At 32.8% G+C, this 59102-nt stretch overlaps 3 protein-coding genes across 3 annotated transcripts in view; all 3 read right to left on the reverse strand.

The window, feature by feature from the left end:
* LOC108904004 overlaps window positions 1–7721 on the reverse strand; it is a 29540-nt gene extending 21819 nt beyond the window's left edge. The window contains exons 1-2 of the mRNA XM_023455214.1: window positions 7555–7721; window positions 1400–1608 (exon numbers count right to left, since the gene is read on the reverse strand). Of these exons, the coding sequence (XP_023310982.1) occupies window positions 1400–1602 (203 nt within the window). The 5' untranslated portion in view covers window positions 1603–1608; window positions 7555–7721. The remainder of the gene's footprint in view (window positions 1–1399; window positions 1609–7554) is intronic.
* A 7896-nt stretch (window positions 7722–15617) lies between these two features.
* On the reverse strand, window positions 15618–40700 carry LOC108904010. The gene is made up of 14 exons (XM_018706376.2): window positions 40539–40700; window positions 39315–39572; window positions 38191–38354; window positions 37703–38034; window positions 35375–35585; window positions 35084–35326; window positions 34230–34652; window positions 28488–28691; window positions 22862–23081; window positions 20698–20861; window positions 19615–19946; window positions 19201–19405; window positions 16488–16733; window positions 15618–16409 (listed from the first exon to the last, which is right to left on the reverse strand). Exons 2-14 carry the CDS (start codon window positions 39518–39520, stop codon window positions 15973–15975), a joined length of 3387 nt encoding a protein of 1128 aa, XP_018561892.2. The 5' UTR covers window positions 39521–39572; window positions 40539–40700; the 3' UTR covers window positions 15618–15972.
* A 7248-nt stretch (window positions 40701–47948) lies between these two features.
* Window positions 47949–55097, reverse strand: LOC108904006 (cytochrome P450 9e2-like). Its single transcript, XM_018706372.1, has 7 exons — window positions 54936–55097; window positions 53424–53679; window positions 51666–51829; window positions 51218–51549; window positions 48786–48996; window positions 48494–48736; window positions 47949–48443 (listed from the first exon to the last, which is right to left on the reverse strand). Exons 2-7 carry the CDS (start codon window positions 53624–53626, stop codon window positions 47992–47994), a joined length of 1605 nt encoding a protein of 534 aa, XP_018561888.1. The 5' UTR covers window positions 53627–53679; window positions 54936–55097; the 3' UTR covers window positions 47949–47991.
* Window positions 55098–59102: the final 4005 nt, after the last annotated feature.

Here is a 59102-nt window from a genome sequence, read left to right on the forward strand (position 1 = left end):
TAACTTTTCTATTTAAACAAATAAGTGAGGAAAACAGTTTTTTCACTTTGCAGGGAAAACCATCAATTTTAACGAAAAGTGACTCGCAGATAGTCTGTAGGGAGTAAAATTATCTACAAAATGAGACTTGTTAAATTCAAATCGGTTAATAAACAAAAAAGTTATTGCAAAAAACAAGAAAAGTGCCCATTTTTTAATTTGTTTATAACTTTCGCATTTATTGTTAAAATTTTATGAAACCTATGACAAGTTGAGGGTTTTGTCATACTTTAAAAGTGTGCCAAAAGTGGGCGCTGTAGGTGCAATAATTTTCGCACAATTCAATTTGTTTATAACGGAGGCTCCAAAAGTTATGAGCTTTAAGGCTCTGTATAGGCGTTAATTTTCAACCAAACATGATTCTGAAAGCGTCATTGTAATGTTATAGACGTAATTAAGCGATTTATTAAAAAATATCACCGTTTTTTTGACATTAACATTCTCAAATTATGCATTAAAAAACCGTGCGTTTTTAGTTCAAATTGATGCGCGCTGTAAAATTTTGCAATATCTCGGCTTCTATTCATCGTAGAAACTTCTTTTTCTTTATTCTGGGGTACCTCGACGAAAAAATAACAATGGGCATATTTACGAATTCATAGAATAGCCCTGAATTCCGGATTTTTTTTTTAATTTACAAAAATGTCACAAAAACTATTGTTAAACGAAATATTAATCAAAATTTCAATTTCGGAATTATTTGACTATTATTAAATAAATAAATGAAGCTATCGTTCATTTAAAAAGTTACTTTTTTACATATTAAGCCAAAGTAAACTTATTTTTTCAAAATTTTGTTAGCTATTTAATTACGATTTAAATGTAAAATTAAAGTAAAAATTCACAAATTATTTTCAAATTTAGATAGATTTAAATAGAAAAGTTAGCTAATAAAATTTTTTGACTTACGAGACGACAGATGTCTTGTATTATGTTCAATTAGATAATTTTACAATAATCTCGCGAATTTGAATTTTTTCGAGTAAAAATTTTATTCGCTTGACCTATAATATAGCGTAGTGACATTAATGATAATCTCGAATATGCAAAATATGTATATTTAATCCTACATACAACATTCTTAACTGTTGATATTACCGAAAACAATTCCCCTACCACAACTATCATTGAATTATAACCAACAATATCTAGTAAACAACCAATCATTAATAATTATCTGAAATTAAAATTAAAAATGATGATACTGCTGGCATAATTCAATCTTATTATTAGAAAAATTATTGAATTTCTATGAATTACCTTAATACCCTTTTCTAAAATATAGTAAAAATTAATGATACAGTTTATAATTACAAAAAAAGGAAAGATCGTTTTGGTGATTTATAAATCTATCTCTCACCTGACTCCCTGACACTGGTTGTAAACGTATTCAACCATTTCAGAGAAACTTTGTTTCCTCAATATGGTACCCCAATTGTCACCAAATATCCATACTGGTTTTCCTTGCTTAACACCCTTGTCCTTCCAATAATCGAAGGGCTTTACTATGAAATAGTAAAATAGACACACAGCGACAACCGTCCCAAGTACCAACAGCAACATTTTGATCTGAAACAGTCAGTGTCAGAAATTGCAGTTTGCAGAACATATCACAAAATTTTCAAGTAATGATTGTGTGGGATTTGTTCCAATAGACATTGACAATAGCTGTGACAATGAAGATATAACACACTTTGCAGGTTATATGTATATAAGTAAAAAAAAGCGTTTGTAAAACATGCGTTTGCTGTTATCCTAATCCCACATTTTAGGAATTATTTTCACGTACTAATAAATAAAAGTAAACAATTTTATATGTAGGACTAAGCAAGTAAATGTTATAAGAATATTTACATGCGGAGGTGTATATAAAAAAGTTAGTATTTTCGTAGATATCAGTACCTAAAACCTTGATGGTTTGATCGTTTTTTGCACCTGTTTATTCGTTTTACTGCGGCGTCTTTGAAAATACCCAGATGGCATGACATAACATTCCTATTATTTGATAAGCTTTAGATTATTCAGTTATTAAATGTTTGAAATTATCTATCTTTGTGGAAAACACTATTTAAAGAATATGGCGCCCTTAATCGATTGGTGTATTGGTTGTTCATGGTCATTATAAAAGAATGCTCAAAAAAATTCTTGAAAAACGCCTTTTTTTCGGGCTCCAAAGTGATATAACACCTTTGAAGTTTTCCCAAATCGATTGATAGGCAGAAGGGGGCCGCTTGAATGGCCGCCACGCTCCTCTGACTTAACCCCACTAGATTTTTTTGTGGGTGTGCAAAACTATACTTATCGTATCAACTTCGACGTCACCTGTTACATGGGTTGTATAATAATGAAAACGTAATATTGACAGTTTGTAGAAGGAAGCACAAAAACAAACGCTTAGGTGGAGAATTCTGGAAGGAAGCCTAAATAGTTGAAGTGAGAACAGTGTGGAGATGGGAGTAAGACGATCGACGGGCAGTGTGGCAAAGTAGTGAAAAATTAAAAGTGTTTAACCCGTATTAGTTAGCAGGTAATTGTTCTCTAAGTACTTTGTTGTTAATTGTTCTATATAATCTTATGATTGTGATGATTATAGACGTTTCTTGATAATAATTCTGTATATGTTTAGCCTTCATTGTCTTATGCTCAGGGGCGTATATTTTTCTAATGTAAAATTGTTACAATTATTATTAAAGATTGCTCATTATTTATTACATGTTAAAATTTGTATATATTGTCGTGACTGCCCAGATATTGCAATAACAACTTCTTTGTTTCACGTTTAACTTGTTTTGTCATTATTACATTGTTCGAAAAACAACTAATAAAGCATTTCTTGATCGTGTGTTTCCCTGCCATGCTCTTTCCCCACAGGAGCTCTAGGCGAGCCTGGCACTCTCATTTTATGTTAAATGTTTTTGTTGTTCTTTCTATTTGTCACATGTTTAATTTGAAGACTGTTGTACGTAAATAATAAAGTTAGGTGTATTTACTCTGCTTTTGTTTCATAAAATTAAACCATACCTTCCCTCTTTAAAGTTAGTAGCCAGAGCCTTCCGGACAATTAAAAATTGATGTATACAACGTAGGTATTCCTTATGACGATCACATATTTCTGGCCACAACTACGTTTATTTTTATTCTCGATCGAATCTGGGGTTATCTAAAAAGCAAAGTGTATGCGAATTTTATCAGAGAAGAAGTTGGAAACAACACCAAATGTTATTCAAAATGTAATTGATAACTTTGAGGATCGAATTGGACATTGTGAAATGGTTAGTGGAAGTGGAATAAAATAAAAAATAGTACTAAATTATTGTTTTCATCTAATTCCTCCATTTTTTGCGTCCTATTAAAAAAATATCGGTAATGTTACGGGTATGTCAAAAATGGCTCAAAAAAATAGAAAATATTGCAGGAAAGTAACAATTTCTTTTTAATAATTTATCCGTTCCAGCGATTTTTTTAAATTTCAACTGGAAAAAAATATGAATTTTGTTCCATCAATTTGGGACACATGGGAACTGCGTCGATCGATATCTAGGAAAGTAGTGCTCTGAAAATTTTGAAAATTATGCAACATGGCAATGACCCCAGCACTTCCGGTTATACCGGAATATATAATATGTATATTACGTGATACGATGCAATTATTAAAAAATATGATATTACTGCAATTAATGATGTTTGGTTTCATTTCAATCTGAAGGTTATTTTTAATAAGTATACTTATATACCAGAAAATGAGAATATAATTATAATTAATATAATAAGTTGGACATTGTCTCCACAGTTTATATTGCAACTAAACTTATTATTAAAAATAATAATTAGCACTGATTCCAACTTGTTTCCATGTTCATACCAGAACTATGTAATATGAAGAACCAATGTTGCAGTTAAATTGTTAAAAAAAAGTTTAATTTTTAATTACTTCGAAAGTTGAGAGAATTTTCGGATTGTTCCCATTTTCACGTAAATCAATTTTCCTTCATTGAAAACTAAAGTTATTTAAGTGCATTACAAATTTTGCACAAAATATCCCTTTTGGTTTTGGAGATGTCCGTTTGGGTAGTTTAAATCGCAACACCCTGTAGAGTACGTTTCCGAACTTGTAATAATTACGGAAGTCTTTATATTAATTCGTTTAGATATAGTCTTCTTAATGGCGTGTGGTAAGATCAGCGCTTGTGAAAACTATTAATATAATTCGTTACTTTAGTTCAATTGTTTTATCGCTCAGATAAGTCCCGACCTGCAACTTGAGATAATAAAAGTCGGACAAGTAGTGTGATAGATGATGAAAATAGCAGCTGTACTACGTACTAACTATATCAAGTCGACAAATAGGTATCAATTAGTTACGCACGCAATGTCTCGGAATCAAACGTGTGGCAAAATTCTAGGTATCGCGAATGTAAATATTACGTTGTGGACATTAGCAAATATGCATGGTAATATTTAATGAGAATCATGTTTCTGTTTTGATTTTTTAACGCGAGTAAACATAATATATAACAATAACAATAACAATAACAATATTAATAACAATAACAACAATGACAATTACAATTACAACAATAACAATAATAATAAAATAATAATCAAATAAATTGCAGAGATAATAGAAAAAAATAAAATAAAAATAAATAAAATAATTTGCAGAGATACCAGAAAAAAAAGACGTTTACAGATTATCAAAAAATATGTTCCTGATCTAGTAGTTGTGTAATAGCAACCTAGCAAAGGCAGTAGGGTCAACACAGTTAAAATATTATGGTCATGGCCAATTTGATAACAGGACTGATACGAGAAAACTGTACAAAAAAATAGAAAACTGCAAATATCTCTAAAAGTAGTATCGGCAAACCTAACAATGCTTATAGGGCTTGAAAGAAAATTTCAATCTGCATACGACAGAGTAAAAATATACAGGGCGTGTTCCATTTAAGTTAACAAAGTTACAGCTGTTTGAAGTTATCAAAATGTAACAGCAAAAATGAAACACCTAGTATTAAGTGTTTGAATTTGTTGGTATATCATAATTTAGTATTACCTATGCCCTTTACAGGTTCCAAAAATCCACTTGATATCACACTCTTGAAAAGAGTTACTAGCATGTCCGCTGACCCTTGCATCTATTGTCAATTTTTTTTTAAATTAATATCTCAAAATCTATAACTCCTAGGTATAGGGAATATTGAATAAAGTGACCCTCAATAACCCGGTATAACCAGAAGTGCCATAAAGTTCTAAATATTTTTATCTATATAAAGGAGATTTCAAACAGATTTATTCTTGGAATGCTAAGAAAAAAGTTATATGTATCTATTTCTGGTCCAAACTTCTTTGAAGACAAAAATTTTAAGAACATTCACGGAATCTCAATACTATGGACTCCAAATGATGGAACCATATTTCAATGTGGACCTAACAAGCGAATACTATAATATTTTTTAAAAAGCTGTTACTAAACTTTTTATAGTTATTTGAAATGAAGATATACGATTTTGTTGTCTCATTTAATCTACTAAAAAATAGATAATAATTACAATCAACTAATTGACAAATATCGTTAATAAAAAGGAGAAACTATAATCATCAAGTTTGTTCAAAATGAGATATAAATAATGTCCACTTGAGAGCCTTTATCTAAATACTGATAAATTTATACCAGTAGATCTATTATAAAGCCATCGTGTTCTATTAATAATAATTGATCCTTAACGATTAGACTAGGCGGTATCTGTTTTGGTTTGGGTGAATCGTATATCCACGGATGACTTTTTGGCTTTCAAATATCACTAGAAATGAAAATTTTTCTATGCGCATAAAAAAAACTTGGGCTTAACTTTTGGCGGCACAATATGTTAAAAAAATTCGAAAAATGTCATATTTTTCTTCCTAGTTAATTATGTATCTTTTCAAGAGTTGATTTTAGGCGAAAATGGAAGAGGAAAAAAATGTTTGTAATTCAATTTTTTACAAAACATGACTAGTTACAAATCGAATGAATCATGATTATTATGGTAAAAATCGAAAAAATCGCAAAAATGGGGTTAAAAAACAGTACTTTTTAGGGAATTTTTTTAGGGTATTTATATTGGGCATAGCACCTTTATACTTGGCTCAAGAAAACTTCATGTTATGTAGAATCATCACACCAAATTTCATCAAAATCGGTTTGATAGATTTTGCATAATAATTTTGCAATCCAGATTTTGAAAAAAAAAATTGCAAATATTCAAAATTTTGCACAGCAAAAACTAAGGCCCTTAGATGCTTGAAAATTTAATCACATATAGAAGAGCTCTCAAGCTTTCAAACTTTTTTTGAAAAATTCGAATCCGTCAATTAGGAAAGCTGCTTTTTACATTTTTAGTGATATTCGAAAGCCAAAAAGCCAAAAATCTTCGTGGATATACGATTCACACAAATATGGCTTTTTGAAACAGATACCGTCTGGACTAGAAGAAAATTTATAGAAAATCTTGGATAGATATGATATTCTGAAAAATTGGGCATATTTTAGTTTGTTTAAAAAGTGGGAATACCTATGTTTGTCTTCAAATAGTAAATTAAATATTTTCAAAGAAATAAGGAACACATATATACAATCTGTTATAATGAATGAAGATAACTTGGGTATTGGAACTGCTATTTTATAATTTTTTTGAAGCTAATAAAATTTCAGATTCAGTTATATGTATGTCCAAAATTAATAAGTGACGAATTGTTACATGTGTTTTAAAAGATATTGCGTTCAAAATCAGACGGGACAACGATTTGTCTATAAAAAGATTTATATCATTTTGATAGTTCTGATAGATAGTTCTTATCGGCTTCATTAATTTGACCTTCGATTAATCCTTAAACCTTAAACTATTGAATTGTTAAAAACATCGACTTGCTTCAAATATACTGTAGGTACGAAATGACTTCTGCATGTGCGGAGTGATGAGAATTCTCAAGGAACACATTTTGTCAAGAGACAATATTTTTTTAAATAAAGTGACGTTTTCAATGTTTTTAAAAAAATGCGACCACTGTAAAAGTTTTGACTGCTAAAAGGAGAGGTCTCCGGAGAAAACTATCACCCAGTACATTGATTTGACTAAAGTTTTAAGAAATAATACGCCATAATGGTCCAAATAAATATCCCAAATTTTAACGCGATCGGTTAATGACGTTATTAATTAAATTAGTTTTATTTTTGACAATTTTGAAGCCATGTAACTCAAAAACCAAAAAGTTTTTATTTCACTTTTTTTTCGTGGACCGTATTTATTTATCGTCGTGCATATGCAGTCAAACGCTGTAGGGGAAATTTGCGGACACCCTGTATTTTTCTTCCATATTTCTGAAAACATTTATTAAATTCACCCGAATGAGAAATCTCCCTTTTCAAAGCACAGTAATCAACGTCAGATAAAACCTTGAAATAAATAAGTAAATGGTGGCAGTACAATAGAAACGCATCTTTTAATATTTAACACATAAAATGGCAAATAAACTCACCAATCGAGTTTTCGAGTCTTTAAACCAATCGAGTCTTTAAACTTTCTCAATCAATCGACACACACACTATTACATTTAACGAGATCGCTATGGGTCTGATATATAGCTTCGACACGAGCGTTATCACTCATCTGTACGAACAACGCCACGAGCCGAGCGTTAATATATTAAAAAATCGGATAGTTACCCAAACAAACGCAATAACATGTAACTTATGTCCTCGCTGATTCGCGGATGTCTTTAATCGAGTGCATCGGCGTACCCTCAAAGGCAAAAGTAGTGAGTCAAGAGCAGTTCTGCATAATAAATTAAGCCGCGAATTAAAAATAATGCCTGCAAAGGACAATTTTCAAAATTGGTTTTTGTTTTCATCAAGCTCTTCTGGCAGCCTTGGAAGACAATTCCACGATCGTCCGTCGTCTCGAAATGCTCGGAAATGTGTGGAAATTGACTGGATAGGTCTCCCACGAACCCTTCGACAACAACAAAGATCCGAATTTCCACCAAATTATGGGAGAGAAATGAGCAAACACTGTTTCTGAAGGGTCTCGTGACTGGAGAAGAGTCGTGGTTGCTCTTCAAAAACGTTAAAAGAAGGTTTATCTTTTGCTGAAGGTAACGTGGTGTGCTTGGTGGGATAGAAGCGGAATCACCCACTGAGAAACCATCTCAAACGAAATCTGCTTCTGGTGGGGTGACAATCCCTTCCAATTTTTTTTTCGTTTTTCTTTTCAAAATTTAGATATAAATGTCACAATTGCGTAATATTAATTATAAGGGCTCAACCTATAACTGGAGAAACCCATGACAAAGATGTGGTTGTGTACTTAGGTATGATAAAAGCTGACGCAAATAACGAGAACATCGGTTGAACTATCTAAGAAATAAAAGCATTGGATATTCCGAAACTCATAGCAGTCGCAAAAGATAAAGAAAATCCAAACCGTAACAAAATGTGGAAAAATCAAAAGGATGTACAGAAAATCCAAACCGTAACAAAATGTGGAAAATCAAAAAACAGGGTGTAAGAAAAATGAACTTACAAACTTCGCCAGCAGATAGAACACTTAAAATTAGTAGGGGTACTTTATACAAAATTTTTGCCTAAAGTGTTTCCTTGGTGAGACAGAGGGTGTTGAAGTTGAAAAAATAAATAACATTTTCTTTAAGGAGGTATATCGGGTTTACTGAAATGCACAGATGTACTTGAAATTTATATAGCGTATTACCCAGTGCTCCCTCTGTGCGTCGTATTTTTTTGAGATTTTTTTTAAATCTAGATTTTGAGATATTGTTGTTGAAAGTTGTTCATTTTAACATAGGTTTATATGGCGAAGATGGGCGGTGCGGCTCTTTTTTTGCCCATAACTGAGAAAAAAATGTAGAAATTTTGAAACAAAACTTTTCCATAGATAGAACACAGTATTATCTTATTTTTGATGTAAAACTAATGTAAGTTTTGAACATAGTACAGCTGTATTAATTAGAAACAGAAACCAATAATTGCATTTCTGTCTGACTTGAGGATTAATGTGGCAACGTCGCAATCAGCTGACAGCAAGGAGGGAATACATTTGAAAGACTTGATAAAAACGAAATTGATTTCAAACATATACATTTTTCCTAAATCCCATGTACATTGTTATCAACAATAAATTATCCACAACAGATGATTTTTTGTAATGTTTTTAAAAAACTAGATTAATTAAAAAAGACTAGGAAGCTGTGATATATTTATTGGAATAAAAAATACAGTTGATAAATCCTTTTAATATATTTAATGGTTTATAAAAACATCGTAATCATTACCCAGCAATATTTAGGGTTACATAAAGTTTTCTTTACTTGATTAATATAATTAGTAATACTTGAGATAAAAGCATTTGTACGGAATAACAAAGGAACATAAATATTTCTCAGCAAACTTTATATCTAAAAAATTAGTTATAGTTGCAAAACTTTTGTAACATTACTAAAATAGAGATGAAAAACACGAACAGTGAGTAATAATGTAATTTCTATCACAGAACCTTCAAAATTGCATCCAACATTTTCTTTGACTTGGACGAGAGATGGGCGCGAGTGTCATTTCATTTCTTTAGAACTAAATTAACATAATTCTCGTTGTTTTACCAGTTCACATGATTTACGGATTTTAAATAAAGGATACAAATCTTCGCGAGGATAATACGATATATTTGCTATATATAATAATTATATTGTACATAGTTTACACACAATACATTTTTGAACGCGTACGCATCTTTACCCGAATTTGACGCGCAATATCTCCGATGTCCGAGGTCTGTAGGTTCGCAGTGTGTACAACTGCTAGTCAATTATTAGCGCTGTTGCCACATCTACATAGTCTTAATGCGTTCATTAAATATAATTTAAAACTACTTAAATATGATATTTTTATGTTGTTAATTAGTCAATATGTATGCTATGTGCATATGAGTAGATTTATTTGCTATATAGATAATGTTTATCGCAAATAATTTCAAAAGAATTTAATTTTTTCAAATTGGCAGCGGGTTTTAGTTCCATAAGAAAAGCATAGGACTCCCCCTACGCTCCTCGCTTCCCTCGGACCCCGATATACCTCCTTAATATGTTTCGATTACTTCGAGAGCTAATTTCGTGAAATTTCGTATATGGGTTTTTTTTGGGACGAGAAATTTGAATTGATCAACGAATTTAAACAATACTTTACTAACATTTGGAAATAAATCTCCGATGTTGTTTTTTGTGAAGACGGCGTAAACCCAAAACGATCGCAAAATAAAACAAACTGGAAAAAATATTATAAACTAAGTTTTATTTATTTTTTATTTTATTGACCAATGTACCAGTAAATAAATTCAATAATAATTAATATGGTCAGGAAATTGATGTATATTTAAGAAAATAGATTTCTAAGTGATTTCCAGTTAAGGAAGAGCTAGTAAAAAGAAAAAATAGCAAAACACATGCAGCTACAGGTGTATAGGAACAAGTAACGCGTTGAGGTAGATTCTGTCATTTATAACAAAAATTTCTGAGGTCGTGAATATTGTCTTTAGTGAGAAAAGCTCGTATTTATTTCTTTGACGTTGCAGATACGATATTATAATTTTCCGAAGATTATTTTACAATGTTGGTAGAATTTTATTTAGTTTCATAGAATTCCCAATAAAATTGTGGAAACTGATATTTTGTAAAAAGGAAACCGAACTTATAAAAAACATGCGGTTTTCGCCATCTAACTTTCCTCGAAAATCGAACACCGTGACATATTTAAATCTCTTCATCACTGCAGTAAGCTTATTGTACAGGGTGTTTCAGAAAGACCTCCTGTAAATACAGGGGGTAATAGTATGATAAAAAATCAGATTTTTTTGTGGTAACGAACTATATGTATATCTCCTCCTGTTTTCGATATACAGAGCGACAAAATAATTTTTTTTAAATAGAATTTTTACGAAAATTTCCAAACAGTGCGAAATATTTTTATGAAATTTGGCATTCCGGGGTTTTTAAGGATGCCAAATACGTTAGTCTAATTATTTTTTATATATTTTATAGATGACGCTAGTTATGCTGCATTCCTATTACATTTTAAGTTCTAACTTTTTTAAGGTTAAGATATTTACCATTCGGGCTCCAATTTCTAAAGTACAATTTTATTTTCTAAATATAATGCACTCTTGTTAGAACTTCCTAATGTGGACGGTTTCCGAGAAAAAAGACTTTTAATTAAACTCTTACTATATTGCGGGGTATAAAATAAGTCACTTTTCTCAAAGTGGGCTTATGTCAAAACATATTGATGGATGTCTCATAAACAACGCATACATTCTTAGTAATATTTTAAACTCTAATTAACCTTATATCAAAATTTTAGTGATTGTTAAGGACTGTAGTTAGTAATGACTAATTAGTCACTAAAATAATCTTTTTTGTCGTATTACCACCCCCTGTATTTACTGGAGGTGTTTCTGAAACACCTTGTATATTTAAACCAATAATTACTGGAAAACGATTTGAAGTACATATGTTATTTCTGTTTACCTCTTTTTAAATCAGAAAGTAGAGGTAAATAAAAACAAAATGAGTTAATATTGTGAAATATGCGAAAAGCAAAATAATTTGACATGCATATTTTTATTTACTACTATACTACTACTAACTACTATAAACTAGCTTTTTTCGGATCAGAACTTAGAAGTTTTAACTAAAATACAAACAGACAAGACATGTTGTGAAATATTTTTTTGTATTTTCGTTGCTGTAAAAGCCATAAACAAGTTGTTTTAGTTTTGACACAGTGATCCCTATCTCTTTGTTATGTCGCTGAATCTGTTATCTAAGTCATTAAATCTGCTAATACTTACTTACAGATAAAGGCCTTTCGAATTTGAGTCATCAGTTCTCGGAAATACCGTTCCAGATAAGTAAATGTGTGTAAAAATAAAGGTATGAGAGAAAGAACCGCATCTGGCGCTTGCCACCTAATATATTATTAAGCTGTGACCTAATATTGTGAAATGTTGAAGTCGTTGCCCGTTCTTAATTTCTCATATTTGACCTTCATGAAAGAAAAGGTGTAGTGTAGACAGGTGGAATTACCTGCCAGCTCGGAGGGGTGAGGGGGAGTGGCAGTGTATTTGTATATTCACAATCAAAATAATAAAAATGAATGAAAACAAACCTGAAAGTACGGTTCCAGAATTAATTAATTATTTATGTTACACATATTAAAATTGTATCATTATGATACTTGCCATATAACGCCGTCTCTACCAAAATGATCGCTTGTGATGTGAGTTATACAGGGTGTCCTAATATTTATTTATTTATTTAGTTTATTTTGCTTATATGACATTACATGAATGTATAGCAATGGTCAATGTGATGGACAACAGTGGCCCATACAAAAATACAAATATAGATATACACACAGTATACAATATACAATATACACACTTATATACATATACACACACATATAAAATGCAAACATAACAAAGTAAATTGTATTACAATTGATAAAATTCGGAAAGAGAATAAAAACATTTCTTTATTAAAAAATTTTTTAGTGTATATTTAAAGATATTCAATTTATTACAACGCTTAATGTTACCGGGCAAGTTATTAAAAATCCTTAAGCCAATATGATCAGGTGATTTCGATATAGCAGCATATTTTGTGTAGGGCAGATGGAATCGATCCTTCTGTCTCGTATTTAAGTGATGAATATCACAATTTGTTTTAAACTTTGTTTAATAAAATAATAAAATACTAAAATACTAAAATACTAAATTAATAAAATACTAAACAANATTTGTATATTCACAATCAAAATAATAAAAATGAATGAAAACAAACCTGAAAGTACGGTTCCAGAATTAATTAATTATTTATGTTACACATATTAAAATTGCAAGTATCATTATGATAACGCCGTCTCTACCATAATGATCGCTTGTGATGTGAGTTGTACAGGGTGTCTTAATATTCTGTGTACAAGCAGATTGAACTGTGAAGAATACAGGGGGTATCCTTAAACTAATGCGCTTATAATTTTGTTGGGGGCAATGCTATAATTGCTATTTTCTCTTTGTCTTAAAGGTAAAAGGTTCGCTAATAATTTTTCCCTCTTCAACACTTTTTATATTTATAATAGTTTTGTGTTAATTAATTTATTTTAGTAGATCATTACTAATGCATTTGACATTCGATCTTGAAATAATTACGTTATTTCAAAAGTAATTTATTACATAACAGAAACAACATAAAAATTAAAATGTACAGTATTGATACTAACGTAGAACACTGTCTGTTTCAATATTATACAGACCCTTCATAAATGTTTACAAGCCATTTGATCGATTAGATACTTCCGAAACATACTTCTGTTTTTTTCGTTGAAATGCTTTTAACTTTGTTAAAAGGAGAAAAATTTTATACTTCACTGTTAATGAATGAATTGCAAATTTTTACTATGAAAGTAAAATAAATATAACAGTTTATATTCAAGCAAATTTCGCTTATTTAACGGCAGGACTATGAATATTTATATAGTCATTTTCTTCGGACTCGCTGTCGTTCGCTTCCCCCACCCTTTCGCCGCGCTACGGCTCGCCGAAAATCAAGCGACCCTCTGACTTTTGAAAATATTTCTTATGCACTTAACATACTTCCACAAATAAAATATTTTTATCTGGGGAAATACACGGGTTGCCGGTTATGACAGTATTTTTTTTGCCGCTACCAATCTAATTTGTTTAACAATAAGCCGTCAACTTTAATAGTCTGTAACTCCGTTGTTTCTCAACGAATCTTGACGATTTTTTTTTAACTTAAAGCTCTTTTCATAAACTTTCCGAATATGTAATAATATATAACTATATCACGCTCGTGCGTCGTATATTTCATTTTGCAACTAAGGCTAAAAAATAAACAAAATTCCAGGTTGCAAATAAATTTTAAAAAAATGATAGATTTCAATGTATTATTATGAAATCTACCATGAAAAAAATCAGTGCGATTGTGGAAGATCCTCGGGATCGTCCAGACTAATAATTAGTTAATTTGTTTATAAGGCCATAACTTGTAAACTATTCAACTTACCGATTCCAGATTTCGTGTGAGTTATTAGACAGTGATAAGGAATGAGATGATTCCATGCCAAAACGTTCTGGTAATAGTAACGCAGTTTATAAATGTTTAATTCAAAAGTCATAAATAAACTTCTTCTGTTTATAACTTTTGATCTAATCAATATTTTTTGACACTCGAGGGCTAGTTTTGTAGGTCCTTTGAAGACGAAAAAAAGTACTTTAGTGTTTTCTCGTGGAAATAAACGGAAAAAAGTTATAAGCGAAAAACGTGAATTTACGTAAAAATTATAAAATTAACCACCCTGTAAACAATCTTCCCCCCATTTTTCTATCTATAGTGATATTTATCTATTTTCCCATCTATAGTGATAAATTCAGCTTGCCGAAACAAAAGTAAGTATTTTATGGAACTTTATTATTTGCAAGTATTATGTGTAACTTACGAATCAGTATGTTTTACAACATAATTAGAGAAGATATGAATGTTTTGACGGTTAAATAAAATCGTAAACAAAAATATTTACCTACTTCTGTGATAAGTGATATCATATCGTATCTAAGCGTATAATCACAAAGATAAAGACGAGGAGATAAATAATCTTCTTAAAACTTATTATGCGTTGTTGTTTGCTAAAAAAAAAAAATAGTGAGATAAAACGGAATTAACCTTTGGCAATGTTATCAAAGTAGTTACATTTTGTTTTTAGGTTTTTTTATCTTTTCAAGCTTTTCAGAAGTACAGGGCGTACACCAAATTTTGACCAAAGAATTCCCTGATATTTCCAGGTTTTCGAAATAGATTTAAAAATATTTTTTTGCATTATTTATTAAATATTAACTAGTATTGGCAGTAGCTGCGTTATTAACTGGAAGTAAAACTAATTTAAGTTTTAAAATATTTATTTTTGCTGTCCTAAAAGAAAACATAAAAATACTATCATTGACATAAAATATTTTTTTAACATAGATTCAAGTTTCTAGCAACAATTAGGTATTTATTACTATTTATTTAAAGCAGTGTGTTTAATTTGTGAATTTCAGCGTCAATGACTTCTGACACTGACTTAGTTTAACTGGACTATACTACTATCACTACTGTAATTAGGAAAGTTAAAGCAGGTGCTATTAGAACGTGATAAAGTTCTATGCAAAATATGGTATGTTTTTACTCGTTTTTCTTACTTCCACTCTATCAGCCACTAGACAACTTAAATTAATCCAAAACAATCAAAACAGAAACAGAATTAAACCGAGAATGATACGCACGAAATGAAATCGGAATATGATATGAATCCGGTTCTGTATGAAAGTGCGGTCCATAGATTCGCAGTCAAGTGCTTGCTCATTGTTTACATTATTGAAATACTCGTATAGGCAATTGGCATTACACCTGGTATGATATTAGAAGAGATGGTACAAGGGTAAAAAACGAACTTTCTTTGTAAGAGCCGATACCGTTGTAAGCAGACGAAATCAGATCAATTGTCCCGACCAACAATACCGAATAAAAAATGTTTATAAGATTGGTTTAACATTTAAGAGATTATGTGAATTTTGACCGCCGCGCGCCAGTGCGCTTGTGACGTAAAACACCCTGTATACTGCTATTTTAAAACTGAGGGCTCTTGTGGAAAGAAAGTCCTATACCTTGTTAATTTATTATTTGGAGACATTTCTCACAATTTGGAAGGTTACTAAAACCCATAGATAAACTTCTATCCGACTTTCATACGAAAACATTGTTTACTTTATTTACTTACTTATTTTCAGTAAAAAAATATATATAACACATAATAAATTTTCCTAGTCAGGTTTACACGCTGATGCGTTTCAGCCCATACCAAAAACCATCTTCAGCCGTCAAATTGAACATCCCTGTCCTTATCTTTAGAGGAATTGTGCTTTTTTCCACAGGTACCAACTCGAAATGCTGGAGAACATAAAAGATGATGATTTTGGTCTCCAGCAAAGCAAACCTAGAACCAATACAGTTGCGGGGACCCAAACCAAAGGGAAAGTAGGTGTAGGGTTTGATATTTCTTTTGTTTTCTTCGCTGAATCTGTCGGGGTCGAAACGTTCTGGATCTGGGAAATATTCTGGGTCGCGGTGTATGCCAAAGATGGGTAACCAAATTAAAGAGCCTTTTTCTAGATGCAACGACTTCTCGTCTGGTGTGGTTGGTTGTATGGTGTACGGTTTTGTACAAATTCTATCCGCGGTTATACCGATGGGCCACTTCCGTAGAGCTTCTGTAACAAAAGTTTTCAGTGGCACATAACACAGCTGTCATATTAAACAACAATTTTTTTATAAAAAACTCTATTAACCTGAAACGACCATATCCATGTACTTCATCTTGAGAAGACCTTCATATGTGAGTTTTCCTCCACACTCCTCTAGAGTAGATCGGATCTCCTCCCTCAACTTATCCTGCACGTCAGGATTGACAGTTAGTTCATAGGTCAGGAAACACATAAGGCCTGAAACACCATCGAAGCCAGCGAAGAAGAAGATCATGGCTTGGGCTGTGATGTCCATATCTGTTATTTCTTTGGGCAGTTTGGTAGGTTTGCCTGAAAGATACCAAAAATTATTAAAAAATGAATCTGCTTTATTCACAAAGTTAACTTCCTAGAAAATACTTGGAAGGCATTGCAGATGCAATAAAAAGTTATGTTGGGATGATGCCTAAGATCGTAGCGGTTTTGTTTCTCATGGTAAGAATGCATTGGAAACATATGTCAAAGATATTTTAATGTTACACCGTTGTTTTTATAATTTAGGCCTTACTACTGTTTAATTGAATTAAATGAAGTTGGTTTCCAGTAGGTTGTTATTCCACATTATTTCACGTGAAAAATGAGCTTGATATTCAAATGACTATCTATGACATCCTAGAAAAATTCTTTGAACCCAGAGATAGATACAGGGTGATTCGCAACTGAATGAATATAGAACAGGTGTGTGTGGAGGACACCAAAACAAGTTGATTTTTTAAATGATTTTTTTTTCTCATACCTACTGTTGCGGGGATATTGGTCTCAGAAAATGTCCTAAAAGAACCAAAGCAATATCCTAATACAGAACAACCAAATTTTGTAAATATATATTTATACGACTGCCTTGCAAATAGGGGTTTTGCGCACGGAAAACACGCTCTGAAAACGGTATTTTGCATACGCCGTGTGCTAAACATTTTGCACACGGTTGTGCCATCTTTGCACACGCGTCTCCTGATTGTGATTTTTGTTTGATGTTGTCACCCAAATTAAGCAATGTTTCAAGATGCCTGAGTTTCATAGCAACCGTCACGGCTCCTTTATTTTGTTGATTAGATACTTCAAAAATTGTTGAATTCCCGAAGTTTGGGTGTGAAAATGTGTGATTCTGAAGAGATTTTACAGAAAGCAAGCGAAATATGTTCGAAACTGCTGCCCACCAAATCCAGAAGAAGGTATGAAGCTGAGTTAAGCCGATTTATGGACTGGCGACTAGCCAAAAATGTCCAAACTTTCACAGAAAACGCAGTAATGGTGTATTTTGAAGAACTATCTAAGAAATATAGATCTTCGACGTTGTGGATGATTTTTTCGATGCTCAAGTCAACGTTAAGTGCCAATCACAACATAGATCTTGGAAGCTATAAAAAGTTGCAAGCGCTAATCAAACGAAAATCCGAAAACTACGTCCCAAAGAAGTCCCAAATCCTCACAGAAGATGATTTTTGCCGGTTTTTGACGAAAGCATCAGACGACAAATATTTACTTATCAAGGCGGTGGTGGCAGTTGGACTATCTGGGGCATGTCGAAGGGAGGAATTATGTTATCTCAAAATAGAAGACACCAAAGATTTCGGCAGTGCTATGCTGATTAAACTGAAGAATACAAAAACAAAGGTACCAAGGTGTTTTACAATTACAGGAAACCTTTACACTATCTTAAAAAAGTACTGTGCTCTTCGTCCTCCTAATCTGAAGACAGGCAGGTTTTTTTTAAACTATCAAAACGGAAAATGTTCAAGCCAAAACGTTGGCATCAACAAAATTGGAAACATGGCTAGGGAAATCGCCAAGTTTTTGATGCTAGAGAATCCAGAAAGTTACACGGGACATTGTTTTCGGCGTTCATCGGCCACAATTTTAGTCAATTCTGGCTCAAATCTGCTTGCCCTCAAACGCCATGGAGGGTGGAAATCCAGTACAGTTGCCGAAGGCTACGTTGATGACTGTTTGAGAAATAAAATGGAAGTTTCGAAAAAGATAGAGTCTTCAGTGTCTTCTGCTGCCACAGAACCAGAACAACGATCGTCTACTGGAATACAACAAGAAAACAACGACCGCACGCTGAAAAACTGCACTAAAAACACGACACCAAAAATATTCTCTATTACCGAAAACAAGGTGCACAATAATACTGCTTTTCCCAGCGTAACCTTGAAGGAATGTTCAAATGTTACCATAAATATTAAATATTAGTTTCTTTTGTTAATGCGTTAGCAATTTTCTTAATAAAAACGAGTTAAATTAAAAGTTGTATTTAATTTATTTTGTTAATGCGTTGGCAATTTTAGTAATAAAAACGATTTAAATTAAAATTTGATTTTTGTGGTCTCTGTTTGCAGTCGTATAAAAAGTATCGTAAAAAACTCGTTGGAAAATCTCTTTGCTCGCTCGACTTGTGGACCTCGCCTTCGGCTCGGTCCACCAATATGTCTCGCTCGTGTGCAAAGAGTTGTATTCAAACCTTGTTGTTTAATATACTATTATTTTATTGGCGTCTTTAGCTGGTAGAAACTTGAAGTGACCGGCAGCACCCCCTTTTGGGTGGTTCAGGGTTTGATGACCCTTAAAATTTTATGAATTTTCTCAACATTGACTTAATTTACAATTAAGGTTTACCAGTTTACTAGCAAATTCAATTTTCAACCGTCCATTTTCGAGAAAATTGCGATTTTGTGATAGGGGTCAGAACCGATTAAATCGAACAAAAATATGTGGTCACTTCAAGTTTCTTACTTGTATAAAAGTATTCTGCCTCTACCTAAGTCACTTTCCTGAGCAGTGGCGAATCCTGTGTCGATCACGTCGTTTTCTGCCTGCCTGTGGATTCCCTTTCTTGCTTCCATTAACAGATTGATCATGTCCGGTCGCACGATTCCTTTTTCTTCTCTTACTTTAACTGTATTACTCACAATTTCCACGAAGAAGTTAGTCACATCTTTAGAGAACATTTTTATCTTCAGTAGCTAGAAAACACGAAAACATAAAATATTTGCATGATACAACCTCTGATGTAAATTTTGAGGTGCCTGTTTGTAAAATCAGAAAAGGGATTGAAGTATGAGTTTTATTTTCCTACTTATCCTGTTTTGGTAACTGTTCATAAGCTCAGAATTATTATTTCTTTGTTGTACAAGGCAACAGAATGATTTAAGTAATGTATTATTTTACTTACATTATACACTTTCGGCATTAGGAAATATCCAAACATCTTCAGATTTCTCCGAAAGCTACGGAAATCTGTTGCCTTCTTTCCCATCATGTAGAAAGTATTCGTTGGTTGACCCAAGGAATCGACGTGAATCCCAAAAGCTGTGGTGGCTATCACGTCATTTGTGAAACGTGTGTAAGCATCTTTAAATTCTAACGTCATGGTACCCTCGTTCTTTTCCAGGAAGTGCTGGATGAAATTTTCGGCGCATTCCGACATTAGAACGAACATGGTCCTCATCTTGCTGCTGGTGAAAGACGGACTGAGGACTGTTCTCATGTCGTGCCATGATCTACCTAAAAAGGAAGTTTTAATTTATCTCGACCTTTATTCCTCATCATTGTGGAAAGTGGGTTTCATTTCTTTCATATTTAAGTCTGGTAACAAAAGCAGACAGAATGGCAGATCTACTGAACTCATTTTATTACTTTATATAAGTTACTTGTCTGGAGTAATGGAGAGGAAGGAGCAAATAGATACAATTTATAATGAGTTCTTTTGTCTTTTGACAAGGTAACTATAAATTTTTTATTCATAAGCTGTATGTGGTTTCTCAAACCTTTACTATCATGATTTGATTCATATATTCAATATAGACAACAGATAGTTCGTTATATATTCAGGAGTTCCACATGGTTGTCATCTGGTCCCATTTAGAGTTAACATATTTATTAACGATATAAGGTATTGCTTTAAGCATTGTAAATTCTCCAAAATTAGTTCTGTTTTTGATTGCCAGCCACAATATGCAGTCTGATGGGATGTCCCTTAACATAGAAAAAAGACCTTACAATAACTTTCATCATATCAAGAAATAAAATAAATAGTACATAATATAGGTAGATCAACTTCCGGAATCAGCTGCAGAAGTGAGAGATCTAGGTATTGCCTTGGACACCAACTTGAATTTCATCTTGCATGGTTACAAAATCACTTAAACTATTAGGATGATTTATTATGAGATCTATGATTTCATCCATCTGGGAAAAAATGGACTATAAATAATTGTTTATATTGTGGCTAGAGTGTATAAAATCAATAATTTACCTTTAAGAGAAAACAGGTTCTTGCCCCATAGGGGATCGGCATCTTCAGGGAAGAAAGATCTGTGGTCGGTAAAATGGTCGAAATCCTTTACAGTTATCTGTTTTATCAGTTCCGGATCTTTAATGACCAAAGTTGGGGACATGAACTGGTACATGCCTGAATATCTACAAAAACCTCAAAACTTTGAGCAATAGAATTTTTTAAATAATTTTATTTGTCTTAAAAATTTTCATCATTCTTTGTTTTCCACGATTCTGTGCAAAAAAAACAATAATTTTAGAACGTGAAACTAATAAGCTTTAGCTTTACGAAAATACGAAATAGTCATTCAATATTTTTCAAATTTTTGTGCACAGAAAATATGTAAATTGATGTAAAATTTTTTTCATTTTTTTCAAAATATTTTTTTTTTAATTTAAAAAATAGCGAAGGCAGTGTCACTATGGACTAGATTCTGAGAGATATGATTAATTAACTTTTTATTACTTTAGTAGTGGTAACATTTCCTTAAAAAACAGTAAAAAATGCAACAGCAAATATTTGTTTTTGATAACAAAAGCCTTATTTTCAATTCCAATTTTTTTTTGCCCTTCTGACTCCGTTTCCAGGCAATACAACATACAGAAATTAATATTTTGTTACTGTTTTTTCACTCACTTTTCTTGGATTAAAAATACACAGCCACACACAAAAAAAAAAGTTGGGTATACTTTTTATGCGACATATATTTTTCGTAGTAATTTGGCCTCCTGAACACGAATCTGGGGTCAGAATTGGCCCATCACGTCACAATTTTTTCCTAACCTCAAAAAACTTGTGAAAAATAGTGAAAATTGATGAAAATTTACTGGGAAAATTTGGAAAAAAATTTATTTCCACATCAAATAGTACATTTTTATGTAAAAGACTCTGCTGAATTCAAATCCACTGTCAGAATTGAGCTAGAACGTGTGGTTTTTTTTCTAACCTCAAAAAACCGAGCAGGAATCGCTATTTTCAAATTCTGAGCGGATTTTGACCAGATTTTGTATAAAGGGGTTTTTTGGGTCGCTGATTACGAATATGAATTCACATTGTAAAAATTCAAGATGGCTGATCCAATATGGCGGGTGTACTTTTTTGAAATCCACCGATTTCAGTAAAATTTGGCATCATAAGGATTGCTGGTTGATCTCACCTTCATTAATCACACATCTGGAGCCAGATTTTCATAAATCAAGGTAAAATTTGTAGGCAGAGTCATAATTTTAGGCCGAGTAGGCGGCATTTTTTCGGCAAAGTCACATTTTTAGATTGAAGGCATAAGCAGATGCAGTGATGTGCTGTGTGGCAGTAATGTGTCCTTTTCCTTGAACTTTAAAATTATTAAGAAATAAAAGCATCTAAATGCCATAGGAAAACTGCATAGTAGTTAAAAAAATCTGATTGGAAAACCATAAGCCCATGCACGACTAAATAAATGAAAGAATAAAGTAGAAACTTTTTTGTCTTGTCCCATGGAAACAAGCACATCACACTACACATCATTACATGTGTAGAGTCCTTAAGTCATTTTTTTAAGCGAAGTCACATTTTTAGACGGAGTGGAATCTTTTACCTTGATTTATGAAAATCTGGCTCCAGATGTGTGATTAATGAAGGTGAGATCAACCAGCAATCCTTATGATGCCAAATTTTACTGAAATCGGTGGATTTCAAAAAAGTACACCCGCCATATTGGATCAGCCATCTTGAATTTTTACAATGTGAATTCATATTCGTAATCAGCGACCCAAAAAACCCCTTTATACAAAATCTGGTCAAAATCCGCTCAGAATTTGAAAATAGCGATTCCTGCTCGGTTTTTTGAGGTTAGAAAAAAAACCACACGTTCTAGCTCAATTCTGACAGTGGATTTGAATTCAGCAGAGTCTTTTACATAAAAATGTACTATTTGATGTGGAAATAAATTTTTTTCCAAATTTTCCCAGTAAATTTTCATCAATTTTCACTATTTTTCACAAGTTTTTTGAGGTTAGGAAAAAATTGTGAAGTGATGGGCCAATTCTGACCCCAGATTCGTGTTCAGGAGGCCAAATTACTACGAAAAATATATGTCGCATAAAAAGTATACCCAACTATTATGTGTCCATAACTTAATACAGAAAGTATCGAATTCTCTCACCTGAGACCTGGATGCCGTTTGTAAACATATTCCACCATTTCAGCGATGCTCTGTTGCCTCAAAAGGGTCCTCCAATTGTCCCCAGCTATCCATACATGGTCTCCTTGTTTAACCCCTCTGTCTTTCCAATAATCGAAAGGTTTCACTATGAAATAGTAAAATAGGCACACCACAACAACCGTTATACATATCAACGTCAACATTCTGGTATAAATGTGTTGTTACCTATAACACGATCTTTAAATATATTTTTGTTAACCAAAAAAACACGCAATTTCTTGGAATAATAAATGCAATGAAGCGTACATCTCTACTAACATAGGAATAACAATTTTGAGAATATATCTTTTGGATTCAATCTTATCGGTTACTTAGTGTCGTATTTTGAAATGTTTGGCGACGCAATTGAATATTTAATACCTAGTTCTGAAGCGTCTTGGTTATTTTATTATGTATTTACTTAAAGAAAATAGTATGTAATTTAAGCCAATCAAATGTTAACTATATGTAATCGACGATGGGCCTTAAAAATAGCTGCCAGACTGCGCAGTTTCAGTCTGAGACAACAAATACATATTTATTATAAAATATCAGTAATTGTAGTTAATAAATAAATAGCCACTTTGTTTATTTTAAGAATTATATTAACTTGTGATTGAATTTGTGTATTTGTTTTAGAAGATAATAGTTTTTCACTTGCAAATATGTTAAATTATTATGTTCATAAAATCACATATTTTAAATAACAGCATAACAAAATGAATGTGTGGATAGACTATACTACCATACCTGTTAAGTGTATTTGAAGGTCAACTCTTGTTTTTTATGGTAATACAATTTTTGTCACCGGATTCTGAAAGAGAGAGAAATTTTACGTTCGGATATGTTGATTTATTTTTTAAGGTCATGTTCAATGTTATTTGAAGGTTAACTCTTGTTTTTTTTTATAGTAAAACAATTTCTGACCCGGGATTCTGAAATAGCCAGAAATTTTACGTTGCAGGAAGTGGTTGAGTTATTTTTTCATGTTCAAGGTCATTTGAAGATCAAGTTCTGCTTTAGAACTTCTCAGGTTGGTATCTGCTCAGTATAGTGAGATATCTCTATAGAAGTTGTTTGGGTCATTGGAGACCACTATCTGTTGACCTTGGATTTCACTTTGAAGGTCATATTCAAGCATATTTGAGGCTCAACTCTTGTTCTTTTATGGTAAAACAATTTTTGTCTCCAGATTCTGAAAGAGAGAGGAATTTTACGTTGGGATATGTTGATTTATTTTTTAAGGTCATGTTCAATATTATTTGAAGGTCAACTCTTGTTTTTTTTTATAGTAAAACAATTTCTGACCCCGGATTCTGAAATTGCCAGAAATTTTGGAAGACGTGGTTGAGTTATTTTTTCATGTTCAAGGTCATTTGAAGATCAAGTTCTGCTTTAGAATTTCTCAGGTTGGTATCTGTTCAGTATAGTGAGATATCTCTATAGAAGTTGTTTGGGTCATTGGAGACCACTATCTGTTGACCTTGGATTTGACTTTGAAGGTTATATTCAAGCATATTTGAGGGTCAACTCTTGTTTTTTATGGTAAAACAATTTTTGTCTCCGGATTCTGAAAGAGAGAGGAATTTTACGTTCGGACCTGTTGATTTATTTTTTACGATCATGTTCAATGTTATTTGAAGGTCAACTCTTGCTACTTTTTATAGTAAAACAATTTCTGACCCCGGATTCTGAAATAGCCAGAAATGTTGTTACGTTCGGAGAAGTGATGGGGTTATTTTTTCATTTTCAAGCTCAGTTGAAGATCAAATTCTGCTCCCGAACTTTTCAGGTCGGTATCTGGTCAAGATAGTGAGATATCGGGAAAATGATCTCTACAAAAGTTGTTTGGGTCATTGGAGACCACTATCCGTTGACCTTGGATTTAACCTTGAAGGTCATATTCAATGTCAACTCTTTAAGCTTTTTTTAAGGTAATACCTCTGTAACACAAGTTGTATTATGATCTATGCCACACATCCCTTTCCGGGCAGCTGTCTTCATATCCACCATATTCTGAGGTAGCGGGATTTGAAATATCTTCGCTGTGAAACCAGTTATGCTATGACCCAGCCTGAGAGTATGTAGGTTCAAATTCTCGTATAAGAAGTCTACCGTTGCCAATTGTTTGTCATTAGGATCATGAAAAACCAGATCTCATGGATACGAAAATTATTATTTCACCATCTTAAAGCCGATTATAGTGATTTTTATCGAAATGACCTTCAAGGTCACTAAGTGGTGATATCTGATAATACAACTTTTATAGAGGTCACTCTCTCGATATATCATTATCTTGGTGAGATACCAACCTGGGGCTCGGGGGAGAAGATTTGACAATCAAATGACCTTGAAAATGATGAAATAACTCAAGCACGTCTTCAAACGTAAAGTTTCTCGCTTTTTCGGGATTCGTGATCAGAAATCGTATCACCATAGAAAACCAAAAGTTGACCTTGACATGATCTTAAAAAATAAGTTCACCACGTAAAATACATCTCCCTTTTAAATTCCTGGTACAAAAATTGTATTACCATAAAAAACAAGAGTTGACCTTCAAATAACCTTGAACAAGAGCTAGCTTCGTAGATACCCCTAAAAACGTATGGGTATGATAGTCTAGTCTATCACACAAAACTAACCGGTATCTGACCACCATTGTCTGAAGAGGGTTCCGTCCGTAGCCTTAGGAGTAACAATATGAAGCGAAATGAAAATGAGGGTAAGTCTAGGGGTTTTGATAGCGGATCCATCTCCACAGAGCCTTGCTCGAGAACAGCAGGGGCAGGTCAAAGATTTCTAACTAAGGCTATGTAAATCTGTAATTGGCGGCAAGCAGATACATTGGACATGACATAAGAACCTCAAAATCCATCGTACGAGTCCTAAAAGCCTTTAAACCACTATAAACCGGAAATAGTTCAATTAAATGGTACCATTAAAATTAACAGAGTTAGGGTGGCTAGAAGTTAAGGGGTGATTTCAGAAATTTAAAAAAATCATAACAAGCAGAAAAATTAATGAATTTTTATAATTTTTTTTCAATCTACTCTAAAAAATTAAAACTTTCTCTTCAGGGAAATAAGATCTTTAAATTTTTAATAAAAAGTGTTCAAATTTTTAATCTTTAATTTTTATGATTTAACACTAAAACAATATTTTTCTATGCCATTCGATTGATTATTTAAAATAATGAAAAGATTCTTTCGAAATTTTGTTTTACGACAAAGATAAAAAATTTTAGAGGAGGTTGAAAAAAAATTGTAAAATTCATTCATAATTTTTCTGCTTGACGACTTTTAAATTTTATCCCTTAACTTCAAGCCACTCTAACTCTGTTAATTTTAATAGTACAAGAAAAAGTCTATAGACCATTTTTATGTACAATTTTATCTTCTACAACTTTTAAAAGAACTTTTTTTCTAGCTCTTACTCAACCCCTTTATTTTATCTTTTTTCACCTCTGGCCGGGATTTGAAAAAAAAATTACTGTCACTTATTGTTATTATATAACTCAAACTAACTTATATCAAAAATTCAGGCAAGTTGACCAAAATTGCTAGTTAAAGGCCCATTTAATTGGACTAGAATATATGACTTAAAGTTTCCATTTTAGATAGTGTTTTAATAATAATAATTGTTGATCAATTTCACGTGGTACAATTATCATAGATTATTTAGAAATTAAGGAAGGCAATGGCGAAAAGATAACAGAGAACTAGACGAAATATTAAAAATATTTTCAAGAATATAAATCATTTAGTAGAATTCATAATCTCTTGTGATTATGGAGTATATAATTAGACATTTTTAATGATAAACAATACTCATTTCTATGAATTCGATATCAACAATCTTTTAAGTATTATGAAATTCAAGGTCAGTTTTAAATATTTAACCTCTTCAGTCCCGAAAGTAAAACAAACCATTTTTTAAGTGAATATCTTTATTTATTAGATAATAAGTATCGGTATAACATAAATATAGTATAAAATAAATATTTTTTTCTTGCTAATAACAAAAAAATGACGTATCATATATGATACATTTGGCCCCAAAATAATGTGTTCCTATTTTGAATGAAAATTTTTAAAGCAATTTCTTTTTGCTGTGAAGCATAAATATACTTTACAAAATGAACATTTACAATATGTAAGATTTTTACATCCAGGCATTCTACATCTGGAGCGCGAGTGCGAATCCGAATCCATTTCTGGTAAATGGACAGCTCCGTCAATCCTTATGTTTCTGTGGGGAAGTGGAACAAAAGGTTTCCTATCTTGTTGATGAGGATCGATATTTTCTTCATCTTCATTATGAAGGGGTTGAGGATGCAGCAATTCTAAAGCGATTTTCATTTTAAAATCGTAGTAAGACATAATGTCTTTTTTCAATATACCATTGCTTTTTGCAACACCTCTATACTCCAACCAAGCTGCCGCAATGGAAAAATCAATAAAATGGTGAATTGTCCATTTTCTGGTTCGTACTCGCATCGCATATTTTGCAATTGTACGATCCAGAAGATCGACACCTCCCATATATTCGTTGTATAATTTTACAACTGCTGGTCTATCTATATATATGTATTTTTTGTCTGATTTAGACCATCTTCTGCATTCATTTGGAGGTGTGTATCCACATTCAGTTGATGCAAGGAAAATTGCTTTATTATCAAACCATTTTGTTATCATGATTTTGTTGTCGTCAGATATCAACTGGTCGTGACTGCCTCTACCTTTTTTTTTCAGTACACCGTCAGCAATAAAATTTGCATTTTTAGGGACCCTACTTTTCATTAGCGTGCCTGTAGCTATTATAGAATGTTCTTCAAGAATTCTAAACAATGCTATTGATGTGAAGTATCTATCTACGAAAATTGAAGAGTTTGACTGTAAAGATTGCGACAACTTCAACACAACTTTACCACCTATGTCTAAGTTTTGAGGAGTTTTATATGACGAAGAAAGATCTGTGTCTTTTCCGGCATATAACAGAAAATCTAATGGCACTCCATCAGTTCGGGTCATTACAAAGTTTTTGAGACCCCATGGGGAAGGCTTGCCACGAATATACTGTTTCATTTTTACAGTACCTTGAAATGGTATCATCTGTTCGTCAATGCTAATATACTTTGGCCTTGGAGTAGAAATACAAGTTTGACGAATCTTGATCAATAAAGGGCGAATTTTCCAATATTTATCTTTCTTCTCGTCATCTGTAACAGCATAATCATCCACAATTTTTAAGTTAGTTCTTAACTTGAAGAACCTATCTCTAGTCATTTTATCAGCTATTATGCTATATCTAGTTTCTCGCTCCCAAAACATACGGGTTCGTGGAAATCTCAACAAGCAAGTTATAATACTTATACCCCAGAAAGTTTTAATTTCCTTTTTATCAGTATTCAAAGAAACTCCTTTTGTTTGCACATGTTTCATATTGGAATACAAAGCCATATTTATGAAAACGTCATCATCGATATATTTACGGAAATAATCAAATGGCTCTAATAAATTATTTGAATCTAATTGAGGATTTTCGTCAGTTGATTCTCGAAAGTTATCGCTTCTAACCCATGTAGTACCTGACGTCGTTGGTCGACTTTGAAAGCGGGCACCGGGAAACAGTTGAGCAAGTGGCACGTCATCATCAGAGTCTTCTGACAAAGACAAGTTTTCATCAGGGTGTGTATCTGGTTCCCATCCATCATCAGATTCATCTGGCAAATTGATATCTAAGTCAGAATCACTGGCATACAACAACTCTTCTAGTTGTTGATGAGACAATCCTGAAATATAAATTATTCTTCCTTAACTAATTGCAACGTTATAGTCCCAATGTATACTATTTGATACATAACAAAAAACTGCACTTATAGGCAACCATGTTGTAGAGTCCTAATGTATATTACTTGATGCGTGAAATAAAAGTATGTGTACAAGGTAAACATAATTTTTTTTATATAAAATTTGCCACTTGGCATATAAAAATAAGTGTACATTATATTTATTTCTTATAAGATAAATTATATCCCAATAAAACCACTGACTTACCTTTATTTGAAGATAGAATTCTATTTCTGGAGGTAGTCGCCATGTTTGCAATGCTCTAAATGTCAACTACTGAGATGAGTGTCACTGTTTCCACATAGATGGCGTTGTTTACAATGTATATTATATGATATAGTAGGTCTGAACATAAAATTAGTGATTTTTTTTATAAAAGAAAAATGTTACCTAACGTATCAAATGTGATACGGGGGGACTGAAGAGGTTAACAAAGGATCCTAATTTATGCCTTTGGTTAGCGGTTGTTTTGTATTTATATTTGGGTAGTTAGAGCAACGATCGTGGGTTTCTCTGCCATGCTCTTTCCCCGCAGGAGCTCTAGGTGAGCCTGGCACTCTCCTTTTATGTTTAATGGTTGTTAATGTTTTTGTTGTTCTTTCTATTTGTCACATGTTTAATTTGAATTGTATACAGTGTTCAACCGTGCTTTTGGAGCTGGATCCACGATGGTTGTTCTCAGAGAAAGTTGACGACGTCCGAAGTGATGGGTGACAATGCAAGACTGAATCGATTCTTCCTATTTTCACAGAATTTGAAACACTATGGAATGGACGATTTAAATTTGTACGACAGAAGAGATTTCTGTTCGCCTTTCCCTTGCTTGGTTTCATGAAATAACCATTATGACAAAGCGTTCCCAACGCTGTCACTGTTCTTATGTTAACAACGATGCTGTTGACTGATTGATTTGATAAATATATTGTTCTCAATATCAGTAGAAGGCACTAATTACATCTTACTTGAGGAGTAAATATGTATAATCAAAACTTTTGGGACACACATCTACAATTTAGACACAAAATAATGAAAACTTATTTTAAAACAATATTTCAAATAGTGTTGGAATGCAAGTCGAAAGAAGTTTGTAGTTTCTTAACATCGAAACATCTACAGTCTTTTGTGGCAGTTGACAATGATTGAACAATTGTCGAGCTGGTGATTACATTGTACCGACAATTTCATGTTATCCACAGACATATCACACTTTTCTGCAAAAGCAACTATAGATTAAGTCCTCTAGCCGGTATTTACATTTGAGGTGATTTAAAGTTATGGACCTGTAACGTTCATATTCTAAGAGAAAGAGGGATAGAGAGAGAGAATGGAAGCCAAAGCTCTACAGAGAAGCAAGAGAAATCCAGAAGAATAGAAATAATTTCGATCGAGAAGGTCCAAATTCCATGCAGTTCCAGTTCTTCTTCCAAGTATTCTACCAAGGTGTTGACGATCCCTTGTTTCTTGGCCGTATAGTAATGAGAACTACTTAGAATTTGGAAGCGACGAAAAAATCAAATACAGGCCAATTATTTCAAACCAAGTACCGGAACACCGCGGACCTGTACAAACAACAAACATAAATAACGGCCAGATGACTTAATCTCCAGTTTCAGTGTTTCTTCTGAAGAGAGCTAACTACTCTGTGTACTAATACTCATATGTACTTAATTATAAGAATGCTAATTTTCCAGCTCTTTACGAAGAATTATTGTCAACTGATTGGTCTTGTATTTCTTCTGTCCCTAATATAAATGATGCTGTAGAGATGTTTTATGATATCCTTAAGGAAATTTTGTCCAGACATGTCCCACCAAGAAAAAACGTTGTTTTTAACAGGCAATTCCCTAAGTGGTTCACTAAGGAAGTAATCGCGGAATGGAAGCTAAAAAATAAAGCTTATAAAAAATATAAATCTACTAACCTTCTGGAAGATTATGACGAGTTTAAAAGAATAAGATCATCCNAAGACATTAAAATTTATTTAATATCCATTTTGTTTAATAATAGTAATCGTATTTTACCAGTTTCTCTTAATCTTTGATCAATACGTTCGAAAGTTTTGCGATCCGGAATCCTTCTATTAGGATAAGAATGCTGATAAAATCTTCTTGCTGCCGAAGCATTACAAAGAGCCCGCCCGTACATTAAATGCATATCAGCATATTCTTCATTGGAATACTCCATATTTTATAACAAATTATGAGTTATGAGATGAGTCTTAGATTTAAAACTACGTATTTGACAAGTTTGACAATTTAATTGCCTTTGGCATACTCTGACATGTCAAAGCCAACCACGATTAAATCTGTGTTTCAATTAAATAAAATGTCTCAAATTAAATGGTACCTTCCTCTTTAAACGGGTTTATCTCAAAATATATCTATTTTATGGATATTCAACAAGTATACCTTTTTTACGTAAAATACCATAAATTTTTATAAAATGATGGAAAATTTGGGGTATAGTGGAATAAAAATTTTTTTTCTAGAAATTTTGGTGGGGGGTGCTTTGCCCCCGGGCCCCCATAATTATTATCGAGGATTTCATTTTATCATCCAAAGCAGCTTCAAAAATTATAGCTCCAGCCAAAAAATTTTCCAAATTTATTGAAAAATACAAAAGTTACAGTAAAAAAACCATTTTTGATTCTCAACTTCAAGAGCTAATAACTCCACAGTGTGAGCCCGGAGGAAAAAATTTTATATGAACTTGTGACATTATTTTCTCATTATCTATCCATATCCGAGAGATTGCCCACCATTTCCGGGACACCCTGTATACGACTTTTAAATGAAATATGGAAGTAGAAATTTTGGAAAATTCTTTTGAAACGACACGAACTAAATCGGCGTTTCCGAAAAAATTTTTGGAAAATATGTTTAACATGTAACAATGAATGACTACATGTGTAAAATTTTAAAGATGTCTTTTCGTCATCAAGAAAAAATTTGTTACGATCATATTAAGAACTCATATAGAGAGTATCGTTTGTGATTATTTATTAGTGACATTTTCAGTACTATTTTTATTTAATTAGTTCTGCCACGTTGAAAAGATGGTAAAGATTTAAATAATTGCTCTTTGTTACCTAGAAATATACATATCTAAATCAGATATTATAACATTTATGGAAGAAACTGCGCAAAAATTACCATTAAATATAGATAATTAGTATACAATTATATCTAAAACAGAAAGCAGCGCCCACCGAGTATGCTCGTTTGCATCCCGGGTTTCCAATTCCATCTCGAGCTGCATATTACGACATGGAGCGACGCTTTAGAGAAACAAAACCTATTGGAAGACAGAAACGAAGAATTATTCCAAATGAAGGATTAGAACTATATTTTCAAGGTAAGCAAATATTCATTCGTGGTTTACCATGGTAAAATCAAATATTAAATTATTGTAAAAAGGCAACACGAGTCCACAGTAAATACTTCAAGACAGTTAGAAATAAGCCAAAGTAAAATTATTAGAACGTTACATAAATATAAATACCGCCCCCATAAAACTACGCCGGTCCAAAAACTCACCCAAAATCAAAAAAATTATCGATTAGAGTACTACAGAGAAATGCTGTGCTTGAAAAATGGCGATCTAAACTTTTTGAAAAGATTTCATGGACTGATCAAGCGACTACAAAAGCTGGTATTTATATTAATTCTGTTAAAATTAAGACTTGTTAAAATTAAACATTTTTATTATCATAAAATAAACAGATAACTTCAAATTTTTCGTCCTCACTAAACATTATTTCTTTGTTAAAATAGCAGTTAGTTATAGGGAATAAATCAATGATGATAAATAAACTTCTGCCAAAGTAATTTGTTTGTTCCGTGTGCCTCGTCCATAATCACTGCGATCCGTCAGACATAAAGAGTGACCGCAAAAATCCCCCGTTTTTCACAATTCGCAGAGAATTAAAGAAAATAGATAAAAATATGTTTTTGGTCTCAAATTACTCGTCGTAAAAAATTAAGATGAGCATAGCTTTTAAATTTTCAAAAATCGTCCCTATTTAGGTGTTGAAAAGACGCCCAAAATGAAGAATTGAATATTACCAATAAATATAAAAACTATTAGCATGTGAATTTTTCTATCGAATGATTTTTGATACTAAGAAAGATTTATTCTCACGACTGATATAAGCATGTTGAATTAGAAAATCTTCTCTTAAGCGCGTTCAGGGGGTGGTCAATCATCCCCAAAAATAGAGAATATTAGAAATAATTGTAAAAATTAAAAAAAATATATATTAAGATAATTCACATGCTAATAGTTTTTATATCAATTGGTAATATTCAAAATTTTTGGCATTTTTTCAACCCCTAAGAAGGGGTGATTTTTAAAATTTTCAAAATACTAAAAGCTATGCTCATTTCAGTTTTTTACGACAAGTAATTTGCGACCAAAAACACATTTTTATGTATTTTTTTTTAATTCTCTGAATTGTGAAAAAACGGGCGAAAATCACTGTTTTTTTTTGCGGTCACTCTTTCCCTTCTGTTTTTTCAAAAATAGTTTTAAATTGAAATATGTCAAAAAGTCCTGAATCAAACAGTAACATATTACATATTTTAGAAAAGAGAAAAGTTTAACGAAACTAATTATGCACTAATATACAGTGTGTTCCATTAAATTTGTTTTTTCTTTAATTTAGTGATTTCCATTATTCAATTGTTTTTTCTAATACTGTATTATAAAAATTCAGAAAAAAACTAAAACTTTTGTATTACAAACTTTTTGTAATTTCAATGTAAACTCACAATAATTTGTCAGATTATAGTGACTAACCCTGTACATGATATAGGAGTGTAATAATTATTCCCATAATACACGCCACACGGTAATGTCAGTTTTATAAGCCGGCTAAGTAATACTGCAACACATAGCGCACGTGCACAAGATGCACAAGGTCAGCTTACATTTATGGTTAATTTTCTTAATCAATTTTCTTGAAATCAGAAGCATTCAGGCCATCAGTTGCTGAAAAAAGTTGCTCATCTTCGTACCCTTTATCACCCTTTTCAAGGATTCAAATATTGTCATGTCACATCAGATTTTTTTGGGTTATTCAATCGACATGAGTAGAAGCTTTTATTCACGTAAATAACACTACAGTAAAGAAAACTAAAAGAGGTCGTGTTTATTTTGCCAAACGGCGATATAAGTATTTCAAATAATTCCTAAATTTTTTATGGTTGTTTACAACAAAACAAAAACATTATTTCATTTGATGTTAAGACACTGAGTTCTGAGGACGAAAACAGACAGTTTTTCGAAACGTTAACTATCAGTGAGAGGTTTTTAGGCAAAAATAAAATTATAAAATAGCACAAAGGGTTATTTAATTTCTAGCCAATTTCAACATCATCGAGCTGTAGAAATATTAAAAAGAAAGAAATCTATTTAAAAAATATGTATTAAAAAAAATTAAAAAAAAAAAATTAGACTGCAACTTGTTCGTTCTCAGTTTTTTTTGAAACCAAGCCAGAACCCTCCTTCAGCGTTCATAGTGAAATTCTTCTTGGAAATCTTCACGGGAATAACAGTTTTCTGAATAGGCACCAGTTCGAAGTGCAGCAAGGCGTGGAAGATCACGGCTTTGGTCATCAACAAAGCGAACCTAGAACCAATACAGTTACGCGGACCCAAACCAAAGGGAAAGTAGGTGTAGGGTTTGATGTCACTCTTATTTTCGTCACTGAATCTCTCTGGGTCAAACCGGTCTGGATTGGGGTAATAGTTTGGATCGTGATGTATGGCGTAGATCGGAAACCAGATAGGGTCGTTTACTTTCAGATGCACCGGAGTCTCTCCTGGCAAGACAGGTTCGATGATGTAAGGCTTGGTGCATACTCTGTCCACTGCTGGGTTGATGGGATATTTCCTCAGGGTTTCTAAAAGATTAATTTGTTGAGAGGTATAAGAAGTATTAGAAGTTTGACTGCGTTTAACAAATTAGTCAAAAATGACTCTAGGTACCTTAAATGGGGTTATTTAGTAAATTTTCAAAAACGTGACCAAATTACAGAGCCGTACTTCAATTTAGGCCTAACAAAGCTATTAAATAATACTCGTAATGTAGATATGTTTTTAAAATCTCTGCTGTTACGTAGTATGAACCCCAGATTCTTGTACGCTTTTTTTATATTATCATTCTGCATACCCATGTCTACTAATAATTTTTCCATGTTTTCAAGTTTTGTGATCTAATTCTACTGGAGTATAGGTATATCCCACAGATTAGATGAAAAAGAGTTCTTCTTTAGTCTTTTAATAACCAAGACCTCAGAAGCTATAACGCGAGCTATATCATTTAAATACCAACCTGATATGACCATGTCCAAGTACTTCATCTGCAGAAGAGCCTCGTAGGTTAACTTCCCTTTGCACGCCTTCCACGTGGAGTGAACCTCCTTTCTAAGCCTTTTTTGTATATCTTGGTTCACAGTCAATTCGTAGGCAGCGAAGCACATCGCTGATGACACACTGTCAAAACCAGCGGTGAAGAAGATCAAGGCTTGGGCGGTTATTTCCTCGTTTGTTAGAGCTCTGTGCAGTTTTTCTTTTACTAAAAAAAACTTTCTTCACTCTATGTTTTGCAAAACAAATGAATTACCTAGGCCGCTCGGAGACTCTTCAGCTGTAGCAAATCCCGTGTCGACGTCGTTAGTTTCCTCTTCTTTGCGGATTCCTTTACGTGTTTCTAATAAGAGGTGTATCATGTCTGGTCTTACAACTCCTTTTTCTTCTCTCACTTTGATGGTTTCGTCTATCAGACCCCTGAAGAATGTGGATACGTCGTCCGTAATCAGTTGTATTTTCAGTACCTGAAATATTTCAATACATACGTAAAAGTATGTATAAATGTCGTCATAGGGTGAGACTTAAAAGAACTGTATGAAAATTATTGATGAGTGGTACCATCAGATACATGCTGTCTCAAACTCGATAGTATGGATCTACTGTGAGGATACAAAAAATTTGAATGAGATTTGGGATTTTTACATTTAAATCGTAATTAAGTATCTAACAAAATATTGAAAAAAAAGTTTACTTTGCCTTAATATGTAAAAAAATAACTTTTTAAATGAACGATAGCTTCAATTATTTATTTAATAATAGTAAAATAATTCCGAAATTGAAATTTTAATTAATATTTCGTTTAACAATAGTTTTTGTGACATTTTTGTAAATTAAACAAAAGTAAGTATAAAGGATACATTTTTTCTGGGGATCAGGGCTATTCTACGAATTCGTAAATATGCCCATTGTTATTTTTTCGTCGAGCTACCCCAGTTTAAAAAAAAAAAAAGTTTCTACGATGAATAGAAGCCGAGATATTGCAAAATTTACAGCGCGCACTTATTTGAACTTTGCATTTAACTTTTCTCGCCCGCGGGATCGCTTGGACGAGCTTCCCCCACCACTACGCCGCCGGCCGCCGGACAGTTTACTTAGCGAGTCGTGAGTCGTTAATTTTCCACATTTTTCAATGCAATTCACGGGAAATCATAGTTTACGTCGTAAACTTTATTTTGCGAAATATTCAAGTTTTAATATTTATAAACGATTGCGCTACGATTTAAAAAAAAATCTTATCTTGGCTCCTGTCGGTCGTAGGGGGTACTTTTTTTATTTTAAAACTGTATTTTTTTGCCAGCTATCCATTGCATCTATTTTCGGTGAAATAGCATAAATAGCAACAATGGTATTCAAATTGTTTATAAGCGAAAAACGCACGGTTTCTTAATGCACAATTTGAGAATGTTAATGTCAAAAAAACCGTGATATTTTTTAATAGGTCGCTTAATTGCGTCTTTAAGATTACAATGACGCTTTCAGAATCATGTTTGATTGAAAATTAACGTTTGTACAGAGGCTTAAAGTTCATAACTTTTGGAGCCTCCGCTATAAACAAATAGAATTGTGCGAAAACTATTGCACCTACAGCGCCCACTTTTGGCACACTTTTATAGTATGACAAAACCCTCAAATTGTCATAGGTTTTATAAAATTTTAACAACAAATCCGATAGTTATTGATGCTTTTCCCTGCAAAGTGAAAAAACTGTTTTCCTCACTTATTTGTTTAAATAAAAAAGTTAGCTAAAGAAAGTGATTCACGAGACGAGAGATGTCTTGTATTATGTTCCTTTAGACAATTTTACAATAATCTGGTGAATAGGACTTTTTTCGAGTTTCTCTTTTATTTTCGCTAATTTTCCTGGTGTAATTCTCCAAAAGTGCTGGAAGTTCCTCTTGTATGAAATTTAGGTAACTCACGCTGTTCAATGTATGTCCATAGAAATAAGGCCCAATTTACTACAAAATGACCTTGGTTTTGGAGTGGATTTACAATGTGGATATTGTCAATGGACCAGTAATGTTTGTTGCACCTGTTTGGCAGACTGTTACTGACAAACCGGCTTTCTTCCGTCGAAAGAACGTGTCGAAAAAGGTTTTGAACAACAGTTTCTACATTTAATACAATTTGAGGGATAAAATTAAGTCTGTTTTCAATGTAACGTTCAGGCAAATACGCCAAATTGTGAATATTGTAGTCAGGATACCCATTGGTCTTTAAAATTCGTTGAACGGATGATTTATCCAAATTCAATTCCCGGCTATCCTGCCGAATAGAATTACGTGGATTTCGTTCGAAATACTGTAACAGTCTAGCTGTATTAACATTGTTTCTTACCCTTCGGTCAATTATTTGATTTTTCCGAACAGAAAATGCGTATTCATTCTTCAAACAAATGTAAATTTAAACTCAATCTAACATTTTTACTTCTAAATCTCTGTGTCTAAAGATACTTGATCATTAAACTTATTAGAAATCATCTGCCTAAAGGCCATTTATGAAGATTAAACATAGTAGGGGGCCAATATTAGATCCCCCCTGAAAATTGTTTTCATATGTCCCATTACATTCTTTAACTTACTTTCTTGATGTATGGTACTATAAGGTACAAGAGGAATTTTATATTCTTCCAAATATCGCTAAAATCTGTAGCCTTCTGCCCCATCAAGTAAAACTCGTTCTTAGGATTTTCCAAAGAATTGACTTTTATCCCACAGGCTGTGGTCGCGACTACGTCGCTGGAAAAGCGAGTGAAAGCATTCTTCATTTCAACTTCTACAACATTCTCGTCTTTTTTCAGGAAATGCTCAGCCAAATTTTCAGCACTTTCGTTTATCAGGTTGAACATGAATCGCATTTTGCTGCTCGTGAAGCAAGGGCTTAAGAGAGCCCTCATCTCTCGCCATTCCCGACCTAAAAAGGAACGATGACACAATTTGATGAATGGTAAATATCTGGTAAATACTGTTTTCTCCATGATCTCAATGAAAAGCTAGGAATGTTTACAAAGAACAAAAGTAAGACAGTGAACTCTCGAAGAAGGCAATGCTTTGATGTTTAAGGACTTACCATGGAGGGCGACCAAACTCTTTGAGAACAATGGGTCAGAGTCTGTTGGTAGGAAGCTGATGTGATCAGTGAAATGATCGAAATCCTTGATAGCCACCTGTTTTAATAGCTCTGGGTCTCTTAGCACCAATAACGGAAAGTGGAAGTGGTACATTCCAGTATATCTAAAATAAATACTTCAATCAAAATTGTTCTCTGCGACACCATAAAGGAGGTAAGTATTATTTACCAGTCGAGGAGGATTTTGCGCCTGAGCGGAGTAAGGGCTGGCAATAGAGTCTAAGACTGGTAAATTATACTTAACTGCTGCATGGTGTATAACATTTTATCTGCTCCCACAGTTGTTTATGGTTCATGAAATAAAGATTAGGTTTTATTTTTTTACATTTCTTAATCTATTCATTTTGACATTATTCGAAATCTTGCAAGGTCACCTTGGTTGCTTCGATTTTGTCGTTTCTAAGGTGTTTAAAAATAAATCTACATAAAAGTTGCAATTTTACTGATTTTGAATTATTATTTCTAAATGAGTGGTTTTCAAATAGAAAGTGTAGCAAATGCTACACTTGCAACTTGCAGTCGGCAAGAACACCCTTTTTACGATTCATAATAAAATTGCACAGTTTTTGAAACTAGAACATCCTGAAACATATACAGGCCGTTCATTCTGAAGAACACCGGCAACGTTACTGGTTAATACAGTAGTTGAAGTATTATCAATCAAGAGACGTGGTGGGTGGAAATCAGCCACAATTGCAGAAAGTTATGTTGCTGACAGTTGAAGTAACAAAACTGAAATAGCCAACAGGATTCTTTACAATTACACAACTCCTCCCGTTGTCCATAGCAACATCTACTTCTACGGCAAAATCCACTTACCTTCTTAAAAACAATGTGTTAATAGTCTATTTACTATAGTCGGATCAGATAAAATGTAATATATTGGATTAAATTACTCAAGAATATTACTTCGAGCAAACACAACACAGCCAAAATAGAATGTAAGTGCATTCTCACTTATCAACTAAAATGATAACTTTTAGTCTGGATTAGCTCTTGGATTTTTTGAGTTTCCAGTATATACAAAGATAGTAAACCTTTTTATTGCGGATTTATGTTCTTACCTGTTTCCAGCACCCTGATTGTAAACACTTTGAACCAAATCTGTCCAGGTTCTAGTGTGTATTAAGGCTCCCAAAGAGTGGCCGAATAAAAACATAGGTTTCCCTTGGGTAATGCCACGATCTTTGAAGTAGTTCTGTCGTTTAACTATGTAGAAGTAGATGAAGACTAACACCGTAATCACTCCAAGAACTAGTATTATCAACATGGTGCTGATTTTTAGCAACTGGTATTAAAAAATTGGCTGTGCGAAGAAAAATCTAAAATAAATATAAAAATTTCAGTACCTTTCTATCAGTATTACACCAAATTCCGCATTGTTGCACTGTACTTCTAGGCAATTTGTCAACTAATTGTCAACAGTTGAGATTTATTGCTCAGTCGTCTGTTTTAACTTTCCGCAATGCGTCCATATCTACTGTACGTAGTGACAATAGAATAGTTCAAAAAATAAGAAAAATGATTTTAAAAAATATTTGACATCAATCAGATTAGTATACTTATTATTTATTATGGGCATTTTTTAAAACAGCAAAAAATAATTATTTTAAAACATAAATTAATTAACATTTAATAACTCATACAAAACAATTTATTTCGTCCATATTGGCCTTAAAAAGTTATGGTGACTTTAAAATAACACGTCGATAGGTCATACAAAAGCAATATGTTTCGATTAAATTATTTTCCATGGTAGTTTCCATCTCTAAAAGAGTATTACTAGAGCTACGGAAAAATCTTAACTGGAATATAGTAAATTTGTTTGATCAGTAATTTTATTTCCTTCATATTGGCAATTAAATTTCGGTAAAATTAAAAATTATTAACAACAAACAATAAGATCAAGATTACATTAAAAAAACACAACGACTGATGTTTGGTGTAACTTTTTACGAGATTTTATTCAACCAATCAGCGATCGCTTTACCTTGAACGTAACAGTTTGTTATTGTTCATTATAAACGAGTCAAGATTTAGGGATATTTCGTTATCAGTACCACTCGCGCAGTGTTGGTTGCCTAAGCTCAACAATCACATGGCTTGTAGTCATTTATAAAGGCCCTGTATTTAGGTCCTACTATTTTTATTTTTATCTTGCTACATTTAGAACACAAAATACCCATGTTTCACATCCATTTATAAATAAGAATTTCATATAATTCATATAAAAAACTTATTAATCTATTCGATAATACACCTATTATAATAAATAGTTTGGTACTTACCTCAAATTAAAGCTAACTCTTGCACGAATCTCGAACTTATAAATAAGTATAAATGTATTTTTATCTAAATACACATATTTTTATCTTTCATTACTCTTGACGGGACTACGCCTCAACCACGCACATATTGAATAATTTTAAAACAGACAACATATTTGAGACAGTGATATGTCTGGTCATATATTTTGTTGTTATTCCATGCGCATAATTGGGGCTTATACAGGGTGAGCCAAGCTTTATCGGTGGAGGTACAGAGTGAACTGAGTTTTTGAGGGTTTATTAAACCGGAAATAAATTGTATTTTTTAAATGGATATATTTTTGAGAAGAATTTAATCGATTTCGACCACTCAGAGTTTAAAAAATGTTTACTACTTTTTCATTTAGGTCTGTAGACATTAATTTTCCGCCGTTATTTTAACTCGCCCAGTACCATGAAGTTTATTTCCTAAATAAAGGTTTATTTACTTTTTTTGATAGATATTTCTTATGTTTTTGAATACAGGTCACCATAAAAATTAAACGAAACACATTGTACAGGGCATAGTGAGCTTTTGCAATATAAAAAATAGGCTGTAAAAATGAACGAGGATGGAATATTGAAGAACTAACACAAATGTCTTGCTTCACCATAACACAAATGCTTCATCTTAACACAAATATTGTATTGCCATAAATTAAAAAATAAATCCATCCATAAAATCCATAAATCCATAAATTAAAACGATATTCTTCAACTTGAGTTGCTATACACGTACGTCATTTTGACACTTGAAAAACTAATGTAAACACTAGCGAATGACGCTAGAAACTACAGTAGCTCAGCGATGTAAGAGTTGAAAATAATACAACTTCAATAATTTTTTTTCTCGCAAACTATAAGAATTTTACAAAAAAATGTTTAACGATATTGATTCCGTTTTTCATGAAGTATATATTCCCAATTTTTTTAGGATAATTCACCCTATATAAACAGATATTTGATGCAAAGGAACCTTAGGAATTTTCTACTACAATTTTAGAATATTTACCTTTTCATTGTTGTACCTTCGAAATAGAGTAAAAAAAATACATTTTAGTGTATCATTATTAAATTGTTTTTCATAATGCTGATCCGTATTAAAGGCGTTTATCTCTCAATCATATTACACTTATCTACGTATTAAAATGATATATTTTTATAACCTCTGCAATAATATCGGAGAACAAACATATTTCAAGGTTGGCAATAGAGGTTTTGCCCCAAAATGGGGGATGATTGCTGTACTTTATTAATCTGACATTATTAACCATTTACTAGTTATTAAAGATGCCTACGAAACAAGTAATAATAATTACAAGATGACTAATTTGAGCCTGACTTTATACTGTCCAGTCTGCCACAGAATCTCACCCTGTACATGATATGTGTGAAACGCAGTTTGCTTCTCCATATGCCAACCGTAATGAATATAAACAAGTTAATAGAACTGTCCTTGAATCGCGAAAGTATATCTTTCTGGCCACATATTTCATTTGTAGTAACTACATGTCCGATACAATTGATCTCTAAACACTTGCTGATTAGAGATCGTGTTTTTTTATGGCATTTCCTCCAACTTTATTTTCTCATGACGTGAAGATTATTTACTCTAGGCCCTAGAGTAAATAATCTTCACAACCCCCTAGAGTCTAGGGGTTGTCTTGAATAAAATTCTAATTCTTGACACTCTATACAAGATCGATGATCGATCGATGACTTGCTGAAATATTGAATAAAATCGAGTTTAAAATACTAATTTTTTACCCAATATGTAGTAAATGCCAAACGTTGCGGCAGAAACTTGGCAACAGCGCACGAGTATGCTGAGTTTATTATTTGTAAGTTGCCAGTCCTTGTCATGTATACAGGATGTAAGGACTTTGACTGCCATTACTTCAGCATGAGATAGAGTATTCATAAATGAACAAAAAAGTTGTATATTACAGGGATGTAAGATTGACAGTTTTCAAAATACAGCGAGTATTAATATTTCATCACAACTTGACAACAGCGCTGATGCACACCAAGTATACATGCGGCAGACTTGTCCTATGGAAAAAATGTAAACAGCTGTTATTGTGAAACATTTAGTAAATTTAAAGACGATTTTTTCGTTTTGTAGTACAAAGATAGTGTTGTGCTTTAATTTTAGCTTGAATTTTAGTAATTATGATTATCTTAAAACAGGAACTTAGCTTTTAATCAAATTACGTATTTGAGAAATCTGTGAAATACGTATTAAAAATAATTTAGGTACTTACCAAAAAGCAAAATTCAATAATTTTTAAACGCACAAGTACGAAACAAACTACAATATAAGCTCAAAATGTCCACCACCATTTTCGAGGCACGCACGACTCCTTCGAATCCAATTTTCGCGCATTCGTTGTAGTAGGGGAGCCCACGATGCTAAACGGGGATTTACTCGAGCGTCGTAGGGACCGATTGGATTTTGAAGATTAGATGTTAGAAAGAATATGATGTATACCCTTTCACCGGTGGGGGAGCGCCTACAAGCTTTCAAAAATGTAAAAAAAAACAGTCACATGGAAATACTCGAGCATGTCAGATATTGGTAGTGTATATGCCCTACGTGTCTCCGATAACGGAGATATGTTAATCTGCTGATTTGGATGGTGGGGGCGAACGAAGCTCCCATTCAAAAGACTGACGATTCGGATGTGACGCAAACTCGTGGCAGCTTTTTGAAAATACAAAAAAGAAAACGCCATTTTGAAATACTCGAGCGCGTCAGATTTTCATATAGACGGTTTAGCTTGATGCCCTGGTTGTGCTGATCCATAATCTGACGATTATTTGGAGGGATTTTCTTAATCTGACGGTTTGAAAAAAAAAAAATTTCATATTTTTTTTTTTAAATCACTGAATGTGACCAATAAAAAGCACGGAAAATAGCATACAAATAAAAACAAATAATAAATTTTGTTGAAATTTGTAAAAAAAGTTTTTTATTTTATTTTCTGCACACGTAAATCTATTTCTTTTAATTATAATACATATAAACACATATAATATATACTTTCGGTAATCTCTTTCTCTGATAAAATTACAAATGACAAAGACGTAAAAAAAATTATGGTCGAGGTTAAAAAAAACTATATATTTAAAGTTTTTTATCGTTTTCTTGATGGGTAATAACATTACAAAATTAAGAGTCCGTCACGCGCTTGAAATAAACCCATTTTAAGGGTTCGGCCCATAACACATATTTGGAAAACGAATAAACATAGCGGCCCAAATAAAAAAACAATCGAAAGACAAAGTGTTTTCCTACTGCTGTCTTGTAACAGTTTTTTCAAAATTGGTTTCTAATTGTTTAAATTTAAAGAGTAAACTATGCAAGAAATCGTCATATTTACAATTTATTTACGTAAAAATAGAGGCTTAAATCAAAAATTGCTTACAAGAGGGAAGTGGGTCTATCTTTTAGCTTTGCAATGATACCAAAATTATATTGATTTGATAAAAATTACTCAAAATTCTATGCTAAATCCCGAACGTCTACAACTTCAGAAACGAATATATTTTAAATGCTGCAACCACGTGTGTTTTACTCAGTGGGATGGGCTTAGAGATTGGTAATTGCGGACAGGACCGGAGTTCAAAGAAATATCTAGTCAGTGATAATCTATACGTTTTCAATTGAGAGTATTGAATTAATCGATCTTGCGGGGTTCGATTCTTTTATTTTCATTGGAAGAAGTTTTTGCATCCAATTAGATATTATATCAGAGATTGATATAAAAACTATCTTGAGTTAAAAGTTGTACGGCACAGCCAGGCAACGTTATTTCTAGCGGAAAACTAAAAAATGTATTTTTTAATAAATGTTTTTACTGCACTATCAGCGGTAATAATTAAATTTTTAATAGTAATAGTATATTTAATTTGTACAGCACAACATTTCGGCGTTTCCATCCCAGCCCATGTTTATTAAAGGAAATGCCGACAATAATCCCGTTTTCGTTTTTTGCCGTTTTTCTTGAGAAAGTATACGTTTTTTGTTTCCAAATGCACCTGGTCATACTAGTGAAATAACTCAATTATGATCGAGTGCTCGTTGATGAATATTGACGATTTTTAATTATTTTTGGTCATATTGAACTTATTCTCCGAGATTTCTATTCGGATGCCAGTTATTAAAAATGACTGCCGCTTCTTGATGAGTTTTATAATCATCTCCCACAATCAAAACTATTTAAATTTTCTCCTAAGAAGTTAACAGAGCTGCCATTTCTTGTATTTTATAAATTGTAACTAGCGTTTTGACGTTTGCTATCAAAAATTCCATTGGTTTGTCAGTGCATCTTACAGGAGAAGGTAAGGTAGTCGGATTTTTGTAATTTTTGATATTTATGGTATGTGTAGTTTGGACCTTGAATAAGAATTTTTCGAAGTAGTTCGACGCAACGTTCATAAATTACCGAGATAATCAATTTTGAAGTTTTACCTGACAGCTAAATCCACTAGCATTATGTGACCCATTTTTCAACTGGGAGCGTGGCGTAATTGGTAGCGTTCGGGACTGACAGTCACGAGATGGCTGGTTCGAGTCCGTCGCGTGACATTTTTTTTTTTCAAAACGCACCATATAGTTTTTTATTATTTTTTTCATCTCGAAAATTATGAACAAACGAAATATTATAGTAAACACTTACGTATATGTAGAAATATTCTTCAAATATTTCATTAAAATGCACAATTGGTTGATAAACAATATTTATTATGAATTAACAATAAAGTTTCTTTAAAAAAAAACAAACAAGGTCAGGTAGGTTTTTTATTTTAATTTTAGTATTTGATATTTTACGCAGTGTGGCATAAGCCAGAATGATAGTTATCATAGAAACATGGGAAGCAGAAACTTTCTATGCCCGAGCAGGTGTGTTTTTTTAATCACGACCCACACAACCTAGCTCAAAATGTTAATTAAACACTTGAAAAATATTCCTACATACAGTTATCATAATATTTCGTTTGTTCATAATTTTCGAGATCAGAAAAAAAAAGAAAGGAAGCTAGATGCTTAAAAAATTTCTGCTTCCCATTTTTTTTATGATAACTACTATTCTGGCTCGTGCCACACTGCGTGTCAAATAGTAACATAAATATAAAATAAAAGAACATCCTACCTGACCTCGTTTGTTTTTTTTAATGAAATCTTATTGTTAGTTCATAATAAATATTGTTTATCAACCAATTGTGCTTTTTAATGAAATATTTGAATATTCCTACATATACATAAGTATTTATTATAATATTTCGTTTGTTCATAATTTTCGAGATGAAAAAAAAAAATAAAATACCATATGGTGCGTTATGAAAAAAAAAAAAAATTTCACGCGACGGACTCGAACTAGCGATATACTGACTGTCAGTTCCTAACGCTACCTATTAGGCCACGCTCCCAGTTGAGGAGTGTGTCACATCTAGTGGATTTAGCTGTCAGGTAAAACTTCAAAATCGATTATCTCGGTAAATTATGAACGTAGCGTAGAACTACTTCGAAAAATTGTTATTCAAGGTCCAAACTACACATACCATAAATATCAAAAATTACAAAAATCCGACTACCTTACCTGTTAGATTTAATGTCTATCTCTAGACGTAAATTATCAATGCTAATACGGAGAAGAGTTTGTAAAAATAACAAAATCTGTTTTTTAATGGTAAATGAATAATATTGGATACCTGACCGTAGTTTTCTATTTGGATCAACTTTAAATAACGATTGTCGATATTTTAAAAAATAAAGGTACTTTACTCTTGAGCAAAATTTACATTTTTCGACAAACCTCGTATACGACTGCAAAAAATTGAAATCTGATTATTTCATTTTGGATTTTAGGCCATGCAGAACTCTTCATCAAGAATAACTTTTTCTCATAAAACCAAAAAAGAGAAGGAGCGTTAAATTGACGTCCACGGGATGTCGGTTATTCAATTTTGTATTGCGATGAAATTTGTTTGTACAATTGCGGTACAATAATTGTATTAATTCTAAATTGACACAATTATTGAAGTAAAAATTGTAACGTTAGTTTCACGTTTAAATCAACCTAAATACGTTCACTGTAAAATCATCGTAGTGGGAGAGCGATAGTCTCCGCCTCCAGCTGTAACGCCCGTGCACCCGACCCCGCAGCGATACCTTAGCAGTGTACAGAGAACAGACTTAAGATTCCACATGTCATAAAACCCCTGTGTACCAAATTTAGTGATTCAGAGATATTAAAAAAATATTATTCTTAGGGGCGGACTTCAGGGTGCTCTAACTCCGAAAGAGGGGGCCACTTGGCAAAAATAAAAAATACGGGTCCCCTAAATTTGTCTTAAGAATCTGTGACCAAGTTTTGTTGCATTAACTTCGGGACACCCTGTACATAATAACAGAAAGAATGATCAAAAATTTGATGTTTAATAACACATTAATAGCGATTTCCTGGTAAACGGTTACATTTATCGGCATGAACAAAGAGTACATATTTTTTTCTGATATTGTTTCTCTTTTCAATAAAGTTTAAATTTCTGTGATGTTTAGTAAGAGAAAAAAGTTATAAACCAAACAAATTTTGAATTCTAGGTAAAGTGCCCTCTAGAGGCGCATAATGAAACTTTTCTCTGACTGGTCCAATAGAGCTTCATCTACTTAGTGGGAGAGACTGATCGAACATGAATTAAATAAGTTATTTAAATAAAAAAATTTTAAAAATTAACTTCGACAAGCTGTAACTTGCAAACAATTGACAATTCGAAAAAAAAATTTCATTACATACTGCTATTATTTTAATCCATAGAATCACCTCCCGGAGATTCCTGACGGAGTTTCAAAACAACATGTATTTCCCTGCAGCTGCACGCGCTAAACTTTATTAACGATTTTTGTTACTTCGGCTTGTGGAAATCGGCAGATTATATTTTTCCCATTATCCTTGAATTATTTCCTTCAAAATAAAAAAAAAATATCGACCGCGCTCGAGAATGTCGAGGTGACGTTTTTTTTTGCAACTCTGTGACCTTCCGACTGCCTTACGTCATCCTCAAATCGCCAGATTATTGAAATGCACAACTCCCAAAATCCCCTCTTGGGCTCCCCTACTATTGGAAAACACCTCAAGAAAAGGAAATAATGGCACGCAAAAAACACCCCGACACGGTCGAATCCAGATACCAACTGAACTGCGTATTGGTGGTTGCTGGACACCTTAACACCTCGTGTTAATAAACCGCCGCACCGTTGCCACATTGCTCGATTTTGTACTCATTTCCACAACACCCCGTATAAAAAATATGACCTACAAACTACAGCGATATCAGTATCCTTCAAATTCTATTGGAAGTTGGAGTTAGCCAATTTAAACTGCACCATCTTGTATTATAATATATATTAAAAAAATACGTGCATACAATATTAGGTTGTAAATTGTCCGTTTGTAGTTTTTTTGAAACCAAGCCAGAACCCTCCCTCGGCGTTCATAGCGAAACTCTTCTTGGAAATCTTCAGGGGAATAACAGTCTTCTCGATAGGCACCAGTTCGAAGTGCAACAAGGTGTGGAAAATCACGGCTTTTATCATCAACAAAGCGAACCTAGAACCGATGCAGTTACGTGGACCCAAACCAAAAGGGAGGTAGGTGTATGGTTTGATGTCACCCTTATTCTCGTCACTGAACCTGTCTGGATCAAACCGGTCTGGATTCGGGTAGTAGTTTGGATCGTGATGTATGGCGTAGACCGGCAACCAGATGGCGTCGTTTACCTTCAAATCTACCGGTATCTCTCCTGGTAAGACAGGTTCGATGGTGTAGGGCTTGGTGCACACTCTTTCTATTACTAAGTTGATGGGATATTTCCTTAAAGTCTCTAAAAATACCAGATTTGGTAAATGTGACCCAAACACTGTCATCACTAACCTGATATGACCATGTCCAAGTACTTCATCTGGAGTAGTGCGTCGTAGGTCAGCTTTCCTTTGCATGCTTTCCAAGTGGAGTAAACCTCTTCTCTAAGTCTTTCTTGGACATCTTGGTTCACGGTCAATTCGTAGGTGGTGAAGCACATCACTGATGACACAGAGTCGAAACCAGCGATGAAGAAGATCAAGGCTTGGGCGGTTATTTCCTCGTTTGTTAGAACTTTGTTGACTTTTCCTTTTTCTAAAACATTCCTTTTTGTTCATCCTGCACGATAAAATAAATAAATTACCTAGGCTCCTAGGGGATTCTTGAGCTGTAGCAAATCCTGTGTCGACGTCGTTAGTTTCTTCTTCTTTCTGGGTTCCTTTGCGTGTCTCTAATAAAATATGTATCATATCTGGCCGTACAATTCCTTTCTCTTCTCTCACTTTGATGGCTTCGTCTATCAGACCTCTGAAGAATGTGGATACGTCGTCGGTAAACAGTTGAATTTTCATTATCTGAAATATTTGAAAAAGTAAAAGTACTAATAATAGTTATGAGCTAAGGATACTATGATGTATCTTTTCTCAAAAAAAAATATACTAGCTTGTATAACAATGCAACCAAAGTTTGTTCTTGGATGCACCATATATTCCCTTCATTTTTTGTCCCTACACATTTCTTTTGTATAACAACGTGTTAAACCAAACATCAATTATGATACAACGGCCAAGCAAAACAAATGCATGGGAATCGGATCTGGTGAACTAGGCAGTCAGGGTTGTCGAGCCAAACTAAAATATGGGGGTGTCTCATTGTGTTTAAACCATATTCGTAGTCTAAGGAACGTCTACAAGCAGTTCAGTTACCGGTTTCTTTTCAAGAATCACCAGTAAATGTTTCTTTCGGCCTAAAAAGAAATCACTTACGCTGACAGCATCCCATAAATTCACAGAAACTGACATTAAAATCGGGATCTACTATCATGAAAGAGTTTTTGTCAGATTAAATGTGATTATTACGGAGACTCGTTATCACAAAAACATTTTATGCAATTTTTAGATGATCAAGGAAATCTTTCAGGATAATTTTTTCTAGTTTTGTAACAATTCCCGTCGGAAAACATAAATCATATTAACAATTTAGGTAAAGGGTGAATTTTTGACTAATTTTTTTTACAAAACGGCTGTTTTCAGTGACAAATACTAAGAGTATCTTTTGTAGGTAAAATTGAATAGTGCGACATAAAAAAGTTATGGTACAACACTGTATGTGGTACCTTCGATCATTAAACAAAAAACTAAGTAAATATTTGAGTTTCTCATCATTAATACTCCCAGTTTCTTGAATTTCGTCAAATTGCTATGTTATGGAACAAAGATATAATTTAAAGTACCAAACAATTTTTTTTGGACCTCAAGAACCAAGCTTTTGTGGACCCATGTTCATATGAACTTTTTATCTTAAAATTAGTCACATATTCAGCCTTTAAAGATTGTATAAGTACTTAGTAAACACCCTGCATATACAAGCTTTTATTATTTTACATATTATCTTCAGCATGTTATTTATTAAATTAAGAAAAGTTTTATCGTAGGTACATATTTTTTTGCAGACTGAAAAAAAAGATAATATACAGGACGATTCACAAATTTATCCAAAAAAATTTGGGAATAGATGCGGCTTGAGAAATGGAGTCAATAACGTAAAAAAATGTTTGAAAAATCCTTATAGATTCCGAGAAAAAAATTATTGAAGTACTTTCAACCATTACATAGCTAGACAACTGAAGTCTCTAGCGTCATTTGTAATACGTGTGGAGAGCCACGTGGCCTCAGCGACTCGGAATACTGAAATCCGATTTTACAGTCGTCGTTGCTATAGTGTTTACAGTAGGTTTTTAGTAGTTAGTGTCAAAAATGGCTTGCGTGTATAGCAAGCCAGAGTGAATAGATGGATATCGTTTTAAAACCACAAATTAATTTTAGTAAATAATAATAACAATAGCGGCAAAATCAGTTGAATTTGCTGATATAAAATAGATGCTATAAAATTCTATTTATTCCTTTCCTTGCGAAATTCTTTCAAGTTTTTATCCGTTTTTATCACTGACGTGACGGACGCATTTGTGCCAGGTCAGGTTTTACAGTGGGCCAGTTTCCAGTGCCGTGCGAAAGCTTATTTTTAAATCATTTTTGAACCGCCCTTTTTGGTTTTTTCTTTACAAAATTGTATTTGTACGAGTCCCCTGTACATCCTGAATTATTTTTCGGATAAGTTTTGAATCACCCTGTATATAATTCCAAGATGAAAATACGGTTGCAAATGTTTCTTTATAAAAAGTATTACCGTAAGAAATATTTGTAAAAGCGATATAATCGTGTGATTTCACCATTTTCACTTATTCTGAATTTTAGCTAAGTAATACGATTTCCAAACTGTAAAGTTTTTAAATACATCTCTGTACATATATTACTTGCAGCAGGTAAATTGTGGAGGGTCTGTGGTAATATAATGTATCAAAATATACACTTCTTGTATCATTAATCCAGTCACTAACTGGTAAAATATACAAAAAGAGCGAAAAATTAAGATAAGCATATGAAAACAATTATGGGTGAAAATAGGGATGAAACAGGGTGGTCATTTTTTAGGACTTTTTGTTTATTTAGAAAACACCCTGTATATAATTTTCTGAACATAATATGCGAAAGCTACGGATCGTACTATTTAACTTACATTCTTGATGGGTGGCACTAACATGTACAAAAAGAACTTTATGTTCTTCCAGATGCCGCCAAAATCTATAGACTTCTGTCCCATCAAGTAAAACTGGTTGTTTGGATTCTCCAAAGAGTCGACTTGTATCCCACAAGCCGTAGTGGCGATTACATCACTGGAAAAGCGAGATAATGCATTCTTCATTTCAACCTCAATAACATCCTCGTCTTTTTTCAGGAAATACTGCGCGAAATTTTCAGAGATTTCAATTATCAGGTTGAACATGAACTTCATTTTGCTGCTCGTGAAGCAAGGGCTTAATAGAGTCCTCATCTCTCGCCATTCCCGACCTAGAAAGAGATGATGTAAAATGGCCAACATCGATTAAGGTTATTTTGATTTATTTAAGCTCAACCAAGTACTTGGACAAAGACAAAATAAAGATGACTGAAGATTGAAGATTTACCTTGTAGGGCGAACAAACTCTTTGAGAATAACGGATCACCATCTGTTGGCATGAAAGTGATATGGTCAGTGAAGTGATCGAAATCCTTGATAGCCACTTGTTTCAGTAGTTCTGGATCCTTTATGACCAGTAGTGGGTAGTAGAAATTGTACATTCCGGTGTATCTAAAATAAACAATGGTATTTAGTTTCGTTTTTAAAATGATTCTTTGGCACGAACAATGTGTTTTATACATAAAAGCACAAAAGTTATTATAGAAGCAACACAGTACAAATTAGGATGTGGTAAAATATATGCAGTGTCAGCCAAATGGAATAAATTCAATGATAAATAAATGGGGGTGTGTTCGAAAAAGCGCTCGGACACGTCGATTGGTATTTTTAGTTGCGCATTTTCTTCAATAAAAACTTTATATACAGGGTGTGTCATGTAACAGTGGTCAATACCAGCTTTCTTGGATTAAATGCAATACCCTGTATATTATGCAATTTTTGGATTCTTCAAAAATTCTAGACATATTTCATGTACAATGTCCTGTATATATCTTCAACTGTTTCGGAAATACTAAGTGTTTTCAGATTTATTCCAAAAATTACCATTAAAAAAAGAAAATTATTTGATGACAGAAATTCGCTACACCACACTCAAAAACTAATAAGTAATACTGTTTATTTATTGATAATGTAATAAAAAAAATCTCAATGTAGGAGATGACCAAAATCCTAATCTTAAATAGAAATTTCTTCTAACGTTACTCAACATCTCAGGCGTGACCGATCTAATCGCAAGCGTTATTCGTCTTCTTAAATCAGCGAAGCCGAGGGGTTTAGTTTTGTATACAATACTTTTGTCATATCCTCATAAGAAGAAGTCTAATGGTGTCAGATCCGGGGATCGTGCTGGCCATTCCATCGATCCGCGCTTCCCTATCCACCGATTTGGAAATATTCGGTCGAGAAACTGCTGCTTTTTTTATCTTCTATTTTACTAATTGTCCCTTGAGATATAGGCGGTAAATTTGGAAATCTTTCATGAAATAAGCGAGCAACTTCCATTTCTGTTCGTGTGTTATAACCAATCATCTGTACAATTGTTATTTTGTGCATTTCTGGTAAATGAACCATTTTTCTAATATGCAGTTAACGAAATTCAAACGACTTGACAACTACTGTCATGCAGGCAGACAACACGTTGCTAAGGCCAGGCGTTTTAAACAAAATTAAACCAAACTATTTATGGTTTTCTTTTATTTTTTCATATAAGTAAAAAGGAACCCTGAAATGGTTTTTGCTTACTTTCTCATTATGAAGAGGTGAATAGGAAATACATATTGAGTGTGTTGTAGCGAATTTCTGTAATCAAATAATTAATTTTTTAATATTAATTTTTGCAATAAATCTGAAAAACTTAATATTTCCGAAACAGTTGAAGATAGGTATAGGACATTGTACATGAAACATGTCTAGTATTAGAAAATAAGAAAGTTGGTATTGACCACTGTTACATAAAATACCCTGTATAAAAAGTTTTTGTTGAAAAAAATGCGCAACTAAAAATACCAGTCGGCGTATCCGAGCGTTTTTTCGAATACGCCCCCATTTATTTATTACTGAATTTATTCCATTTGGCTTATACATATTGTAAACATAGTCAAATATGAGTGAAAAGCTCGAGAGCCTTCAGTTTAATTAAACAAGCGCTTGGAGTAGCCAGAATCACCAGATACTAAACGTTACTCTTTCTGTTTTCCGTTCTTACCTGGTTCCAGGACTCTGGTCGTAAATACTTTGCACCACGTCTGTCCATGTCTGTGTATGTATTATAGCTCCCAAAGTGTGGCCGAATAAAAACATAGGTTTCCCTTGGGTAATGCCACGGTCTTTGAAATAGTTCAGTTTTTTATTAATGTAATAGTAAAAGAAAGCCACCACTATAATCGTTGCGACAATTATCATCAACATTGTGCCGGTTTTTAGCAACTGGTAGTAAAAAATTTATTGATGCAAGAGAAGATCTAAAAGAAATATAAAGTTTAAAGATTTGAGATTATTGTATTGCTTCGAATTATTTATTAATGTTATTTTTTAGCGCCTTTTTTATTTAACTGGCTATTTCTGTCGCAGTGAAAAGTGACAGAGAATTTCAATAAATTACCCGTGGCACCAAAAAGACCAGTTAAGGAGTGGAATTTATAAATTTTGTATCGAATAAATCAGAAAAGATTCGTAAGTACTGAGACGGTAGAGAATTGTTCAGGATATCATTATAAACAGAAATAATACATATAAAGTATTTATTGTGATATTTCGAACAATTATCTATATTTTAATACTAAGTCATCAATAAAACACACTATTGACTATCCTAAAAAATCAAAAGAAAAACATATTTGAATATTTTGAACTTTTTAAGGGAGCAAAAATATTATACTAAGGTCTAAATTGGCATATTTTTATCCTAGAAACTTCTTGAACTATTTGCTGTTATGGAAGTCTGTCTGCATGTACAGGGTGTCCTATTTAAGAAGGATTCTTTCATAGCTCTGGTAATATAATTTATACAAAAAATATTCAGTTTATTCAAGAGGTGCTTTTTAATTGGGATTATGATACATATTTCTTGAATTATCCATATACCTCTTTGAGAAAAACATGGATCAAGCTTGATATCAATAAATAACCAGAAAGATAGACTAGACACACTTAGATCGGTCCTATGAGTTTTAATTTTTTTAACCATATACATAGTTCTCACGGAATTTAACAGTAACAAATAGACTCCAACATATCTTAAAATAAAGGAATTTATCCTTTAATGAATCCGTACTTAGAACTTCGACGGTCCATAATTATTAGTTTTTTATTTGAAACGTAATTAATAAGTAAATTACACAGAATATATCTTTTTTCATGCTTGAAATACTGCCAAAAATTTCCTTTAAAAATGTTAAATAAAACAGAAACGGTACGTTTCAAAACGCATGTATTTTTATGGAATTAAGCCTTACATTAGAAATATAAAATAGGAAATTAGGTAACACCCAGAAGAAATGACACATCCTGAACAACTGAAGTTAATTTTAAAACGCGAAAACATGTTTTGGTTTAACCTTCATTCAAAACACTTTTTTGTATTATTCATATTAGCAGAATAATGGAAGAATCCATCTTAAATGGGACACCCTGTATGTTTACGGTCATAATATTTTTATTTTGATATACATTCAGAAAACAAGAGCGTATTATTACAATAAATAATTTTTGACCTTACCTCAAATTATTATGTCTATAAACATTACTAACACGAACGCATCTAATTTATAGATTGGCATAAATATATTTTTATATTTCGTCTCGAGTCTATATTTTATAGATTTAAATAATTTCAGAAGCCGACTGTACCGCGATCATACACATATTGGATGGTTTGAAAGCAAGCAAGGAACGCAATAAGGTTAGGTCTACACATATTTCCTCGTTAGACAATTAATGGACAATCTGAACTTACATACAGAGTGAGACAAGATTGACGGAAATACTGGGCGAAATCGGTTATTGAAGATTTATTAAACCGAAAATACATATTTTTTTTTTGTATTTTTTAAGAGAATGAATGAATTGTAAACATCTAATAGTTTTAAAAATATCATATCACTTTTTATTTTTTATTTTTTTTGGAGCGCTAGATATATATTTTTTTAATTGAGGTCTTTACAAAAATGAAACACATTGAGTAGGACAGCTTTTCCAGTGAATATTAAAAAAAGGCATGAAAATATTAAAGAGAGTGGAATGTTGAAAAAAATTGTAAGTGACAAAAATAACTCCGCATACTAAAATTATAGAAACAATTATTGGCCATGGATATTTGATACATCGTTGTTAAACTCAGGAATTTCATACATATATTTTATAATATACAGGGTGTTAAAAAAATAGTGTAAAATATTTCAGGAGGTGATAGTATGAACCAAAATAAGCAGAAAAGTCTTAACAAACATGGGTCCGGCGGAGATATGGACCACTATTCGTTTTTCAAACATTTTATTTTATTAGGAATAAACCGACAAAGGAAACTTTTAACAAACAAAAAACAAAGTTACAGAAGATGTTCAAAGTGCCCTCCGTCCATTTCCAAGCAGGCACGACATCTTCGTCTCAACGATATTCGAACTCTTTCGAAAACACCCTCCTTGGTTTGGATTTCTTGACACTTTTAATTAATCCGTAGCTGCAGCTCTTCCAGGCTATTTACAGGAGTACCATACACTAATGTCTTCAAATATCCCCAAACAAAGAAATCTAGAGGGTTCAGATCAGGCGATCTTGGAGGCCATAAAACAGGTCCGGCCCTTCCTACCCATCTATGTGGAAAAGTTTGGTGTAAATGCTCTCTAACGGCCATGGAAAAATGAGCTGGAGCACCATCATGCTGGAACCACATTTGTTGCCTCTGATTCAAAGGAATGTCTTCCAAAAACTCATACAGTGTGTTCTGCAGAAAGTTGAGGTAAGCAGCGCCTGTTAATCGGTTTGGTAAAACAACAGGACCTAGAAACCTGTCACCTACAATACCCATCCAAATGTTTAATGAAAAACGTGCCTGATGTCCAGATTCTATTAGAGCATGAGGATTTTCGTCGGCCCAAATATGCGTATTGTGAAAATTAAACACTCCATTTCTTGTGAACCCGGCCTCATCAGTAAAAAGAATGTTTGCAAGAAAACGAGGGTCTTCAGCATCATGACGTAGAAACCAGCGGCAAAAAACCAAACGTGCTTGATGATCATTTATTGGATTTAAGGCCTGTACTCGTTGCACATGGTATGGATAAAGCAGTTGCTCGTGAAGGATTCTCCAAACAAGAGGACCACTAATTCCTACCTCGGCTGATATTCTCCGCACACTCGTACCTGGATTCTGCTCTACCAGTGCTAGAATTTCTTCTTCTGCTCTAGGAGTGGATACCGACCTTGGTCTTCCGGATAAATGGCACTGTTTGCTCAAGGAACCGGTATCACGCAATCTTTGGTGAATTCTTCCAAACATGCGTTGTGAAGGAATCTGGCGATTTGGATAAGCGTCAACATAAAGACGTCGCGCTTCGGTGGCGTTCCCATTAGCACGACCATACATGAAATGCATGTCTGTTAATTCTGCGTTAGAGTAACCAGCCATAGCGAAAGAAAACTTGTGCACTGAGAACAACTGTCAAATACGTACTGTTTATTTCACTAAACATCAACTAACTATTATAAGAAAATACACAACGTTTTTGCAAAATAAAAAAAGGGACTAAAAAACATAAAGCATTCCATATCTCTGCAACCGTTACTTTGCGGACCCATGGTTATTAAGACTTTTCTGCTTATTTTGGTTCATACTATTACCTCCTTAAATATTTTACACTCTTTTTTTAACACCCTGTATACTTACATTAGTGGCAAAAAAAAAATGAATATTTTTTTTTCGTGTATCTTGGAAAATATGTTAGTTTTATCATGTTTTAAGAGCCCAAAACTCAGCTCAAAAAAAATTTTTTAGAGGTCAATCAATATTTTTAAAAATTTCCAAAATCGTCTAGAATTTAATTTTATTTCTCATTATTTTATCATTTTCTAGGTTGAAAAAAATCTCGATTCTGAAAATTTCAAATCGATAGGTATTTTAATTTCTAAAGGTCACTCATAATTAGTTTAACTTTAAAAGTAGTGTAGATACCTAAAATGTTTTCGAGCGACCTCTAAAAATAAATATCAACGAACTAATATTTTTTTTTGAATTTGATGAACAAAAGAATAGAAATAAATGAGGAGACACTTAAAAAATCTTTCGAGGCAAAATTTACTACCGCACTGTGAGTATCAAATATTTATAATTTTTTAATTTTTTAAAATTTAAGTGTCTCGTGATTTATTTATATTCTTTTGTTCATCAAATTCGATAAAAAAAATTATTAGTTCGTTAATATTTATTTTTAGGTCGCTCGAAAACATTTTAGGTATACACTACTTTGAAAGTTAAAATAATTATGAGTGACCTTTACAAATTAAAATATCGATTTGAAATTCTCAGAATCGGGATTTTTTTCAACCTAGACAATGATAAAATAACTAGAAAAATTTTTTAAAAAAATCAATTTTTGACGATTTTGGAAATTTTTTAAAATCTTGAGCGACTTCTAAAAAATTTTTTAAAATTTTTATGCAAAAAGTGTCCTTTTTAGATGTAGATTCAACGGTACCATTTGTCCCACTTCTTTTGACAACACCCTGTATACTCGTATTTCAAGGTTAGCAATAGGGATTTTAGGTTAAAATGGGGAGTGATTGCGGTATTTCATCAATGCGTAAGGACTTTATTATCCACTTATCAGTAATCAAAAATGTCTACGAAGTCAGAAGCAATAACAAAATGTTTAGGGTGTAATTTTACATTTTTCATTTTACTACAATTTTCACCTACGGCTAAATCTGTCACAGAGTCCACCCTGTACATGATATATGTGAAGCGCAGTTGTGTTTTCCATACGACAATGGTGATAAAAATAAACAAATTAATAGAATTGACCTTGCTTTGCGAACATATATTTCTCTAGTCACATATTATTTCCATTGCAATAATTACATAAGTCCACAGCAGGACAAGTTTTAGGATAGAATTCATGTGCACTAATCTAGTACTTGTTGAGAAAGGATCATATTTTTTTTATGACACTTTCCTTTCCTCACACTCTGTACACTGTACAGGATTAATTCATCCTTGGATCGGTTTATATAAAAATATTAATTAATTAGTAGTCTAAAGACACTGGTTTCCCAGACACTAGGTTTTGATATTCGAAAAATATATTCTTTGAAATATCTAGGAAGGTTTTTACGTATAAACCAGAACAAAAGTTATACAGGGTGTTTCTAAAATAAGGTTCCAAACTTCTGCGACGTTTATAACTCATTAAAATAAGCCAAAAAGTTCCTTTAACATGTGCCCTAAAACGCACCCTTAGGAAGTTATATGACCTTAAAAGGACTCGAACAAAACAGGTTTTTTTTTCTGTTATTGACAAAACGGTCGCAAATAAATAGAAAAAAAATTATGGGTCTTACATAACTTTTTACGTTAAATAACATGGGCTACTCCGTTTTTCGACATGCAAATCATATGTGTCCCATTTAGGCTGGTGAAGGGGGTTTTCGACACGTAATTTTTTTTATTTCAATTTTTTTACAATTTTCTCTACAGATTTATAAAATCTTAACAATTTTACGTAAAAAATATTATCTTTGTCCAAATCGATATTTCCAATGGTTTTCGAGTAAATTGAGTTTGAAATTTACTCTGCTCTTTAAGTTATTAGGCCAAAAATTACAAAAATCTGTTTACCATGGCAAATAAAAGACTAACGTTGCCACAACGCTTAACAATTTAAGTTATTGA

Source organism: Anoplophora glabripennis, unplaced genomic scaffold (assembly GCF_000390285.2).
Source record: "Anoplophora glabripennis isolate ALB-LARVAE unplaced genomic scaffold, Agla_2.0 scaffold237, whole genome shotgun sequence".
Taxonomy (NCBI): Eukaryota; Metazoa; Arthropoda; class Insecta; order Coleoptera; family Cerambycidae; genus Anoplophora; species Anoplophora glabripennis.

What these genes read in the sequence shown, in the direction of transcription:
- LOC108904010 (XM_018706376.2), bottom strand. Translation starts at nt 39,520, where the DNA reads ATGTTGATAATACTAGTTCTTGGAGTGATTACGGTGTTAGTCTTCATC. An exon ending in GAGTTTGGTCGCCCTCCATG is followed by an intron (nt 38,035 to 38,190) that starts GTAAGTCCTTAA and finishes GTTCCTTTTTAG; the next exon opens with GTCGGGAATGGCGAGAGATG. An exon ending in CTTGGACATGGTCATATCAG is followed by an intron (nt 34,653 to 35,083) that starts GTTGGTATTTAA and finishes TTAATCTTTTAG; the next exon opens with AAACCCTGAGGAAATATCCC.
- LOC108904006 (XM_018706372.1), bottom strand. Translation starts at nt 53,626, where the DNA reads ATGTTGATGATAATTGTCGCAACGATTATAGTGGTGGCTTTCTTTTAC. An exon ending in GAGTTTGTTCGCCCTACAAG is followed by an intron (nt 51,550 to 51,665) that starts GTAAATCTTCAA and finishes ATCTCTTTCTAG; the next exon opens with GTCGGGAATGGCGAGAGATG. An exon ending in TAGTGCCACCCATCAAGAAT is followed by an intron (nt 48,997 to 51,217) that starts GTAAGTTAAATA and finishes CAAATATTTCAG; the next exon opens with ATAATGAAAATTCAACTGTT.